The sequence below is a fragment of the Manihot esculenta genome, chromosome 12 (genome assembly GCF_001659605.2).
Source record: "Manihot esculenta cultivar AM560-2 chromosome 12, M.esculenta_v8, whole genome shotgun sequence".
NCBI classification, from domain to species: Eukaryota; Viridiplantae; Streptophyta; class Magnoliopsida; order Malpighiales; family Euphorbiaceae; genus Manihot; species Manihot esculenta.
This window is the reverse complement of record NC_035172.2, coordinates 32,461,030-32,532,593: the sequence shown is the minus strand read 5'-3', so window position 1 is coordinate 32,532,593 and position 71,564 is coordinate 32,461,030. Positions and strand designations below refer to the sequence as shown.

At 35.8% G+C, this 71,564-nt stretch overlaps 5 protein-coding genes and 1 long non-coding RNA gene across 13 annotated transcripts in view; 3 read left to right on the top strand and 3 right to left on the bottom strand.

Annotated features, from left to right (window-relative positions):
• The window catches only part of LOC110628210 (auxin-responsive protein IAA9), a 6,335-nt gene extending 541 nt beyond the window's left edge, over positions 1-5,794 (top strand). Inside the window, exons 2-6 of one of the 3 annotated variants that reach the window (XM_021774755.2) lie at positions 643-1,319; positions 1,403-1,629; positions 3,286-3,427; positions 4,449-4,510; positions 5,354-5,794. In XM_021774755.2, the coding sequence (XP_021630447.1) occupies positions 649-1,319; positions 1,403-1,629; positions 3,286-3,427; positions 4,449-4,510; positions 5,354-5,448 (1,197 nt within the window). In that variant the 5' untranslated portion in view covers positions 643-648 and the 3' untranslated portion in view covers positions 5,449-5,794. Of the gene's footprint in view, positions 1-609; positions 1,320-1,402; positions 1,630-3,285; positions 3,428-4,448; positions 4,511-4,979; positions 5,265-5,353 lie in introns of those variants that run through there. The other 2 variants (XM_021774753.2, XM_021774756.2) reach the window with 2 other exon arrangements.
• Positions 5,795-7,182: 1,388 nt separating this feature from the next.
• Positions 7,183-13,668, top strand: LOC110628071. Its single transcript, XR_002489955.2, has 3 exons — positions 7,183-7,317; positions 12,424-12,529; positions 12,624-13,668. It is a non-coding gene; the product is annotated as an uncharacterized LOC110628071 (long non-coding RNA).
• Positions 13,669-22,908: 9,240 nt separating this feature from the next.
• Positions 22,909-25,767, top strand: LOC110628501 (probable E3 ubiquitin-protein ligase EDA40). Its single transcript, XM_021775188.2, has 2 exons — positions 22,909-23,631; positions 23,731-25,767. The coding sequence occupies exons 1-2, from the start codon at positions 23,227-23,229 to the stop codon at positions 25,468-25,470; spliced, it is 2,145 nt and encodes a 714-aa protein (XP_021630880.1). The 5' UTR covers positions 22,909-23,226; the 3' UTR covers positions 25,471-25,767.
• A 2,510-nt stretch (positions 25,768-28,277) lies between these two features.
• On the bottom strand, positions 28,278-33,225 carry LOC110628348 (protein RMD5 homolog). 2 transcript variants are annotated; one of them, XM_021774982.2, is made up of 3 exons: positions 33,078-33,203; positions 31,815-31,861; positions 28,278-29,663 (listed from the first exon to the last, which is right to left on the bottom strand). In XM_021774982.2, exons 2-3 carry the CDS (start codon positions 31,843-31,845, stop codon positions 28,468-28,470), a joined length of 1,227 nt encoding a protein of 408 aa, XP_021630674.1. In that variant the 5' UTR covers positions 31,846-31,861; positions 33,078-33,203; the 3' UTR covers positions 28,278-28,467. The 2 variants fall into 2 exon arrangements, with proteins under 2 accessions (XP_021630674.1, XP_021630675.1); XM_021774983.2 differs by lacking the exon at positions 31,815-31,861 and having other exon boundaries at positions 33,078-33,225.
• A 3,613-nt stretch (positions 33,226-36,838) lies between these two features.
• LOC110628863 (tRNA-dihydrouridine(20) synthase [NAD(P)+]-like) lies at positions 36,839-47,092 on the bottom strand. 5 transcript variants are annotated; one of them, XM_043948993.1, is made up of 10 exons: positions 46,929-46,980; positions 46,742-46,847; positions 45,303-45,386; positions 44,124-44,262; positions 42,870-42,978; positions 42,637-42,773; positions 39,630-39,766; positions 38,869-38,975; positions 38,542-38,669; positions 36,841-37,146 (listed from the first exon to the last, which is right to left on the bottom strand). In XM_043948993.1, the coding sequence occupies exons 3-10, from the start codon at positions 45,319-45,321 to the stop codon at positions 37,077-37,079; spliced, it is 846 nt and encodes a 281-aa protein (XP_043804928.1). In that variant the 5' UTR covers positions 45,322-45,386; positions 46,742-46,847; positions 46,929-46,980; the 3' UTR covers positions 36,841-37,076. The 5 variants fall into 5 exon arrangements, with proteins under 5 accessions (XP_021631376.1, XP_043804928.1, XP_021631379.1 ...); XM_021775684.2 differs by lacking the exon at positions 45,303-45,386 and having other exon boundaries at positions 36,839-37,146; positions 46,742-46,862; positions 46,929-47,092; XM_021775687.2 differs by lacking the exon at positions 46,929-46,980 and having other exon boundaries at positions 46,742-46,862.
• Positions 47,093-55,193: 8,101 nt separating this feature from the next.
• On the bottom strand, positions 55,194-56,643 carry LOC110627742 (probable 2-oxoglutarate-dependent dioxygenase AOP1). The gene is made up of 3 exons (XM_021774100.2): positions 56,222-56,643; positions 55,755-56,073; positions 55,194-55,663 (listed from the first exon to the last, which is right to left on the bottom strand). The coding sequence occupies exons 1-3, from the start codon at positions 56,599-56,601 to the stop codon at positions 55,409-55,411; spliced, it is 954 nt and encodes a 317-aa protein (XP_021629792.1). The 5' UTR covers positions 56,602-56,643; the 3' UTR covers positions 55,194-55,408.
• Between the last annotated feature and the right edge of the window lie 14,921 nt (positions 56,644-71,564).

The following is a 71,564-nucleotide window of genomic DNA, read 5'->3' as shown; positions in this document are numbered from 1 at the left end:
AAATGAAGCTGAAATTTCATGCACTAAACTGGGAAAAAAAACAAAAATAGAAAATCTTCCCTCATTTTTGAAAGGAATATAGATAAAGCGCGGTTGACCTCCGTTTATATGACACTCATGTATTTATTAGCGAACCCACCTGACCGGCTGACGCTGACCCCAGGCCCGGTATTAATCCCTGGTACTTGAGGTGCTTTTTGTAATCGTAACCCGCCATAACTCGAGCACTGAGTGAAACCGGGGATGGCCGGGTCAGTAACGCGGGGGTGTAGTAGTTTGCGTTGAGGTCGTTTCGGCTCTAATGGCTAAAGAAACGACAAGCCAATTTTTTCTGTCCCTGTTTTTCCTTTAGGTCACTGCTCTATACATTTTTCCGTGCTCCAAAACGGCCGATAATTGATGATTAGGTAATCTTTTGGCCGGTATTGTGTTTTATTGTTATGGCAAGATCATGGTTATTAATTTTATATTTGAACTCAATTTTCTGGTGTCTATAAAATTCAGACGTTTCATTTAGATTTTTTTCCCATTCTAATTTCTTGGGCTAGTATTATTTATCGGGGGAATGAATCATAAATATTGACTTTGGATTTGACTCAATCTAAGCAGACAAATAAAACCTAAAGAGACTAATCTGTGAAGGTGGTGATGTCTCCACCTCTGCTGGGTCTTGAGGAAGAGGGGCAGAGCGATATTTCTTTAGTGGCCTCTTCGACATCCATTGATTGTATCCCTCAGAATGGCTGTGGTTTGAAAGAACGTAACTATCTGGGTTTGTCAGATTGCTCTTCAGTTGACAGCTCTGCTGTCCCAAGCTTATCTGAGGAGAATAAGAATAATCTAAATTTGAAGGCTACTGAGTTGAGGCTTGGTCTTCCTGGATCTCAATCTCCTCAAAGAGAAGATTTTTCCTTGCTGAGTACAGGGAAACTTGATGAGAAGCTGCTGTTTCCGATGCTTCCTTTGAAGGATGGAATTGGCTCATCATCACAGAAGCATATTGTTTCAGGCAACAAAAGAGGATTTTCTGACACTATGGATGGATTTTCGGAGGTTAAGGGTTCTTTGTATTCGGAAAAGAATTGGCTGTTTCACTCTGCTGGGACCGAGTCTGACTCTCCACAATCTATGGGTCATGGGAAGTTTCCTGCTAGTTCTGGGATAAATGTTAGGCTACCATCTAGACCTGCTGGGGCTCAATCAGCCATGATGAAAGAGGTGTCACAGAAAGGGTTAAATGACCAGTCTCAGGCTGCCAATGGAGCCAACCTGAATCAGACTAGTAGTCCTAACAACAGCAGCAGTGCCCCTGCTGCCAAGTGAGTGCAAATAAATGGTTCTTTGGAGAGAAAAAAGGACTCATTGTTGGTGATGACTGGTTTTGATTTCATGTTTCTTGCAGGGCACAGGTTGTTGGCTGGCCCCCAGTTAAGTCATTTATGAAGAACACATTAGTCACCTCTTCAAAGAACAATGATGAAGTTGATGGAAAACCTGGTCCTGGTACTCTTTTTGTCAAGGTCAGCATGGATGGTGCTCCTTATTTGAGGAAGGTAGATCTTAGAACCTACTCCACTTATCAAGAACTCTCGTGTGCTCTTGAGAAGATGTTCAGCTGTTTTACTATAGGTAAGCTATCATTACATGTTCAACTGTATGGTAATTTATGGTTAATAATTTGACAAATAGGAATAGACTTGGCAAGGTTCAGTTACAGCTCTGAACTGGACTGGCACAAGCTGTGTCACTCGTTTATGGGCTTGGATTGGCCTTGGACCTTTTATAGAGGCCTGATTTTGGTCCCTCAGCTAACCCTGAACCAGAACCTTCTATTCCAGATTGGTTCAAATTAAAAAAGGAATAGCAATTGGAAGAGCAAGAAGGTGCCTTATGGCCCAACTTGCGTGTGCCATGTGGCTTGTGCAGGGGGTGGCACACGGCAGTTTTTCTTTCCAGTTAGCAGTGCTCCCTCCTTTAAATTCCTTCTCCCCAATGGTCAAGATGTTGGCCCTCCAGTTTTCTTTTCTTTTTTGTTTTTTAATAGTGGAAAAGGACAATTTTTTACTAATGGGCTTTAGATTGGTGGTATTGGTGTCGTCTTCAGGGCGATGAGGTCTCGAGGTCTTGAGTTCGGGTCTTAGTTGGAGTGAACTATACCAAAAAAAAAAAAAGGGCAATTTGTGTTCCTTATAACAGTCAAAACCCAAAACAGCTAGTTTTTAGGGCATTTTGAGAATATAAAAATTTATTCCTTTCCTATAAATGCCACAGATTTCACATTTCCTTTCAATTTTCTGTCTCAACTTTAATATTTTCCACCCTCTAGTAACTTTTTTTTGAGTGCCTAATTTTGGGCTCCCTCCCTCTCTCTCTCTCTCTCTCTCTCTCTCTCTCTCTAAATAAAAAGAGAAATGGTGGATCCATTCTAAAACTTATGCAAAACCCAAACATGTCTAAAATTGGAACCACCATTGAATTGGACCAAACCTGGCCCAAAACCATCCAGAACTGCGTTGTGTCATTGTAGTTTTAGTTCACTTCCCTTAAGGTCTATTTAGTTTAACTATTGAATACAACTGATAACTAATAGCTAATTGCAGCTAATAAATCCTAAGCGTTTGGTAAATTATGTCTCGCTATTGCTATTAATATATAAAATGACAAATAAGGATATATATCATATTATTTATTCATTACTAAAATATACAAGTAATTAATAGTTTATTATATAATATGTACAAGATTTAAAATATAAATAATAAAATATAATTTATTTTTTATGTATATGCATATTTTTATCATGTAAGCATAATCAGTATGACTAATTTAAATTTGCTTTGTAATATATGTGTGTGTGTGTGTGTTTATTTTATAAGTCCAAATAATTTATTGATATATAAAATTAATTTGGAGACAATTTTTCTAATTAGTATGTATTAAAGAGATAATGTAGTATAAATAAAAAATAAAGTCCCATCAACTATCTTCTGATAAGAAAAGGCTTTAAAGTTAGAGCTAATAGGCTACCTATTAGCTATTAGCGGTCTTTTAAAAGAGTTTACCAAATCTATACATTAGTTGTTTGTGAGCTTATTAGCTATCAATTGTATTAAAAAGATAAATCAATCACCTTCTTAATTAATTCTGAGCTGTCAGATCCTTTCTGGCCTGGCCCAGTGGCTGGTTCTATATAGGAGACTAGGAGTAAAATGCCTGAGTCATGCAAAAAGAAGATGATCTATTTCAGTGTGGACATGGTTACTACAGTTTTCATTTTAATTTCAGGTCAATGTGGATCTCATGGAGTTCCTGGGAAGGAAAAGCTAAGTGAGAGTAAGTTGAGGGATCTTTTGAATGGATCAGAATATGTGCTTACATATGAGGATAAGGATGGTGACTGGATGCTTGTAGGGGATGTACCATGGGAGTAAGTTTTGTCTATATGTGATTCTTTTTTCATCATTTCCTTTTTAATGAAAGTGATTTAGATCTTCACTTCCAATATTAGTGCTAAAGTTCTATGCTATATGATATTGTACATGTGAAAGTGAAACCTTTCAAAAGCATATTGTATATATGGTGTATGTGGAGGGACTGGCTTTATCTTTCATCTACTTGTAATATTAGTTGAATTGATTATGCAAGCTTTTTTTTTTTTTTTTGTCGAAGGATTATGCAAGCTGATCCTGCCATTGTTTTTAGGTAAAATGAATAATTGAATGAAGGATTTTTAATTCTAATTATCTGATTTGTTTGTATGCTAGATAGTAATAGTCTAATTTGTTCTCATGGACAATTAATTGTATAAAAATTTTAAACTCTAGTCAAAGATGTGATTCCTTATACTATTTCTTTAATATTTAATGTTATGTACCCTCAAAAGTGGGTAGAAGTCCAAAGAACAAATAACGATTGTCTCTTCAAAATCAATATTATGGCATTATGGATTCTCTCAAAAATCCCGAGAGCAGTCTGTTCATTTAGATGTTCTTCAGCAAAAATCATGATAAGAAAAAGTGGTTTTGCTTTCTATAGATTTATTGAACTCATGAAATCATTTTTGGTATTCTTCTAGAGGTGGGGTCACATCTTCAGGCATTTATATCATGATTTTTTTGGGTGCTTTTGAATCTGCGTCAAGACATGTTGGTTGTGGCCTTGTTTGTTAGTATTCCCAGGTTAAATCAAGTTATTTTATGCTGGTGTTTTGTCGTCAAGTACATGAATTCATGATAATGACTAAATGTGTTTGCATATTTTATATAATAACATGTGAATAATGGCTGATTTGAATGAGTGCATTACATCATGTACTAAAGTTGCTTGGTATGAACATGATATTGGTTTGCTTAATAGATGCAACACATTGGAACCTTGCTTCCTGGAATGAGTTGCATTTTATAATCAAAAGATTGCCTGATAAACTTCTCATTTTTATTTTGCCACAGGATGTTTATTGACACATGCAAGAGATTAAAGATAATGAAGAGCTCTGAGGCGATTGGCTTAGGTACGCTATCTTTTTTAATCTAATGGATTAAGGAACAAATGTAAAGTGGAATGTCAATTCCAGCTGGGGTTAGTGGACTCATTACTCAGTCCCTTCCCAAAAAAATAGGGAAAATAGGATTGATATACTGTTAGGAAAGAAACTTATTTTATGGTTACAGGAAATTTGTGTGCATTGATTTGTGTTGACAACTTTACGTGCGCGAAGACTGGAGTGATTTGAATGGTAATGATGGATAAGAGTTCTAGCTTTGTAGGTATTGTCTTCAGAGTGTCATATACTTAGTAAAATAGCAGCATTAGACAGCTGAGACTATCATTATCAGTAATTTGCTATTGTGTTTGAAGAGTAACTTTCTTTTTCATTTGGTTATCACCTCAGTATCATTCTTGGTGCTTTTGTTATCATCGTTCTTTAAGAATTGGTGTTCCTACAGCTCTTAGCTTCCTTTTTTTTATCTGATGCATAGCTCCCAGAGTAATGGAGAAATCCAAGATGAAGGCCTAGGCAAGGGACTCACATGATTGTTGATATGGTTCAGATGCAACACCTGATTTATGTTTTGATTGCATAAAGAAGTGCCTGTTAGTTTATATGCTTATTTGAAGCCTGATAAAAGAGAAAGGTTTACGGCTTTAATATATCTATATAGGAGTTGAGTTTTTTTAAATGTTGTGTATTTGATGACTGATGAATCAAAAGATGATTCGATATTGTGATTCAACTTCTGGTTTTATTGATTGTATTGTGATGATATCGGTTTCGCTACATTTGGGATTTATCCTGACAAATTGTGGGCACTGAATCCTATCGGGCCTAAGAGTTAGAGCTTTATAAATGCAGGGCAACCAAGTAGCCAAGATTCTGGCTTTGTCTTACTTTCAAAGTTACAGGACCGAGTTACAGGGATGGGTGTAATTGACCCACTGAGACTTTGAGTCGTAACTTGAACTATCTCGATCAGGAAACTTCTTACATACATCAGGGTGTATACACTCTGACCGGTAAATTATTAAAGTGATGGTGGACTTTGCTACAATATATAGTTGGTTTCAATACGCAATATGTTTTATTGATTTCTTATTGGTTAGGTGTGTATATACCCTAACCAACTACAAGAAAGGCAAATGGGATTGGAATTAGGGATCTAAGCTTTGGGGTGGCCATGTGTTTGAGGTAAGCCAAGTCCAAGTTTCTGGGATGGAACCTGCTGGTTATTGATAAAGCCATTACTTTAGTTTTATGCAAATGAGATCTTGGGACTTTGCCAATTTTCCTTGTCAAGTGAATATGAGATGGTCCATAGTTGTAGAATTTTTTTTTTTTGAAATAGTCCATAGTTGCAAAATTTAAAACGATATTTATCCAAAACTAATTCAATTTTTTTTTTTCATATGTTTGTTGTACGTCTTTAATTATAAAAAAAAATGCATTTTGGTTAATAATAATAATAATAATAACTAACAGAAGTGAGATTTAAGGGGTTGTCCACTTTTTTAACCTATAAATCGATTATTATAATTTTATTTTATTTTATTTTATTTTATTTTTAAAAATTTTTTTAAAATGTATTTTAATTTTTAATAAATTTTAATATATATAAGATGAATATAATTATAATATTAATAAAAAATATATTTTTTAATATATATATATATATATATATAAATAAAGGGAATAAAAATAATGAGATGAAAGGGAATATTATTTATATCTCTGAATCACGTATAACATTCATATTAATTCAAGTTTTAATTTTATTGGGAAGAATTTTATATAATAATAATTACATTGTATTAATTCAAAAGGCTTGTTCTAAGAATTTTATGAGAGATTTAATTTCGAAAACAAATTTGAGAATATGTTTATATAAATATTTACAGAAGATGTGACCATAATACTATTTAAATTAAAAATTATATGGTTTTTAAATATAATTTATAAATATATGTATAATTTAGCCTTTTAGAATTTAGAAATAAAAAAATTGGATTTAATTGAAATGTTATTTTGAACTTTCACGTTGATACGTTATCTTTAAATTTTTTAATAAATTATTAACCTAGCATTAAGTTAGAGATAGTATTAGAATAAAGTAAATACTCTACCAACACATGAGGATTAGTTTATTTTATATTTTTATCTGTCTCAAATTATATAAATTTTTCTTTTTAAATATAAATTTATTGATTAAATTTGTTATATATCCCTATTTAATATACATGGAAAAAATAAAATTTATTAGTTTTAAAAATAAATTAATAATAAAATAATATGAGTGGAGATTATAATATAAAAGATAATTTTATATATTTTCCATTTTAAAATTATTGTTGTATTTTTTTATTTTATTATAATAATATAAAAATTAATTATTATAACTCTATTATTTTTATTTTTTAAAAAAATTCTAAAAATATGTTTTAATATTTAATAAAATTTAATATTTTTATAATTAAAAAATTAGTAAAAAAATTTATCTTTCTATATATATATATATATATATAAAAGCGAATAAAAATCAGAAATCAGAAACCATATTATTTAATATAAAAGAAAATAAAGCTGCGGTACTCTTTTAATAAATAATAGAAGAACAGTAAAATTATAGTAATTTTTAAAACAAAATTTTATAAAATTGATAAGTATTTTCAAAACAGTGGGAAAATTTTCGAATCGTCTGGGCCAATGACCAATCAAATTTCTTTTGATTCTCGAGGGAGACAAAGCTAGACAACGGGTAGTAGAGGGCTACATAATTCTTCTACTTCCCTTCGCTTCCGTTTCGTCTTCACTCAATCTAGCAGGTAAGACATTGCAGCAGACCTTGGTCTCACAGATCCAATGAATCGCTATCCAGTTACTTATATAGCTTATTACTTCGCAGCTCACACGATTTTCTCATCCATACACATAATTGATATGCCTCATTCTCTTCGTTTTGCTCAATCAATCTGTCTTGCATTACACATTGATCCTTATTGTAGATATTGGATTACGGTCTTTGCAGCAGTGACGAATTAGCAATTGAATTTTAGGTCTTATATTCATAATTTTTGAAGCTCAGGTGATGGTAATTTATTTCATCCATATGTAAATGAATTACTTATTTTTCAAGCAAATTAGCCATTGCTTAGGAGACATTCTTGTCAATCCATTGCTTGAAAAGAGGATGAACCTTCTGAAATCAATGAAGCTTTAAGCCTTTAAGCTGATGAGATGGATGAGTTATAAGGCGAAGTAGATTTAATTCGAAAGCAATCGTTATGTTTGAAAGTTAGCACCAATTGGGTGGTCTATATGATTGAAGGAACCATAAGAATGAGCGGAAACATTTATGTGGAATAAAGTATTGATTTGTGGTGTAAATGACGGGACTGGAGGCAACTAATGTATGGCGGTGGGTGTGTGGTTTGGGGCCATTGTATAATAAAAATAATGCAATAGTTTCTGCTTGTTATTGTGCTAGGATAGATATGAACACATATGAGTCTACATAACTAGAAAGTAGATGGATGGATAAAGTTTAAGTAAAATGACTATAATGGACAGTGAAGATCAACAGGAAAGAACAGAGAATGTACAGAAGGGTAGAAAATGTAAAATGCAATAACTTGGTGTCACTAGAACTGGGTAACAAACATATTTCAATCTCAATCTGAAGACTAGTATGATTTGGGAGCTAGTGCTTTTCTAAAATAGCAGTCAAACTGAAAGGTCAAGAAGTAGGTAAAATTTCCATTGTTGTTTCTTTATAGATAGATCAGTAGAGTAGAGTTACGTGTTGAAGATAATAGACAAATAGTCTACTTTGGTTGAAAGCATGTGATATTATTCATTTAGAAAATAACTTAGCTAATGCTAAGCGATGTTGTGAAAGAGAAGAAAACAAATGCCGTTGAGCCATTATTTAATTGCTGTTACTCAGGCATATGTACCAAGACTGGAAGTCTTAATTCCAAAAGATCTATGTACCTCTTTGACTGACAATTCCCAATAAGCACTGTCACACATGGGGTTTGCTACCTTGTCATGAGCCTTTAAGAACTATTATATGTAGATTTTTTTATCATAATAATTCTTTAGTTGTTTATAGTGATGTGAAAATAATCTTGAATGCTAAGAAGGTAAGAGTTTCATTTTAAGCTGAATAAACTTTAAAGAAGGGGAAAAGTATTGTTCTATCATACTAATTTTCTTGAATTTATCTGAGTTTATATTTAGATTGATGCTCCCTGTTGTTTGGTATAGCATGGGCAAGCCCATAAGAAAGCAAATAATTAGAATGGAGATTAGATTGGAAAAGCAAAGCAGTTTGAAAGAAACTAACTGGTAGTTGTTGTTTATTGCAAAACAATCTGTTTAGCTATTTAAATTGTTGTCATATTCAGGCATATGGTACTCTTAGGATCTCTAAAGATACTTGATTAGCTGCTGAAATTAGGATACTAATTAGCTTAATTAGTTGCTATAAGTATTGTTTCTTGTATATCTTCTTTTTTAGTGTATTCTGTAAATCATATATAAACCCCAATCAGGTTGAGGGAATAATCAAGCTTCTCTTTACACAAATCTCTTTTCTTCTTCTTATTCTTCAAGTATGATAATTAATCTTGAGTGTATTGAGAAACTGGGAGGTATGTCTATTGTTATCACACCTCAGTGATAGCTTTGGTAGTTAGGTTATATTGTCTTTGTTTTTACATTATGTTTGTTCTTCATCCATGTCTTTCTGAAGCAGTAGCTTGACACTTAAGCCTTTGATCATGAGTAGATGCATTTCTATTGCACTTTATATAGAGTCTAAATGTATCTTTAAGTCTCCTCAATGCTATTTTAAGGACATTCACTACTTTCTTTTCATTGTTTCTATGTTTTCTATACAGATGATTGCCCAAATTTTTTTGTTTTACAAGTGTTGGAAAGATTAGTTACTTTCTTATTGCAATTAACGTTTGAAGTAATTTACCAAACAGGCCATCTCATGGGGAGTAAGATTGCAACTAATTTACCAGTTTGTTCTATATAGTTCAAGAGCGGTTGGCTAATTAACTAAATCTAAGTTGTTATCTAAATTGGTATAGTTGACATGTATCTTGATGTGTAAAATTATTTTACTACAAGCTTATATGAGAATGCTGACAATGTGTTAAATGGTAAGTTAAGTTATGATCTTTTGATATATTTTTAGAGCTATCACTGCATATGTTGGATTTGAATTCTTACAGCATTAGAGGGGTTAAGTCAAATGTTTGTTACTCTAAGTATGAAACATCAATTTATTTAAAAATACAGCCAACCATTTTTTGAAGTCAATCAGTTGTTTGATCTGTCTTATTAGATGGTTTGAGATCCTTGATTCCAGCAACCACTGAGAGAATGGAAAAGTCTAATCATAAGCAACTATTTTCAGTTGATAATATCTCTATTAGGGTTGTACTTGCAGCTGGGAAAGGTGATGGAGATCATAGATTCATGTCATTCTTTTGATTGCGGGAAGTAAACTGATTTGATATTTTCCAGTAGAAATTATTGTTTTCAGTACAATCATATGGCATGATTATTTCCTTGTTCCAAAACCCATACATTTCCGGTTTATGCTAAGAGTTCTCTGGTTAACAGGATATCCTATTCTATTCTGCAAACTGACCTTAAGAATAAATATTCAGTATCTTTTCTGGTTATTTAATCAGATCCTGCAATTCATGAAAAGTATTGACTCTCCTCCTATGGATAGTGTACTCTCTTGTGCTGAATACTTTGGTTGAAATTTCATTTTCAATGTTGGATTTAAAAAGTGCAAGTCATAATCTCAGATTTGTCACTACAGTTACAATGTGTTGTGTATCAAACTAGTACTTGTTATGCTTACACATTGCTATGCTATCTGAAAATTCCCTCTGCAATTCATCATATTATTATGCCTGATGTGACCATTATCTGAATTTGATTATATTGCCTTTGACTTTAACACACGATTAACTTCTTGCATTGCCAATACTATTATCCCTGTGATATTGCCATGTATACTTTTGCAAACCATTAGTAGAGGTGTTAGACTCATTGGCTCTTTGCTGCTTAAAATAGTGCTAGCTTAATTATGAGAATTGCCATTATATATTCATAAAATCAATTGTCCAATGTCATTATTGTTCTGAGTAGATTGAGCATAATGTTTTGTTGATATAAATCATATAAAGTTGGATGTCATATGATGTTGCTGTCCTCCAAGGAGGCAGAACCTCCACCTATTAGTAGCCCCCCACCCCCACTCCCAAAAAAAAAAGCCTCCTTCCCCCATTTCTAGATTTTCAGCTTATTCTCCTTTTCATTACTAGAGTAGCATCCTACAGAAAACACTAAGATAATGGCAAAAAAGTTGTAATGGGGAGTGTGTGGGGCCTTGATGACTCTTGCAAGAAGCAAGCATCATCCTTTATTTCCCCACTATCAGATGACTATGCTTCAAATAACCGTCCTGATAGACCACTCTAGATTTACCCTGATAATAGGTAAACATAATCATTTTAGATCATTTCAGAATAGTTATGCAATAAAATTGTAACTTTAGGGGTTTTTTCCCCCTTTTTTTTTGTGGGGGGTCCTTTTTTTTCCAGAGAAGATAGACTTCACTCTTTTTAGGCCATTCAACAAAATTCTAGTAGTTGGGGGGGGGTCTCATTGCTTTCTAATTGACTTTGTGGTATGCTAGGTTTTTGTAGTTCTCTTTCCTCGTAGATTTCTGTTTCACAACTGGTGGGTGTGTATTTCTCTTACTGGCGTAGGTTGAGAAAAGGCAAGCTAGAACTAGCTTGCTTGAAATTTATTTCATTTCCTCATTTCGGGACTGTGTTTAGGTAAAACTGGCCTGGTATGTTCTATAAGCTTTTGTCTGTTCTGTTAATTGAAAACTGCTTATGGAAGAGAAACTCTTTTCTAGTTTTTGCCTTTCATTTTTTTCTGCTTTTAGTGGACTTTATTTCTATGATGTTGATAGCTTTCACTTTGAGGTTTGAATATTGTTTTCTTTGAGAAAGTTGGACCTGAAATCAAATATTAATTAGATTTGAGTTATTGGGAAAGTGGAGTAGTTAATGAAGTTGGCTGTAATTATTAATTAAATGGTGGAGAAAAGCTGTAACATTTAATGAATTCTTTTGTCATGATAGATTCCATATAAATTTCTTTCTTTCTAAGCAGTCCGTTTCTTACTGTGGTTTGTGACTCCAGTCATAGCCATAGGCATGTAATTTTTAGCATAGGTGACTTTAAAACCAAAGATTTGTTACCCATTAACCGATAAAACTCAAATATTCCAAGTTCACATTGAGAATACTTTTGGGGCAAACTTCAAATCAATAGAATTTACTATACCCAGTTCAATATTGATTTCCTATGATTTTAAGACACATGCACTTCCACACATAAAAACTATTGCTCTGTGTGTGTGATAAAGTAACAATTTTGAATGGCCAAGAAAAACATGTAGAAAATTCATGTTTCCATGGTTTCATGTATTGAATTACCATATCATTTGTTGGCCATGAAATCTCCATATATGTTTCGCATTAGTGGACACTTGAAAAGAGGTTTGGAGGAAAAGAAAAACATATCCAGTCATGATAGCTTGGCCATCACTTTCCTAATTCTATTACAACTATAGACTCTTAACATAGGCATTTTGAATTGCAACTTGCTAACAGCCATATAAGTCATTTTCGAGCATCTACTAGGCAACAATTCATTGTAAGTGCTTGATATGACATTTCAACATTGTATTATTGTGTCCTCCAACTTGTACTTATCTTTTACTAGATGTTGATTTCCTTTGTCTGATATTGAGACGTGACTATGATTTTACTTACCAATTCTGAGATTATCTCTTGATTGAGAATTTGAATTTTCTGATACAGGACAGGAAAATATATGGATAAGAATTATTAATATTTTGTTAAACATTTCGGTGACTAGACTGCGTCTTCTTGTCTGCTTCTGGCTTCTTCCCATGTGCTCACTATGGTAAGTAAGAAGGTAGCTGCTTCCTCTTCACTAACTACACAAGAGCAAAGATGAAAATATTATCTTAATTTGATTTTTCTTTTTAAAATTGCAGTCTACTGGGGTGAGTATAAAGAAACTGTGTCCACTATCTACTCAGTCTAGAGCTACATTTGTGCTCTAAATTTTGGACAAGTATAACTAAATTCCTCAATAGAATGTGGACAACTTGTGGGTGTCCCTCAACTCTGTCACTCATTAATTCAGGAAAAAAGATAGCAATGAATGCCATTGACCTTCACGTATGTGCCCTATGCTGCCACATCTCCTGTTTATGATTCAGTGAGAGTATGATAGATGCCTACTTTGAATCTTATTGGCAGCACATTTCTTTAACAAAAGGTCTCTTGTGTTCTTCTCCTATAGCTCCACGTTTCTCTGCTAGCCACCACCCCATCTTTCAGTTCAAAGAACTGAATGATCCTTAAGAGTTTGATGTAGAAATGTAGGCTCATTGAAGCACATTCATCAATATCCCATTTATTCTTCCAACTGGAAATGGTCCTCTATTGCGTCATTTTAGCATTTAGTACAAGTTTTAGGTTTATTTTGAAGTGACAACGTGGATGACTACCTAATGAAGATCTGATAGGAAAGATGTTGAATCCTAATCAAAATAGATTTGAAATAAGACGGTGTGGGTTGGTTTCTCCAATGCTTCTTCAATTTTTAGCAGTTCCTATGTGAATGAGATATGAAAAATGAGCTGATGAACTACTTAGTGAATTTAGTGAATGGTTAAGCATGTAGTTGGTTATTTTGGTCCAAGGCAAAAAGGACAATACCAAGAAATTCAACCCCCTTAATGTTACTGGTCCATCGAAGTACGACCTTCAGAAATTTGAAATGCAATTCAATTATTTCTTGTGGTGGAGGGACCAAAAATAATCACAAAAAGATAAAAAAAATAAAATTCTAGTCTCCTCTAGGTACTCTGCATTGTAGCCGCAATGTTATTGATAGAAAAGCAATGTACGTGTTAGAAAATTTCAATGTAATCTTGAGATGTAACAGATTTTGAAGTGAAAATGTACCCAAAAAGAATATTGAAGTGAAATTTGTCCTAGTTTACACAAATTTTCAAATCATGGCATAATTTAATGATATTGATAATTTTTAGCTAAAAAATTAAATTTACCTTAAATTATATAACGAGTAAAAAAATATTAAATTTCATTTTTCAATATAAATTTATTTTTGAATTATCAATAAATTTTTAAATTAAAAAATAATATTAAGCATTTTTAACCTCAATAAATAGTTTAAAGACAAATTTGATATTTTGCATAATTTTCCCCTGGCCTTTGATCATGGGCTTGGATATTTAAGCTGCTTATTAAATTAAATTACAATTAAAATTTTTTTATGGTTTTGTTTTATATACATCAAACATGAATTTCATTCAAAGGGTATTATATATTAATAATAAAATATATATTAATATATTATTAGTAAGGTATATGTATATAGTTAGTGGGGGATTGTAGCAGCTATGAGTTGATGGCATGTGCCCCAATAATGTCAACCACTCAACCACCAACCAAAGGCAAATTCCCCCTTATATAATTATTATTATACTCCATTATTTAGTTTGTGGAACTTATTACTCCTCTCCTCTTCTTCCTTATCCATGTGACTTTACCTAATTTTTATGGTAGTTTGATCGAATCTCCATGTAACTAATTGCTAATCATGCATCAAAAGAAATTCAAAACAATAAAATTTTTAAAAAATAAATAAATAGAAATACAAATCCTCTTATTTGTTTAAGAAACATTAGTAGTTATTGTTGTGTCAGTTTATGCCATATCCATTTGGGCATGTGAGGTTGAGGCCGAAGCAAATTTGGTCAGCACCATGATTGGTTTCTGTCCTTATGGTAAGATTCATAGTCTCATACTCTTTCTTTATTTTGCTTTTGGCTTGCACTCGGGTTTGTGTTTTTAAAAATATTCTTATGTTAACTACCTAAAATTCTTTTATATTTAGTTCGATTTGATAGAATGACTAAAAATATATATATAATTCATGATATTTATGTTTAAATTTTTATTTTTTCATTTTTTATTAAAAAAAAAAATCTCTCTTATGGTTCTTTAATTATTTTAAGATATGCCCAATTAACAAATTAGAACAAGAAGAATGAGTTTTGATGGAAATAAGAAAAATCTAAATCTTGTTGTAAAATAAAATTTTGAATCGCATATTTTTTTTTAAAAGATGCAAATCTTTATACTTAATAAAAATAGAATAATGCGTTATTTTCATTATAATAGTAGATTGACCTCAAAGTACCCTATATTCCTGGTACTTTTGATGATTTGCACAATCTCTCATACTCCAAAGCAGAGAATTTAGAAAACTATTGATTTGAAGAAAGCATTCTAAAGGCATGGCCATGGTGATTAGGCTTCACTTAGATCTAAGCATAGATTGTAGAAGGCCATCCACTTTGCTCAATTTGGTTGCTTAAAAATTCCAATTAATTAAATTCTTTGCGGATCTATCATATGGAGTGTATCCCTATTTCATGTGCTAAGTGGTTTTCTTTTACTATTTTTAAATAAAGGGCACTCATACATGTTAATGGGTTTGATTTGATATGCCCTCATTTGAAAAGACTTTAAAATTAACACTAATGTCATTGTTTTCAAAAAGGATCTAAGAGTAGTCATGTCCCTTCTCTTTCATCTATAGTTTGAGATAAAGAATATTTAGTGCAGCCGAATACTGTGATTGATTAAAGAAAAAAAAAAATATGAGATGGTCAGTGTGTACGACAATTAGTCACTCTAGCACTCAAATCAGTAAATTAAAAAATATGGCGAATATGACGAATATAAAACTTGAAAATAATTGTATAAAAAATTATATACGTTTGTTTTTGTGATAATCTCCCTTTATACTATAATAGAATAGAGTTGAATATAATATTTTTTGATAATTGGGCGACGATACAATGTGTCAATTGATAAAGGATCTCGTCGGACTAACTGATCGGAAATTCCGTTATTATATGCGTAACGGAAGTATGTTGATTTATGTTTGTTAACGATAACTTCATATCAAGACTCGACTTATCTATGAGAGGGTAAATCTTGATGATAAATCGAGTGTTACGATATCTGAATTTTCATTTTCTCGAGTGAAACTACATATTTGGTATTATACTTTTCTCACATGGTCTTATTTTGTAGCAACCGTTCAAAATTTATTTTAAATAATTCATATGTAGCATCACTATTTAATTTATATGAGTTGATGAAATTAAATAATTAATTATTTTATTTTAAAAAATATATTTTAACATACTTAGATTTTAAAAAATTTATTAATTATTTTTTCTATTAATTTTAACCATTAAACATTTTACTATTTAATCTCTGTAATATAGAAAAATTTATTAATTAATTTTTATTTTTTAAAAAAAATATTTTAAATTATTATATAATATTTAATAATTAAAATTAATAAAAATACTAATTAATAAATTTTTTAAAATTTTAAAAATATTTTAATATATTTTTTAAAATTAATGAATTAACTAATAAATTTTTGTGATTAAATAGTAGGTTTTTTTTTTCTTCAGATAATTAGCTAAATTTGTTGCCCACCAATGATCAAAGTTCACATCAAGTGGTTGGCATATGTCCTAAGGATTAAAATAAAACCTTTTGGGTATTACTTCCTTGGCCCTCCCAAAAACATAAATGACAATTTTCAATTATCTCTAAAGCTAAAAGGACGATGGGAAAGTGTTGATATTCCTAGAGGAAGTGTGCTGCTGCCAGGTATTTTAATGGCAAATCCTATTTCAGAATTGGAAAATCACAATTAGGTCCTTAAATTTTTAAAAAATATATTAATTGGAAAAAGTATATTTTAAATTAAAGAAAAAATAAAGTTATTTTTTGAATGTTAGAAAATTTTATTCATATCATTATACATAAATTTATTAATAACTTTTATTTTTTGAACGTTAGAATTAAATAATAGAAAAGTTTTTTTCAAAACTGTAGAAAATAATAGAAATATATTTAAAAAAAAAAAGGAAGTTGATTGTTGGAGTATACTTGATGAGTTTAGTTGGTGGTGAAATAGAGGAACGGCTGTTTAATGTTTAAGCATAGAGTAATGCAGAAAGGGTGATAGGGTGTGTTTGGCATAATCCATTATTGTAATAAAAAGAAAGAAACTCTCATGATGATAAATTGCGTTTAGCCCATTTTAATTGGACACTTATTGCTTATTATGTCTCCATAAAATGCAACATTGCCTTTCTTACTTCATTACTAATCATTTTTCTTTTACGTTTTAAAAAAACTAAATTTTGATTTAAATTTAATTTTTTAAAATTATTTTTAAATTTAAGCTCACATTCACGCATTTCAAATTTTTTAATTGTTCGTATTTCAGATAATGTACTGCAGATAATCAATTGACATTAATATTTTCTATTGCAACAGCAAATTTGGAAAAACATTTATTTTAATTTTGAAATAACATTTTCTGTTAAAGAAATCATGGAATAGGTTATTTGATTAATATAAAATAGGAAATCATTAGATGTCCATCCTATTCAGGGATACTGATTGATATAATAATAGTACAAAATCAATTATCATGGTATGTGCTTTGCGTTTTACAAACTGATATACGGTCTTTCAAAAGAAAGACTGTAATATTCCATTTTCTATCAAAATTTGCCATTTTTTGAATAAAATAATATTTCACAAAAAAATTATTATTAATAGATATAATTCAATAAATTACCATTAAACCTATAATTATAAGATTTTTTATTTATTAGTCTGTATCAATTGAATTTGCAAGTGATTTAATTACCAACGTTACTTTCTTATAATATAAAAGTCAATATACACATAAATTAAAATATACATTTTTACACCGCTGGCCATTTCTAATTCTAAATAATTCTCGTTCATTTTATCGGTTTCTGATTTAAACGTTGGAATAATATTCGCTTTATATCTTCCTTTTTGCAAATTCATCCCATTACAACTACACTCCATCATAACCATGAAGTAAAAAATATTACAATAAATAATTAAAAAATAAAATTACTCACAAAACTTAAATCATTAATAAAGGGTTGATTTAAAAATTTATTGTAACACTATTGATTTTATTTGTAAACTTAGCACAAAAAGATAAGATAGTGTTGTAGTAGCATTCAATAGTTTTTCTATTTATAGCATGAACAATAAAATTATGGTGCAAAATTCAAAAAAATAATTAGAATTTTTTTCAATTATTATTTTTATATAATAAAACTTCTATATACATTTAACTCTATTTATTATAATAAAAATTATCATAATTCGATAATTAAATGTATCATAAATTTAGATATTTTGAATTTATTTCTTTTTTAAAATATCTATTAGATATGTGCTTTCAATATTATAACATATAACAAGTGTCTGTGTAATACCCCGCTCGTTTAGGCATCAGAATTTCTACTGTTCGGTGGAATGTCGGATGTCGGACCCTTCTAGCAAGGGTAAAGCGAGGGTACGGCAAGAGTTAAACAAAAGTTTTCTAAATGTTTTAACTTGTTTTCATGGTTGCAGGTGAAAAGGAAAGGAGTGTTGGAAGAAAAACGGCCAAGGAGGATTTGCAAGGTTCGGCCGCCGAACATTGCATGGTTTTACTGCCTCCGAATCTCATGTTCGGCTGCCGAAGATTGGCAAGGTTTGGCTTCCGAAAGCCAGCTTTGGCCGCCGAAACTGAAGCGGTTGGCCGCCTATAAGAACCCTTGTGACCGATTAAGGGAGGTGCTTTCACTCTCTTTTCCTGCACAGGTCGGTTGTGTTCTCCTTTGGTGGATTTCCAGCTTGTTTTCCAAATCATAGCAGTTCTAATGGGATTTAACTTGTGTTTTTAAAGGTTTGAGCAAAGGTTTTGAAACAAGTGAAGCTTGGAGAGTTTGAGAGCTTGTTTCTCCATTTCTTCACGTTAGGATCGATCATCTTCTTGGTAAGTGAAGATCCTGAACTTCTTTCATGTTTTCTGAAGGTTTTAAGCTGTTTTATGGAGAGTTATGCATGTGTAGGGTTTCTAGGGATTGAAGGATATTTTTGTGTTAAAGCATGTTCATATGTTTATGTGAGTTGTTTGTTGAAGTGTTAGATGGTTTTAAGCTTCTTTCTGCTTGTTGTAGGAGTTGTGCATGGTTTTAAGAGATAGGAAGCAGGTGGGGAAAGGTTTGAGAGGTTTGGGAGGCTTGTTGTGCGCGAGGCTGAGTTCTGGAGGAACTCAGGTTCAGCAGCCGAAGGAATGTTCGACCGCCGAAGGAATGTTCGACCGCCGAACCCCTTGTGGAGGTGGTTTCGGCTGCCTAAGGTTGCCCCCGAACTTTTGGACTTTTGTCTCTAGAGGAGACATTCGGCCGCCGAAGGTGCCGCCGAACCTGCTTGAGTTTCGGCTCTGGAGAGGACATTCGGCCGCCGAACCTGCCGCCGAAAGTGCCTGTCCAGCCTTCCTTTGCATGACTTTTGTGATTGTTCTAGGATGTTTTAGGGGGTTCTTTGGGGAGTTGTTTATGAGTTATGTTAGTCTTGTTTGGCACCTCATGTGAGTCCACCTGTGTAGGATCGGATCTGAGGAGTCGAGGTGTTTAGCTTCAGAGTAAGCTGGTCCAGTGTTAGCTGAGTAGTGGCTTCAGGTGAGTAGAACTAAACTTAATCTTTTATACTGAGAAAATGGAATGCTTTAGCATAGTTCATGCATCATGGATGCCATGTTATGTGCTAGGGTGATTTCATTAGAATCATGAATATACTGCATTGCATTAGTTATTGTTGATGGGGATTGGACCCAGGCGACTTCAATAGCCCACGATCTGTTATGGCTAGATAAGACCTGTGGGAACTCCATAGGAGGGGCGGGGCGCTAGACCATGTAGTGACCTGGGAGTCCATAGGGCCGGGCACCAACAGAGGGAGTTTTGAGATCATGTCTAATCCGAGATGTGATATGTTTGTACTGTGACGCATTTCATGAGAATATGTAAGTAATGACTTGTTTTCAGTGTTTCTACTCACTGGGCTCTTGTAGCTCATTCCTTTTCCTTAACCCCAGTTTTGCAGGTACAGAGAAAGCTAGGAGAAGCTCAGAGTGAGCAAGGGTAAACAGTACAGTCATGGATTAGGATGTGATTATGTATTAGAATAGTGGACATGATAGAACTGACAGAAATGTATATAACGTGATGTAATAGCTTAAGTGGATCATAACTTGTACATTAGTGTGTTTATGGTTTAGTATGTGCTTTGCCTAATGTATGCATGTAACCTGTTTTATGTTTCTTGATGAGAAATGTGTTAAACCAGGTCTAACATATGATGTGTTTATAAAACTCCAGTGATTGGGAAGAAAGGGTTCCAACCCCTTGACCCTAGAGCAGACCGTGAGGGAAGAAAGGGTTTGAATCCCTTGACCCGTAGCGGAAACCAAGGCTTACCCGTGATATGCTGACCTTATGAGAGTGGGTTCTATGTATTCAGACATAGGGCATGGAGGTTAAGCTTGGTAGAGGATCACTGGTGTACTCCCTGGGGGCTGTTTCAGGTTGGTTTACCTGAGTTGTTTTTCGGTTAAGCCTGGTCGTTTTTGTAAAAAGGTTTCATGTATGGATTTTATCAGTGTTCAGGTTAGGCTTGCTACGGGTTCTGGCGGCCTTAAGCCGATCTGGATCCTAGCGCCGAGCAGTTTGGACCGTTACAGAGGGGTACCAGTTTCCGGGCTGTTACAGTCTGAATTTAAATTTTCTCTATGTAATTTGTCTAATATGAGATTTAAATGCTATAATGTATGAGTTTTTCCGAACGAGTTCATTTATTTTTTAAAAAATTATTTTTTAGTCAATGAAATTTAACATAATTAACATTTTTGTCATTCTATTTTGGCGACCAACACTTAAATCTCTCACTTTCTCTTTCATCCGAATTCGCAGTCCTTCCGTTCCAAATGACTCTTTGGTCAAAGAATCTAAGGTGAAAGGTAAAATTTTTTACCAAAAATACTCTTAATAAACTTAATAAAACTCCTCTCAACGTAAAATCTTTTTATTCTTTTTCTCCCTCATATCTTCTCTATGTGATTTGTCTAGATTTTTTCTATATAGTTTGTCTAATATGAGATTTAAATGCTACAATGTATGAGTTTTTTTGAAAGACTTCATTTATTTTAAAGTGAGCAAAATGAAATTTACGTAAATAAAGTATTGTTTGGGTACATCAATAATTTATGCTAAAAACCGTAGCCAGCATAAGTAGGGATAATCACGTGCCACATGGGACATCAATGGAAGGGGAAAAAAAAAACAAGTAAACTAACCTCAGCCGGTAGCCGGTAAAGTAAAGCTTGACATCCAAGAGTGAACGTAGAAACACAAAAATATAGTCAACCGTGAGAAGAAAAAGGCAGAAGCAGTAATAAAAATAATTAAAAAAAAACAGATTTTAGTCGCGGTAAACGAGGTTAAATTAAATAATTTACTGTGGCGTTTGTTAACGGCCGTACACGAGCTGTGTATCGATAAAAGCAGGAGGAGTTGACTAACGCCGTCCACTTGGAAGGTATTCTCAAATCTCAAGACGGCGAGCAGTCCGGCGGAGGTAACGGCGTTATGGGGTGAGCACGTGACATGTTTTTGGTTTTTGACAGAGATAGGAAGTGGTGTCAAATATGTCAACTCAACCGTCGTAGTGATGCTTTTTGGGAAGCTACTTTACTTCTTTCTCAGATTACCCTGCAACGTTCCACGTATGCTATCATAATTTTCGTTTTTCACATTATTTTTTTAATTTTTATATAAAAATAAACAAAATAATCTGAACTTAAATATTTTAACTATAAAAAATTATTACAGATATATATATATAATTTTATCTAATAATAGAAATTATAAATAAAATTATCCAATCATTCTCTCTTTGAATTTTTCATTTCATTTTCAAATCATAATAATTAGCCTGAATGATTAGAGAGAATGCACTTTAATTTATTATAATAGGCTAGTTAACAGAGCTAAGACTTAAATATTAATTTTTGAATATACAAATTAAAAATTAAAAAATATTTAATTTAATTATTAAATATTATTAATAACTAATAAATATTTAAACAATTAAATTAAATGTAATTATTAAATAAATATTTAAAAACTAGTCTATAAGCAGCTATTATTAGTTTTATTTTAAATTAAATATTCATCCATTTTATAATTTTTATTCACTTTATTTTTTATATATATTAAAAAATATTTTTTATTAATTTTTAAATATTCGATTTAAATATATTAATTCTACTGGTTATGGAAATATTTGTATGTGGTTTGAGATGTATATAAAAATTAGTAAAAAAATTATTTTTTCATTAAAAAATATTCTAAAAAAATAATTTATTATTTTCAAAATATGAAATAAATATTTTTTATAAAAAATTTTCATAAAAAATATTTTTTAGATATAAATTATTATCTATACACAAAAAAGTATATATATATATATATATGAGTAACGGTAACTTGCCAAGTGATTTAGACCATTTTAATTATGGCCCAATATTTTATTAATTGGGATTTTCTTAGAGGAATTTTGATTTTATTTGATTTTATTATTTTTTTAATATTCTGGTTCAGTGCCTCTTCATTCCCTAGGGATCGCTGTGCTCAAAATAATGGCTGCTGTCACTGTTAATTTTTATTTTTATTATTTTTTTGGGTAAAACTCGAAATGGATACGGATATACACATTAACCGTATGGAGCCAAATCTTGAAGATCTCTCTCATTTACTGCTTCGCAATCAAACAAAATATCACCTCTGCACGCACAGAGAGACCCTCAGATGGGTGATGGTGTGAAGAGTAATTTTGATTGTGAAGATGTGGTAAGATAGCATAGAGTAAGTCCAAATACTGAATCAAAATGCGCCCTTGATAACTTCAATCGAAAATTTATTTTAAAAATTATAATATTTGGATCTTATTTGATTGGAGTAGATGAATTAAGATTGCAGGTCGATTTCCGTTCTGCTAGGATGAACTCCAAATATCTTTGCTAATCCGATTAAGCGGAGCATGCGGTTTTTTTCTAATCTATTCTGTGCATTTGAAGGTTGAAAGAGAAGTCGGTGAAACGTAACGTGGGAGTAACTAGTAGGACAGTGCCCTGTTATTAAAAAAGACAAAAGAGAGAGAGCCAATTCCGTTGACTTGTACTGTTGGTAGCAACCTACACCTGCCAGTCACAATACAAATCCCGATGCCCAACTTTGCTTTAAATGTAACAATTGCCTTTTTCCTCTCCAGTTTTTTTTCCTTTTTATTGGATATTTCACGTCCCATTCGGCTACCGAAGCAATTCCCGGAGAGAAAAATAAAGGGAGAGAGAAAGGGTTTTAAAATTTTGGCAGCTACAGTGAGAGCTTTTCATATCAGTAATCATCTTTTGGGAGCCATTAGAAAGAAAGAGAAAAAAACAGAACAACCTCTGCTTCTACTTCTTTTAATTTGTCTCCTCTTCATTTCTCATTTCACCTCCTTCATGCTCAATCCATTTGACACTCATCAAATCCTTCAGAAAACAGCCCTTTGAGACTCTGAGAAGAAAACACAGTTTTCTATTTCACAATGGTGACTGGTTGGAGAAGAGCGTTTTGTACATCCATTCCTAAAGAGCGAGAAACCACTGTATTCACAGAGAAGCAGCAGCAACAACAACAACGTTCCAAAAACAATACTGCCACCACCGCCCCCAGTACCCATAGCCCAAGAATAAGCTCCAAGTTTGGATTTTTCTCCAATCCATCAACACCCCGTTTAAAATCTCAGTCTGTATCGAGCCCAAGTCTCCGGTGCCGGACAACCACGGCTACGACTCCTACATCGTCGGTACCCAACAGCCCAAAGTTCCAATGCAAAACTGCAACCACAAAAAAATGCATCAGCCCAAGATTATTCAACTCATCCAATCCCTCCTCTCCGAATTCCCCCTCCAGCTTCTCTCTTCTCAAAGCCAGCCTCCGTCTCTCCAGAGTAAGTATTGTATTTCCTTTTATTACAATCAAATCCTAAAGTATATGGAACGTTTCCTTTTCAATGATCGCTGAAATGCTTTATTTTTTGGGTTTGCAGAGTAGATGCGGAATCTGCTTGCAGAGCGTGAAAAGTGCTCAAGGAGCAGCTATCTTCACAGCGGAATGCAGCCATGTGTTCCACTTCCCTTGCGTAGCTGCACACGTGAAGAAGCAGAAGCTCCTTACGTGCCCTGTTTGTCGCGCCACCTGGAAAGAACTACCTTTGCTCTCTGTCCACCACAAACCAGAAATAAAGAAAGCAGACGAAAAGCTCAAAGAGCTTTCAAAAATCAGGAACTTGAGAATCTACAACGACGATGAGCCTCTCATGTCTCCTTCTCCCGGTTCGCTCTTCAATCCTATACCTGAATTGGAAGAAAACGACGTCGAAGATGATGATGAGAACGCAACTCAAGAGTTTCAAGGCTTTCTTGTCAATCCAACTCCAGTCAAAGTTAGTAATCCCTTCAAGGTGAATGCTAAAAGTGTGGAGGTCAGTTTGTTGCCGGAGTCTGCGTTGCTCACAGTTGGGAAGAGTTCCCAGACGCAAGTTGTTATACTTAAGGTGAAAGCCCCACCGTCTCCAGCGGCACGCCGACCACCCATTGATTTGGTGACGGTTCTCGACGTGAGTGAGATGATGCGCGGGGTAAATTCACAAATGATGAAACGGGTGATGCGCCGTCTAATATCTTCATTGAATTCCACTGATCGGTTGTCGATTGTGGCCTTCTCAGCGACGTCCAAGCGGTTATTGCCGTTGAGGAGGATGACGGTCGAAGGACGGAGATCGGCACGTCGGATTGTTGATGCGCTGGGGAGTACTGGTCAAGGGATGAGTGCAAACGACGCGCTTAAAAAGGCCACGAAAGTGATTGAAGATCGCCGAGTGAAGAATCCCATTGCCAGCATTATCATTATATCCAACGGTCAAGATGACCGGTCCTATGTGAACTCGGTTGCTCAGAAACGTTCATCAAGGATCGTGTCGTCGACCCGTTTTTCTCACATGGAAATTCCTGTGCACTCCATTAGTCTCGGAAGCATAAGCGCGTGCAAGAACTCGCCAACTGAGGATGCATTGGCCAAGTACGCGAGTGGATTGTTAAGCGTTGTGGTTCAAGATCTTAAACTTCAAATCGGGTTTATTTCCGGTTCACATCCTGCAGAAATATCAGCTGTTTACTCACTCACCGGTCGGCCCAGTGCATTTGGACCCGGTTCGGTCCGGCTTGGGGATCTCCACGCCGAGGAAGAGAGAGAATTACTCGTAGAATTGAAAGTGCCAGCTGCTTCAAATGGGTCCCAGCATATATTATCGGTACAGTCATCGTTTAAAGACCCATTATCGCAGGAGCCAATCTTATCTAAAGAAAAAGCACTGTTAATGCCCCGCCCCCAAACCGTTCGATCATCAGTGCCCAATATCCAATGGCTGAAGGACCTTCACATCACCACTAGAGCAATAGCTGAATCTCAGCGATTAATGGATCATAAAGATTTGTCTGGAGCTTATCATTTATTATCCTCGGCTCGAGCTTTGATGATGCAGTCGAGTGACGGCTCCACAATAGATCATTTGCGCAGCTTAGAGGCGGAGCTCGCTGAAGTGCATAGACGGAGACAGCAGCTGGTGGAGAGCCAAAGGCAGAGAATTCAACAATCGGAGGAGAAGCCTGAGCCTATTACGCCGACATCGGCGTGGAGAGCAGCGGAGAGATTGGCTAAATTGGCGATTATGAGAAAGCATATGAACAGGGTTAGCGATTTGCACGGTTTCGAAAATGCCAGATTTTGAATTATTTTTTTATTTTCTATATTATGGGATACACAGAAATATTTAAAAAAAAATAAAAAAAAATGTAAAAAGAGGGAAAATGATTGAGTAAAGCCAGGCCCATAATAGAGACAAGAAGTAGCAGACGGCTAGGCCCTTTCTGCAAAGAAAAGAAAAGATAATGAGATGAAAGGGATTAGGACAGTGATGCACATCCTGGTTTGCTTTTGTCTCCATTGTCCCAAATTTTTATTTTGCACCCAAATGTTTCATGTATATGAAAATGTAATTTTATTTAAAATTGGTTGCTTATGTGAATTATAATGATGTTGATGGGCTTAAATGAAATTTTGAAGAAAATGCCAAATTGAGCTCAGAATTAGATTGTATGGAAACGCTTTATTTTTGGGAAATTCAATGGGGGAGATGAGAGGATTTTGTTTTTTCCTCATTTGGTCCTAATCATATGATTAGTATAGAATTTAATTAAATGAAAACTCTAAATACATCCTTTCATTTATTATTTGATAAAAAAGTTTGAAAAACATGTTTTAAACTATTTTAGAAATTTCATAATTGATTATCTTTTTATTAAATAATCTTTTTATTAAATAGAATAATATTTAAATATATTAAATTTCATGTCAGCATCATTTCAATTGAATAATTATATTAGATATCATGATGGGGATTAAATCGAGATTAATCAATATATTTTTATACGATCACAATAATATAACTTTATTATTAGAATGAATCATCTAACCAAAGATTCTCACTGAATTACCTTTCTTTGTAAGAAATGAAATTATTCAAAATTGGGAGCACCAATTATAAATGAGAGAAAAGACAATTAGGAAGAAAAGTTTTATTCCCTTTAATAGATTTATTTAGCAAAATATTAAATATATTAGAAATGTGAAAGATGAATATAATGAAAGGTTTGAAATGTGGGAAGAAGCATTTGATTGGAATTGTGGAATGTACACTTGAGTATGATTTATTTTATTTTATTTTATTTTTGGCACCTCTCTCTCTCCCTTTCTCATGTGTTGCGCACTAATGAAAGATTTGGGCAAATTAATAGTTGAACAAAAAAAAAAGAAATTAAATGGAAACAAAAACACACCCATGAATGTGTCCCACTCATCCAAAATTTTGGATGCTTAGTGGAAGGGATTCACCCACTAATAAAGAAAAAGGCAGAGCAGATTTTCTTCATATAGAAAATACACAGAGAGAGAGAGAGAGGATTCATGCATATTGATTGAATAGAAGAAGTCTCATTTGCTTCCAAGCTGTTGGTTCCCATAGTGAGTGGACATAATCATGTCAGTTCATAATCTTAAACAAGGATATGCCAAAAAAAAAAAAGAAAAAAAAAATCAAGATTTTTTCTTTTCCTTTAAAAAAAAAGGAAAAAAAAATCATTCATCATAACATGCCAAACTGTCAGATAAGAGTTGCAAATTATTACTCTTAAGTATTCATCATTTAATTTATATTAATCAGGTGTTGAGCAATACATGAAATCAAACATTATACAAAATTCATGTTTTTACATATTTTCTGATAAGATTTTTTTTTCAATTGAATATTAATGTTTTATTAACGAAATAAACTTGAATTTATCATATGAATTATATAATTTTTACCATGAAATTAAATTAGACTATACATAAATAGGATGTATTAAAGTGCAAAATAAACCAAATAGTAGTAATAATAATAATAATGAAAAGAGGAGTAGCTTTACAGAGTAGGCTAAGTAGTGGGATTAAAAAGGGAAAAAGAAGAAATGGGGATCCAAGGAAGCAACATGAACAAATTATGCTCAACTCAGCATTAGCTTTATCCTACTACACACGGTTAACATTATGGACAACAGTTAATGACATATGAAATAAACCTCATTATCTCATCTCTTCCTACTTTAATTACTAATCACATGCCCAGGAGAAGGACCACCTTATCATCAAATGACTTTTAACCTCTTATTAATTTTGCATTTAGTTATTATTATTATTATTTGATTTTTATTTCAAATTTTAAATATGCTCGTGTTTGCGAAAGGAGAAAAGGGAGCCTTTTCAAGAAGCGTGAAACTGCATGAAGAAGATGAATCCAGAGGTGGAATTAATGGGGTAATGAGCTCTTCAGGGAGTGGTGGTGATGATTTTTCCTTAAATTGCGCATACAACTTCAAAGCTTTTTAGTGGCATTGATGAGTTGCCTGCTTTGTGTTGCTTCTTTTTCCTTTTTTTAATGGTGGCATATAGAACAAGCACACCATTGCAAATATGTCCAACTTACCCAAATCCCAATAAAGTTGCAGCTCTTCATCTACTATCTCATGCATGTTTCACCATCAAGTACGACCATGCATTTGTACACCCTCAGCCAAAAAACTCTAGATTCATCGATTTCTGGCCATATGAATTATGAAAGAAGCCAGATATTGATGAATGATAATGATGCCTTCTTTTGAGTCTCCCTGTGCGTTTATTGTTTTTTGCTTACTCAAAAGCTGCACTGTATAATGAATGATCATCTTCCATAAAAAGTTGAGAGATGATATAAACTTTTGCTTTCACCAATTTATCAGATCATGCAAACCCCTAGAGGGTAGAAAAAGTCTTGACAAATCACCTTAGTGTTGGCACCAGGAAACTTGGGGGGAAGCAAATCTTGATCTTTGTTTATGGGCATGGAGCTCTAGGCCCAATGCTCCCTAGCTGAAATTGGATCCCTGCAAAGTTTGGCATGGTACTACAAAGCTTTAGAGTGGTGCCTGTCCTGGAACCAGTTGTCCATTCATTCCCAAACACTGATGTGAAAAGAATTTCTATTTACAACAAATGCATCAACAAACAGTACACAATAGACCAGCTTTGCCACTGAGCATGCCCTTGGCTAGACAACACACACCACCAACAGTTTCTACACAATTTCATACATTTAAAAGAGGGAGAGAGGAGAGAGTTTGATACATGACAATGTACACGTAAAGAGTACACATCAGAAATACAGCTGCCTACACTGTGTTGCATCGATATCAGATGGACAGTAAGGGCACTTGAAGGTTTTGGAGCTATTCTTTGACATCTTATTGATAGACTGTTTGCACAGCACGTGACCACAGGTCATCAACATTGGGGGATTCTCATCAGTGGATTGCTCCTTAGACACTGGGCATACAAAGATGGAATGGAACTGAAACTCTTTATCCAGCTCTACAGGCACTGGCAACTGCTTCATTGAATGCCACTCCTGTTTCTTTCCTGCCATCACAGTCATGAACTTCAAAAGTGGTGGTAAACCTTGAAACCCAGCTGCTATTGTCACACTCAATGGGCTCTCAAAAGACTGCCCCAGAAGATTACAGAATTGCCTGGTTAGCTCGTCAGCCACTGTGTTCCAATTAGCCGGAGACTGTAATTCGGAGTATGGGGAGCGATCAAGCTTTCCAGCCCATAGGAGACAGCCCATGAGCTTCTGAATTTCACCCAAATGGTTGGATGCAAAAGGAGTAATATTTGTTCTAGCATATGCAAGAGCTTCACTTCTACTTCCATTTTGCAGTATTTCCACAAACTGCAAGCGATGAAGTTTCAGCTGAAGGTCTGAACCATTTTGTTTAAGTTTATCAGAGTTGGCAGCAGCCCATTTCAATGCTGGCTCTAGGTTTCGATCCTTCATAGCTTCTATTATCAGATACATTTCAGAGAACATGGATCTCATAGCAATAGTAGATTCTAGTTCCTTGGCCTCATGTATGAAGCAGTCACCAATACTAAACAAGCCATGTCGGTAAAAATGGCTTGCAATGATCTGGTTGACAGTGTGGGTATCAAAGTCGATGTTTCTGTAAGCCTTGGAAATATCTGGGTTGAAGGATTTCTCTAGCTGCTTTGGGTACTTGCTCAGGGCTATATTGAGTTCCTTCTGTGTGCCTTCCAGCTGACTGAGAGGAGAAGTTTCTTGCAGCTTTCTATTAAGCTCATCAAGAACAGATTTATAGTTAAATTCAGCACCAGAGTGTTCAGACCGTATTCTTTCCACTGCATTTTCAATTTCTTGCATGATCTGGTCGATCACTTCTTGAGCTTTAGAACTGGACAGCTTTTGCTTCTTTGCAACACGATCAAATGCATCCTTAATGGGATTCAAATCCATTTTCACCTTTCTATTCACTATATTAATATGCAAAGCACCTGTATGAAAATAATTAAGGAGAGAATAACTTCCATCAGTTTTTATTGGAAAGAACTACATGGCCATGGCAATACAAGGTAATTAGTATCTATGAAAAACTAAGTCAAGCAAAAGCATCAACAATGTGTGCATGCCTGTTGGGGTGGGGTTGCAGAGGCAGGGAGTTCGGTGGGTTAGGTTTTAACTTCAGCTACTAAAAAAGAGATAAAGAAATGAAGGCAATTGCAAACAACATAGCAAAACAAGGGGAACAAATCAACAAACATAAGCATGATATCAAGAAACCATCACACCACTGAAATGTTCGAAAGGGAAGAAAAGGGTCATCACTCTGTTGTCTCTACCCATGTGTCTAAAATTGCAACCCCCTCCCAGTAAAGAATATTCCTAATGCGTTAGAAGGAAACAAACTAATAGAAGCTTGTAGGTGATACATTACAATGAAAATTGCCTCAAAATGGCTGGACAAAATATTGTCTCCACCACATCAAAGCTTCCTTCAGCACTTTGTGAGTTTTTCAACTTCGAGTTTTATTGAGAAAAGAAAGCTACAAAATAATTGGTTTACTATGGTAGTACATTATTAACAAAAGAAAAGAAAAGAAAAAAAAGTAAAAAGCCCTCAAGAAATCCAGATATAGTAACCTGCTCACAAGCCACGGACAAGAATCAAACATGAAGACAAAATGATTTGACCTACAAGCAAGGGGTAGCCACTGAACCAGAACAGGCAGTTCCAATCCAAAGCTTCAAGAGACCAGAACTAGACAATTCCTTATTGGTTTTAGTTTGATTCTGGGTTTGACTAAATCCCACAGTTAATTTTTTTTTCTCTAGTTCTGTAAAAGAAAAAAAAAATTTCCGTGCTTGACTTCAGATGCACCTATCAGGTTTTGACCAATCCAGTTCGATCAACAACAAAAGCAAGGATCCAACTATATATTTTGAAAAACTTCATGATGTTTTTACAGTTACAAATTCAAAGAATGCTTCTGCAATTTTAGGGATGGTTGAAGAATTATACATGAAGACTGGTTGATAGAGACTGAAAACGTAACAAATATCTATTTCAATCAAGTTCTTTTTTAAAAAAATTCTTTTTTATTTTAAATTTGAAGAAATATCCAAAAAAGGCATTTCTTTCCCTATACTAAATTTAGCATGAATTTAAGATACCCATTTTGTTGTAATTCTAATAAATCTTTTTTTTCCCTCTTCTTACGAAGTTCAAGAACAGCACTTGATGCATGCATATTTTGGCTTACGTCGCTAGCAATCTACCTTTAAAGCATCAATAAAGAATAAGCAACAGAAAAATTGGTGTCCATATCTACAATATGGTTTGAATTAACGACCAGTTCATTATCTAAATAAATCTTTTGCTTGGCGTTAACGTTACTACCGTTATTTATGGATTATAAAAGTTGATGTTGTAAAGGCCATTATACAACGGCGATGGCGTAACCAACCTTTGGCTGTTATTTAATGGATTACGTAAGGGTCATTAAAGCCTTTTTCTGTCGAAAATTTTTGGATGTTTTTACTGTATTCACATGAAGCCAAGGGAAGCAAAAGGCTAGCTTATTTATTCAGCTCCTCTTCATTTTCTCTCCAGTCATGTTGCCATTTTCTCTTGACTATTTCTTAATTTTCCCAATAACCAAGTAAAATCCTTTATTTCCCTAAAAAGTTTGAGCTTAAGGCCATAATCATCACATAGACAGGGTGATTTTGAAGCGACAGAGAGCAAATAGTGAGTTACTTATTAGTTTTTCTAATTTATTGCTATTTTCTAAAATCATTTTAGGTAAATACATAAATACTTGGAGAATAATATCAAAGAAAACTTTAGCCATTAACATACAGAACAAATTTTTTTAAAAAAAAAATCACGAAATTAACCATTGAAATTTTCATAAATTAAATAGTATGTTTAAAACCTAATTTTTAAATTAATACTAATGATGTCCAAGAATAAGGGATTTATGTCTTTATTTTATCTGTGTCTATTATTTAGTTGTATATCCTAATTTAATTACATCTTTAAATATGTATTTATTTCATGAACTTTGAAAAATTTTCAGAAAAATTTGTATTGCGACAGGCTATTACCATTATGTTATAGACATTATAGGCAATGTATCCCCTACCTGTGACCAGCTGACTGCACTTCAAGACCATGACCTACATGTAATAACTATAAAAGCAAAAAAGCATGTATCAGAAGTGTATTTCCTCAGAAGCATAAAAATGCTCTGTATTTACTTCCAATCCCCTTGGAATAAGCATTTCTATTAACATAATGCTAACCAGACAGTATAACCAAGTGGAAGACAAACATGTGACAAAAGACTCCTCAACTTGACCCCGAAATATAAAGCAATCTTCAAGAACAAGTGGCCGGCAGTAACAGCAAATCTAATGCAAATGTCTGAACACAGGCTTAAAATTGCAGAGAACGCCTTCAAAGTTCAAACCATCGTGTGCCAAGCAATTGCAAACAGTGAAGAAAGTTCTGCTTTCTAGATTAAAACAAATTCCGCATTAATTTAAGCCCGTTAATTAACAAGTGATGCTATAAAAAGAGAAGGCAACTGCTAACATGTTCCCTACAAGGGCTGTCACCAAAACACAATTTATATAGTTCAGACACCTCAAAATGCAAGAAGACATTACTTGCCAGATTAAATGAAAGCATAATTTGCTAACTAAGCAGAAAGAGGTAGAACTGATTTTATCATCTGAAGTACACTAAATATCTCAAAAGCAAAAACCACATAGCAGATTCATTGAACTTGAAGAAGTTAAAACAATATCTACCAGGATTGTTTCTAAGGAAGTTCCCGGAGTAGGACTCTAAAACTTGAACTGGTATGTTTATCCTATCAACTAACTTGATCAAAGCAAAAATTACAAATTTAGATGGAAACTCTACAGCATCTCAAGACAATTAGATCAACATCAATAATTAATTCTAACTGCATAAACAGATAATAGCATGACCATATTCCAATAAAAAAGGAGGGAAAAAAACAGTAATGCACTTCTGTATCACACATAAAACCCATCATTCAAGTGCATCAATCATAAAAATATATAAAAAAAAAAATTATTTCCAAAATCAAATCTAAAACTCAGTTATCAAGAAAGGAAGATCATCAAGGTCATTTAATTCACAAAATATTCTAAATCAATCAAAGAAGCAAAAGAATTAACAAGGCAGAAGTTGAACAAAAAGAAATGCTATAAACAAACAGGAGATTCAAAATACCCTTTCTAACTATAAAGTTAAGAGATGAAGAGAAACCATTCGAAAATAGAAATAACAAAACAAATATAACAGAAAGGAAATGATCTAGATTTAGAGAATTCTGAACCGAAATAAAAAGGGAAGAGAGAGATACTAGGTTTACCAGAGAGAGATTGAGAGGGAAATTCTGAGAGAAATCAAGGAGAGAAATTTCGGTGGGAAGTAAACGCCGATCTCCGGAGGAGAAAGGAGAAGATTTGTATTTATATTTGCGAAAATAGCCTCGACATTATTGTTATTTCCGGTTCTATCATGTTGCTTTTAACACTAGGGCGGCGGGTACGGATATTTTTGTCACAGTTAAATCCTGGCCGTTGGCTTCACATTAGAAGAAACGTCGTGTATAAAGTTAGGGCTAAATTTCAAGCTTACCAAATTTCGAGCATTCTAGTCCGAACTCGATCATTTCTTGTGTTTTTTTTTTTTTTTTTTTTTTTTTTTCTCCACTGAAAATAAAACAGTGTTTGAATATTTTAAATATTTAATAAATTTTATTTATTTTATATATATCAAATTTAACGAACAATATTTTTTCAATAAAATTTAAAAAATTCCCATAGCCAAAAAACAGAAACTAGTAGGAGTAAATAAACTCATATGCAGCCCAAGCCTAAAAAAAACCCTAAACTACATTGGTCAATAAAGCAAAGTCCGATTACCTCCTCACAACTTCACGACCGTCTAAAAACTAGGTCGACGAGATAATGACTTTGCAAGATCATATAAACTCTTCTGATGAGGTCATAGATGGTGATATAACAACGGTGAAGTTATGAGATTGAAGATAATGTAAAATTTTTTTTAAAGCATTTATATATATTTATTTTTTTGAATCGAAAATGGAAAATTAAATAAGTAAAATTTAAAATCTTTTAAATTTATTAAAATACACTTATTATTAAATTAAAATATATTTAATACAACATAAAATATCAAGGAAAAAAAATAGTGTTCTTCAAAATTGTGCACACAATCCCCAAGTATGTAATATTTTGAGGGGGAAAACAGTAATGCACTATAGGAAGACCATGTTCTCTTGTTTTTATGTATACATGGAATCATCTACCATGGATTTTATCTAAAATCTGATCATGTCTCATTTCAATAAAAGAGCTTTCCTTGGGTATATTTCAGTAAAATAAGATGAATTCAAATTATAAAATATATTTTTTTATAATTTTTATTTTTTTGGATTATAGTAATATATTTATTGATTATTATTTTTTTGGATTATAGTAATAAATATTCAAAAAATTTCTTAATATTTAATAAAATTTAAGATATTTAAAATATATATAATTAAAAAATTAATAAAAAAAATAATACTTTTAATGTGTGAAAGGATAAAATAAAAAAATTATGAAATATGGAGAATATATCTATATATTTTTTTTATTACAATTGAACATCAAAAGCCAAACTTTTTTTTTCTCATAAAAAAAACAAATTCATTAAAGCCAGCAAGGATGGGAGTACAACTGAGACATCAAAACTTGGTGTTTTTTGTAAATTTAGGAGTAGGAGACTTTTTATTTATAGATTTAGGATCAGAATAAAAATATTTACGAATTTGGAATTAAGATGACAGGCGGCAGCAAAAAAAATTTATTTAGCGCCTGTTAAACAGGCGCCAAAACCTGGTGCTACTTTACGTGGCGCTAGGCTATTATTATTATTTTTTTTAAAATGGTCTAGCGCCACTTACAATGGCGCAGCCTATTACTTTTTTATTTTTTTTGTAAGAATGGCCTGGCGCCACTATGAGGCGCCAGGTCTTAATTTGTTTTTAATTATTAAAATATTATAATTATATTAATTAATATATTATTTTTATATTATATTTTTATTATAATATATTTTATTAATTTAATATATTTTTATAATAATATTATAATTAAATAATATTAATTATAAATTTATTTACTTCGTATTAAATATATATAAAAATATTAAATTAAATAATTAATAAAAAAATAAATTAATATAAATATTTAAAATTATAAAAATTAAATTTATTTTTATTAGATTACTATAGTGCAGTCGTACATATGATAATGTATATAATCACATAATAATATTAATTTTATAATACTAAAATTATATAGAGTCGGTAATATTTTTAGTTTAAATATTAATAATAAAATATATTAAATATTAATATATAAAATATATATTAATATTTAGATAAAATAAAATTATACTGATAATTAATTTATCATGCGATTAAATTAATTAATTAATTTATTTATTTTTAATAAATTATAAATAATTTAATATTTTTATATAATATCTAATAGCAAAATAATATAATAATTTTAAATATTTTATGCTTTTAAATATTTTTATATATAGTCCATTTGTTATTAATTTTTATAGTACTCGTATATATTAAAAATATTTTTATAAAATATGATAATTATTTATAACTGATTTTAGTAATTTATAGAATTATAAAATAACAGTATCATGAGATTAAAAAATTATTGATACTATTTAATCACAGTATTATTGTATTAATTTATTAAAATAATAAAATAATAAAATAATATTATTGTATTAATTTATTAAAATAATAAAAAATACTGAATAAATATATACAATATTATTAAATTATTTTTATATATCTAATTGCAACTGAATTATTTTTATATCTCTAATCACAATATAATATTAATTTTATAATTTATCAAATATTAATATATTAAAATTATAAAAAAATATTTATTATTATAAAAATATAATATAAATAATATTATTAAATTAATATAATATAATTATTTTATCATAATATATTAATAATTAAAAAAATAAATACATTGCGCCACAATAAGCTATTATTTATTTTTTTCATTATTTATTTTTTTATTTTATTTATAAGAAGTGAGGCCATGATTTAACTTTTTATTATTAAAATATCATAATTATATTAATTAATTAATATACTATTTTTATATAATGTTAATTTAATAATTTTATTTATATTATATTTTTATATAATAATTAAATTTTTTATATTATATTTCATAATTCTCTAAAATATTAAAACCATTAATATTATTTTGTGATTACATAGAGTCCAATAAAAATAAATTTAATTTTTATAATTTTAAATATTCATAATAATTAATTAATTAATTTTTTATTAATTATTTAATTCAATCTTTCTTATATATATATTTAATAATAGTTAAATAAATTTATAATTAATATTATTTAATTAGAATATTATTATAAAAATATATTAAAATTAATAAAATATATTATAAAAAATTTATTTTAATAAAAAAATAATTATTAAGTTAATATAATATAAAATTAATATATTAATTAATATAATTATAATATTTTATTAATTAAAAAAATTAAAAAAAAATCAAGGTGTGACGTAGGCCACTCTTATAAAAAAAAATAAAAAAGTAATGACCTGACGCCAGCGCCTGTTAAAGCAAGTTTTTTAGCTGCCATCTTAAATCTGTAAATATTTTTATTCTAACCCTAAATCTGCAAATAAAAAGTATGCCACTCCTAAATTGACAAAAAGCCCTCAAAACTTGTCCAGCTGCATCCATCAGATTAGATTTAACGCAGTGTTAGACCGTTTAGAGCAAAATATATACTTAGCATTCTTTTACTATTTCATAGTAACCCATTAAATATTTAAATTAAGATTATAATTTATTAAAATATCTAAATTTGCAAATAATTATAATAATTAAATATAAATTAATTATATTATTAATAATTTTTTTAAAATTAAACATTAGTTTATTAAATTTTTATAAAATAATAAAATTATACACATCCAAATTTATAAAATATATATATAAAAATAAAACATAATTAACAAATTTCATATCTATAAGAAAATTACAGATTTAATATCACTAAACCTTTTGAACAAGGGAATGATAAAATGAATGCCCACAAACATAAGTGGAAAAATTGCTACCTTTGGAATGATTTGTTTGAATAAGGGATATTCCAGATAGACAGAGCTAGCATACACCTCAAAAATTTCAGTGGCTACAATTAAGTGTACAAGTATAAAAAGCTAGTAAATCCTTTAATGTAAAACTAATTTTTGGGACTACAAAATTTCCTCTCAGCTTCCATTGGACGAGAACCGATTTTCATTCACAAATTGATAGTACCTTTCCTCCCCATAAAGTTTCCTGCAAGTTCAAGTAAATAATCTAAGCTTACTATAAATACCATGTAATGGTTAAACACAAAACACAAAAAAAGAAAAGAAAAAGAAAAAAGAAAGACAGAACTCATCTATATGAAAAATATTTTTTTTTTCAAGAAAATATTTTTTAAAAAAATAATAAAAGAAAACCCTTGTTTTACATTGTTTTGTTGCAACATTAAAAAATAAAGTATGTTAGGAATTTATGTATAGAAAATTTAGTGATACTAACATAATTTCACAAGTTTAGAAAATGACTTTATCTTTATAAAAAGAGAAAGTAATTTTTCTTAAAAATGGCTTAATTTTCTTTTTGACTAGAAAAATATTTCTAATTAACCAATTTTTCTTTAGTGCTCTTAAAAATAACAAAAAACAAACAAATTTTTCTAAAAAATATTTTTTGTGAAACAAATGGAGTCTTCATTGTTTTGAGTTATCAGTGATGACTCATATTTGTTTGAGGGAAATTTACCAATTAAAAGTTTCTGGCAGAGTGGACGAGCTATGACAAGAAGCAGAATGCTATTATGGGAGGTAGTTATGTAAAACCTATTTGCATTAGGAATCCAGAGTGCACAATTATTGAGTTATTATAAATAGTGCTACAATATTCTCTTTTCAGTAATGGAAAAGAGCAGGTGCTTGATGTAGGCAAGCGGGCTGATCATGTAAAATTCTTGCGTTTGTTTTTCTCTCTTTATAATCTAATCTTTACGTTGGTGGGTGTTTTCCACTAACAACATGAACAGTTTATTCAAAGTAATCAATTGCTTGATCAGTCTAAAAGTAAATAAAAATCTTTTTTCAATCAAACAGCATGAAGAAAAACATTACATAATTAGCATCTAATTGCTAATGCCTAATCCACAGTTAAGAAAGCCTGAAGGCCATTCCCAAGCAACATCTCCCTCGCCAACAAAGAGTTGGTAAGAGGCGTGGCATAGAGACAAGGAAGAGAAGTAGGCAACCTATTTCAACCGGGTCTTCCAATGGACCAGGAAGAAAGATTGAATCTTGTAGACTACAGTCTGTGAATCAGGGCAAAATCAATATACCCATAGAAAGCAGGACGACCATTGTGCAGTCAATTTGCAGAAGGCACCAAATCTACCCCAGTATAGCATTTTCAAGGCATGTACAGGCTTAAATACGAGATAAATATTCTACTGGTTTTCCACAAGCATAACTTGGACACATGGTAAACAGAAAGTGTTGCTTTATCAAAGCATAAAGTTTTCATGTAAAACGGGCCCCCAACAAATCCCAGCAATTTGGTGGCATATCCTACTACTAGAATGACCTTTCAACTTCAATAACTATACTTGACTTAGGTTGATTAAACTGAAAGAAGGTGCACAATTTAAATCAAACTTACGCTATATCTGCCAAATTTTCTGACTTGATCACACCCTTCCCCTCTGGAAGTTCAAGGCAAGAATAATGCATAATCATTTCCTTCAAAGTGTGCTTTGTGCTTTTAATATCATTGTCCCATAAGATACTCTGAAATCAAAGTTGCAAAAACTTATAAGCAAACCCAAATTCTTGGTTCATTGCAAACTTAATCTGCATGACAGGAAGTACACCAATATTGACCAAAATGTAAGGAAGGCCCAAAAGAAATTTCAGCTTCTTTTAGGAAAGGATATAAGAAAAGATAAGTAGCCCCATTTCACTTAAGAGAGTCACTGCGGTGGCTGACCTTTCTGACATATTCTCTTTTCACTTCCTCCCAGTGCACTTTGCCTTCAGGAGAGAAAACTGAAGCATTCCAAAGAGCTCCTCTTGCAACCATCACTGAAGAGGCACCTTAAAGAAAACCAGGATAAATGGTAGACATCAATATCAATTGAAACACCCAAGGAAGAGCAGTATAATGTTGTGTTTGGTCAGAGAGCATAAAATTATTGAGGAAAAAAAGGGCGAGAGAAGGGAAATACTTGAGAAGGAAGTTTCTACTTCTCTTTATTTTGGTTGGTTGAAAAGGAAGGAAAAGAAAAAGAATACCGCTCTATGCTTTGTTTGAAAGCATTAAAAAGAAAAAATCAACACATTTCCTCTTCTCCTTTCTATTCCATGCATTTTGGAGGATCATAAAAGGCCAGGCTAAGTGGAAGTATGTTAATTACTTTTTTTCTTCCAACCATCTCTTTCCATTTCCAATCAAATCAAGTAAAAATATTCCCATTCCGTTTTTCTCCTTCTCCCATCCCCACATTCCATCCATATCTCCAAGTCCCACATGATCCACAATTCACATCATTTTTAATGAATTGTCAACCAAGTATAATAAACAACGAAGAACTGTCCCCCACTAAACTCAAATGAAATTTATCAGAATGCCTGAGTTCTGATAAACAATCAGACCATCAAGATTCAGCTCATATTCAATCATAAACATGAAAATGTAATCATATGCTTAACCATCATATGTCAACAGATTGGAGTGTGTCATTTAGCTACCTGTAGCAGCTTTAATTCGTGCAAAATCACCATAATCAAAGACATCTCCATTTGCAATAACTGGAATAGATAATGCTGATACCACATCAGCAATCTCACTCCATTTGGCTGGATCCCTAGGTCTATCTGCAACTTTTCTACAAATTACACAACAGCAAAAAATGCAACCATTTATCAGACAATTTGAGAGCAACAATATACACAATCCATTTTATCACAATATTTATCATCCTCACCTACTACAACAGTACATCTCATCAATCACCTCCATAACCCACTTTCGAGCTTTTTTTCTTCAAGCTAATTTCTACTATAAGCATTTTGTCAAGTTGTTTAGTTTGTCAGACAGCCACACAACGGTTGTCAGAGTTATTAATCTCATGATCCAATGTTTTCATAATTCAAGTCATGCTTTATTTCTTTTCCCGCTCCATTAATTTCTCAAAAGAAACAGTGGTTTTAGCAAAATCAAACTTGAATACTTTCAGTTTACTAGCCTCATGCAGTATTGGAAGTTTAAGAATTATAGTAATTGTGAGTTGGGAAGTTTAGAGTTTTGTTATATAGGAATTATATTATTAGGTTTATTCTTTTCTAGTTTGTTTTACTTAGGATTCCTAATTAGCATTTGATCAGGGTTTGTTGTTTAAGGATTCCTAATCCTAGTTGTAATAGGACTACTATTTTACTACAAAATATAAATGCTATCTAGGGATTTTGGTCGATTTAATTATGATGATTATTATAAGAAGTTAATAGGAGTTCTTTAGATATTTGTTTCACTTGATCTTGGTTTCCTCATATTCAACATCACGGCCTATCCTCCACATAAGCATTTAAAATTTTAAGCAATTATGTGTTTGGTAAAAATGCTTACCAGTGATTAATAAGCAATTGATATGTTTGTTAATAAGTAGATTATAAGCACATTTATTATTAAAATTACTGAAAATGGTATGAAGTAATATATGTGGTGAAGTTTAAAATTAAATGAGACAATATAGTAATTTATTTGGTCAAACCAACTAATAAGCTTAGTGCTTGTAAGCACCAAAATGAAAACTTAGTTCTCCCCAACTTAAATTTCTGCAAGAATATTTGTATATATGTGTGCTTCTCTACTATATTTTATGCTAAAGACAATAGAATGTCTTATACATCTCTTACAGCTTAGATGATCCAGCTTGATTAAGCTTGCTAGAAGCTAATTATAGCTCACAATACCATGGTGAAGGTTTTATGGTTCTAGTCTTGCAAAATATAAGTAAAATGATTTTACTTATCTTTTTCTCTTATGTAGATTGTTTTCAGAACAATATCATGCACTTTGGTGGTGGCATGAAGCTTTCACACACACACACTTGACTTTTTGGTTAGAACCTACTTGGATCCACATCATAAAACATGGGACCAAAGTTTATGCTATTTGTACCTACTGAAACTATTGTCTTTTATTTGGCTTGGTACTGGCTATACCTCTCCGGCTGACATAACTTGATCGAGATTACGGTTTCATTTAAGTGAGTTTTGCCATTCAAACTTGACTGATAAATCACAGAATTATGATTTATAAGCATAACGTTTTTATCAGTTAAAATAAATCATCTTCAAATAGGCATCAACAGAAGTTAATATTTATGGACCTCAAGAGTCCAAGGGCTTCAGGTACGAACAACTAAAGGAATGTGTTTAAATTTTGGTAATGCAAGGGGAAACAAGTGGGTTTAGCTTAGATGATACAGATCCACAATGCACACATTTCAAATTAGATTCTATCATGTAAACATATAGAGAAAGCAGAAAAGGATGTCAAACTATATAGGATTAAGATAAGGGAGACTGAGAGGATCAGAAAAGGTGTATTATAGTCTGTAGACCAGCAAATGCAGCAGTATGAAAGATCTGTGCACATTGGTGGAAGATAAGACATGGAGAGGCAAACCTAAGGTGATGTGAAGAGCAGTAGTGTGAAAGGAGTTAGTGGCTCTTGATCCTTCTAGAAATGTAGCCTAAATTGAGTGGGGTAGAAGCAGCAGATTTATCCAACCACCTCATTTGATTTGAAATTAGTTATTTCATATTAAAATTTTAGTTGCATCACTTAAATTTCATCAAATTCCTGCAAATATAGGACTTAGTGCAATTATTCCGCAATACAACAGCCGCAACCACGGTAGCAGCAGCATCTATGATATAAAACTAACTCTCACTGCTTTTGGTTCAGTTTGTCTCACAACAAGACCTGGCAGTTTAAGCTATATTAAGCATAATCAACAACATTGGAAGACCAAACTTTTGGCTGAAATTCTTCATATGTAATGTTCTTTTACTAATTTGTGATACCTCAGAATCCTCCATCACAGAAATCTAGGCATAGCCTCCTGCTAAAGCAAGGAATAGGATTTCAGAAAAACCTAATAATTTTTGCTTTGAATTTGACATTCAAAATAAGCTGCATTGTCAGAGCACAAGGAACCATTTAGATCGCATAATTTTGACAAACAAAAAAAAATAACATTACAAGCTTCCCAATTTCCCACCAGCAAAATTACATTATTGGCCTGATCCTTGATAGAGTACAAGGGGTGTGCATGGTCCTTGAGGGTCCCAAATCGAACTTATTTTGCTGCTTTACTAACCAAAGTACTCCTACATTATATAGTATGTTTAATCCTAAATTATATATGTACCTCATAATTAAATATTATATAATTAAGTCTAGGTTATATGATATACTGTGTATTAACACCCAATTTTAAAATTTAAATGGTAATTCAAGCATAATATTCCATGGAAACTTCGAGAACCAAAACCGAAACACAAAATAATTGAACTGGAATCGTACCAAAGTTTCAGATTGGTTCAGTTCTGGTTGCTAGGCAGATCCTGAACCAGAACTGGAGCCACAAATTAAACCATCAAAGCTAGAATAACTACACGGCAGAAAAAAGAGCAAAATTTGTAGATTCTAAAGTAAAAGAAAATATATATATGAAATAGAGATCACCTTCCATGAACAGCAAGGGCAGAAACACCAGTCTTTTCAATCCGTCTTGCCAGTTCCACCGTATCCTGGGAAGATTTTAGAAGTCGAATCTTACATGTGACTGGACAGCTCAAGTTTCTCTTTAGCGTTGTCAAAATCTAGGGCAAATATTTAAGGTAAACAATAATTAATATACTGGCAATATTCACTAGGAAAAAAAGAACAGCAGTTTTCCAATGATATATTTCACATACATCGTGAATGAGCTCTGGTTTATTCAACAGAGCAGCACCCATGCCCCCACTTATAGAAAATGATTTAGGGCAACCCATATTGACATCTATTGCAGCAACATCCTTACACCTAAAAGAGAAAAGGAAATGGAGAAAAAATAAACTGTCACCAATATTTACTCAATATTCAAGATAAGAACTAGCACAAATTTTAGGATTTATTCAGGAAATTAACCCATACCCACATATCAGAAGCAAAGGAACTTATGCCACCCCCTTCTGATCAATCTCCAATGAAATGCAAAATCAAAACAAGGAAATTGTAGATAACTAATTTAGTTGCAAGTGTTTAAGCAAGTAGCAAACTAATTTAGTTGCAAGTGTTAAAGCAAGTAGCAAATTCATTTATCATCTATCATCTAATCATTTGCTAAAAAACTTAGGCTATGCCTGGTTACTTTCAGCTTCACACCTTTTATTTTCTAACAGCTTCAACTTTACTAAAGAGAGAGAGCGAGATTTGAAGGGAACAGATGAGATGATGGAATTTAAAAGGACAGCTTTTTAGATTTGATTGTCCACTTAATGCACCAATAACCGACAGTCACCATCACTCTGCCGATAACTCAGTTTGAACTTGTAGATACCAAATTCTAAGCCTTCTTTCTCAAACTTGTTTGATTTGAGTTCCTTCTCTTTACCAAGGTTGCAAACATGGAATCTAGCAAGTCCAAGGAGTTATGTATTGGCAAACAACCACCCTACCCAAACATAGAAGGGCGAACTGTCATTGAGAAGAAAGTTTATCAAAGAAATGAACTTTCTTGAGTTTAGTTTCTTAACTAATTTCATTACTGCCTTTAGTTACATAAGCCAAGACTATATGTTTTGGAACTTTGAATGCTGGAGCCTGGAGGTTTAGACCAAACAAAGGTATAACAGTAGTGATAAAACAATATGGGTTACAGTCATCTAAATTTGATTGGGAGGAATTCTTCATTTTGTGTTATTTACAAAGAATCAACACCCCTCCACATATTTAAGACCATAAATCCGGGATAATAGTTCCAAACAATATGCCTCCACACAACCCATGTGCTCTTTGCTTAATATTACTATTTTATAGATGGCATTTGAAACGCCCATCATGACATGAATGTAAAAGGATGAAAAAGAATTGAGTTAGGCATTCCACCAATTTTAGTGTTAAACACAATAGAAATTTCCCATCAAAGTAAATACAATACAAAGCAAAACATGCTAGTTAGTACTTACACTATTTGAGCAGCAGTTAGAGCCCTCACGGCATCAGAAGTGCCAATTTGGAATATAACTCGATTTCTTTCTTCATAGCAGGTTCTGAAGACAACATTTTCTGTCCCTTTCTCCACAAAGTCAGTGCACCCAATATATTCTGCATAAACATAAATATGAACTTCCTAAATTGATATGTAGAAAAAAAAGGACAATAAGTGATAAATACCACAAATAAAGTAAAAGGTTCCACTAGAAGGAGGAAAGACAAAATACAGAAGCAACATATTTCATCAATTCTTTTTATTTTCTCTTAATGCAAAAGACTAGAGTCCTGAAAACAAAGAGTAACTGTGCATTCCTTGCTTTTTTTAATAAAAAAAATCCAACTTAGAAACCTAGAGTCAAAATTATGAAGTATGAACCATAAACAAACAAAATAACCACTTCAGCAAGAAGCAAATTTTCCTTTGTGGCCATATGGATCCAGCTGATATAACTATATTCATGTTTTAAATTAATCAGATATACAATGGTAACATCTGTTTTGCAGGAACTGAAATTAGTTATGGACCGATCTCCAATAACCTTAGGTATGCTTCTTCACTGTATACCTCTTATAATCTCTTCAAAATAGCTGAGACAAACTAAGTCCTTAATAACCATCTCCCTTATCATCTCAGATGGATCTTTATCTTCATTGCCAATAACTTTCGTAATCCATGCTTAGATACAACTCAAGCTCATACTATTAGCTTCCAAGTCCTATTTTCACTTTTAAGAGGTTACTCATACCTTCAACTTGGTCAAGCTTTGTCAGACACTCTTTTGCACTAGTTTGCCGTCTTCTCTTTTTAAATAAGGCAGCTCTGATCTTTTGAATGACAATGTGTATCGCCCAAATGGGTTCTCTATATGGCTCACAAAAAGGATAAGCACAAAAATAAAAATTAATTAATTCTACAAAGTCAGTGCCAAATCCATTGTTAACTTCCAAGTTCCCTAAATTCTAAGGTCAACCAAATTGCATAATTTGCTAGCACAGCTAATTCAAAAAACAAATTGTAAAACTCCATACATGTTTATAGACCACAAAAGGGATTTCCTTTTAAGCTCAAACCAATTTCTATCTACAGAATGTGAGAAGGACAGAGCACTAGCAAATCATCATAATGATCTTAAGCATGAAATAGAAATTACCATTTAAGCTGTGGTGCATTCAATGGGTTCAAGATCAATGATCCCTCCTTGAATGTAATATTTGCAGCATATGGAGCTGGTAACCTAACATCATGTTCCCGAGAAAATGACAACTAAATTTAATCAATATGAAAGAGCGAATACCAAATTACTGCAAAGTGTCACTTTATGAAAATCTACAAGCAAAAGGCTGTTGATCATAAATTATTTACATACAAGGCCATAGGAATGCTCTTATTCGTGTAATCAGATTACTGATCAATGGTTACCAGCTCATTGTAAGAATAGCCCAAACAGGGTTCAATGCCAGAATATTGGGTCATCATATTAGAGGAAGTGAGGGGAAGGGGAGAAAGAGAGAGAGATGAGTGTACAGGTAGAGAGGATGTTAGGTATTTTCTGATAAGAATAAAAAAAGTGCCAACAATGACTCTACCTCTCTTAAAGGATCGAGAAATTTGGGAATTAAAAAATCCAATTCATTTTGTAGATAGTCAAAATAATTATTTCAAAATAGCAAATGAACATCAGCGATAGACGTTTTGATTGCAATAGAACATGCAAAAACTTCGAGATGGTGTCAGTTCTAGTCTATTCAGGAACAAACAATTACTTGAGTGCCAAACTCTATCTCGACAAGAAGATGGATTTACCCAGTAGGTTCGACAGTAAAACCAAGTTGTCAAAATTAATTGAGCACCAAAAGTAATCAGGACATTAGCAATTAGCCTGCCCTGCTTAGTTTCACTGTAACCTACATTGGCCAAGTTAATCGTATCTGACCTTTACCTACTCCAGAAGTGTTGCCTAACTCAAATAGCAACAAAAAATTAATTCATTGTTGTTGTTCAGTTGGTAGCTGTACTGAAGGTTACATTAGAACACTCCAATATGTTGCAGTGGGATTCCTTAGGTTGGCTGACATAGCACTGCAGACTTGGAATTAAGTAAGAAAGCCTGAGTTAAATCTGGGGACGCTTGAAATAATCAATTTCAACAAACAAAACAATTGATTTTTAGCATCCCTTGCCAACAAAACCAACTGAGATTCGACTCCTTGTTAGTTTCTTAAAAACAACAAATGCTATAGATCAAACAACAGAAAATATGTTTAAAACAGAACAACTCTTTCTGAACCCCACAACATTTCTCAATTCAAAAAATTAACAATCAACAGATTCAGCATCTAACTACAAAACATGCTTTGAATAACATGTCATGAACACAACTTTTAAATTCTAACCCCGAGAATCAACATGGCTTTGAAGATTACACGGGCAATTAACACAAACTGCGCAACTAACTAACTAAATAGTCAAAGGAAAAAAAAACTTGCAAAACAGATTGAATAGTTCAGGATAATTAATAAATTCTCAAGGAAATAAAACTCCTAGCAGCTCTCACAGGTTAAATTGTGGTCATATGAATTAAAAGAGTACCGTTTACTTTGCGTTCACATTTGACCATCTTGTGATCAATAATCTCCTCTCCGTAAGTAATATCAGCGCCGTATTCAGCAGCTAGCAACCTAAACGGCAATGTCCCCTGCATAAAACGACACTGATTATTCAAATTTAGCTGCCAACCAACAGAAAAATACTTGTTCAATTTCTTTTCAATACTTACGACTCGAACCATGGGAGCCAAGACCAGCTTGTTCTGGTAATCCATCTTCTTAATCGAAGGAGATTGGAGATCAGGTGAACGAAGCCAAAGCTGCAGCTGTTTTTGTCAAATGGGTAGTCTCTGGGTTGCAGCTGCTTTCGAGGAAGAGGTTCAATGAAGGAGGAATGGGTTTCAATTGGTCTGGGCTTAAGTAGTTACTGGGCTCCTAAAAAGATGTTTAAGAAAATAATTTAGATAGAGCGCCCTTTTTTTTCTTGAAAGCAAAAGGTTATTTTTAAAATTCATTTGATTATAAAATTCTAAAATATTTCAAATATATAAGAATATTTTATTATTTGATCCTAAATTTCATTATTAATAATAATTGATTTAGTATTTCTATTTTAAAAATTAAACTATTTAATTTTTTATAATTATATTATAACGTAATATATTTATAAAAAATTTTAATATTATATTAAATTTAGATCAAATTTAACTTGTGAAAAATATTTAAAATTTTATAAAAAAATATTATTTCTATTTTAAATAAACGTAAAATTATTTCTATTTAAATAGCCGCTTAATAAAAACTCATTCGTTCGTTGATTATGAAAATAATATTTAAAAAATAATAATAATATTCCATTCACTATAAATTATTCTATTTTAATTATAATAGAATTTTATTTTTTTTTAAATAAAACTTGAAAATTAGGAGAATAGAATCAGAAATCTGTCAAATTTATTTAGATACATTTACTATCAGATTAAATACGTGAGTGCATAATAAAAAATTATCTATGAATCCAATTATAAGTGGTTCATAAATATTGGAGATAATAACAAACAAAGATAATGTTAGTTAGATGTGTATATTTAAAGTATATTTGTATTTTGTAATTCCTAAGATATAGGGACTCAACTGTGTATTTATACCTCTGTATTCTTTATGAAGTAATATACAAAAACCACTTCTCTCATCTCATTCACATGGTATCAGAGCCACGATGAGTACCTCTCCTCAAATTTCTGAAACAAACATTCCAGTTCTTCCTGTATCTCCTTCTCTTTCATCTCTTACATCACCCATTCTTCCTATTCAAACATCAAATTTATTCACCACACCACCTCATGCTCAACTCTCTTTCTCATTAAAATTGAAAGAGACAAACTATTTAGCCTGGAAAACCCAGTTCCTACCTATCATCAAATGCTATAATCTCAATCAGCATATTGATGGAACACTACCTACCTCAATGTGCTTTGTTCGTGCTTTAAAACAAGGGTTTATTGCAAGATAAGAGGCTCCTATATTATCACACCAAACTACAGTTGGGTTGCGTAGTGGCTGTTTCAATTCTGTAAGCAGTGACCGAATCCAAATTAATTCAGCAACTGTATTGGCGACGGAACGATATTCAGCCTCTGTCGAAGACCTTGCAACGGTTGGTTGCTTCTTAGCTGATCATGAAATTAAGTTTGGTCCCAAATAAATTGCAAAACCACCTGTTGAACGACGATCAATAGCATTCCCTGCCCAGTCAGCATCACAGAATGCTTGTAAAGTAGCTGCAGGTGATGGTGTAACAAACAACCCATGTCGAATGGTACCTTTGACATACCGAAGGACTCTTTTACAGGCTGCCCAATGTATTGTGGTAGGGGCAGATAAAAATTGACATAGCTTATTCACTGCAAACGCAAGATCTGGCCGCGTTAAACAAGCGTATTGTAATGCACCCACAGTCTTTCGATACAAAGTTGGATTGTCCATAGGCTCACCATCACTGATATGTAACTGACAAGAAGGAGCCATAGGTGTCTTAACAGCAGTCGCTTGATCCATTGTCGTCTCTTTGAGCAAATCTTGAAGATATTTCTGTTGAGAAAGCAAGATTCCTTTCGGAAGATGAAGTACCTCAATACCCAAAAAATAATGCAGCCGTCCTAGATCACGGAGTTTAAATTCAGTAGAGAGTTGTTTGAGACAAGTAGTAATTGCAACTGAACTATTCCCAGTAATAACTATGTCATCCACATAGAGAAGAATATAGAGAACTACTGCATCACTCTTGTAAATAAAAAGAGAGGAATCCGTGTGAGAACCTTTAAACCCAATACTGACTAAATAAGCACTCAGCCGTTGGAACCAAGCTCGCGGAGCTTGTTTTAACCCATATATAGATTTGTTGAGCTTACAAACATAGGATGGACATCTAGGATCTGTAAATCCAGGTGGCTGCGACATGTACACAGTCTCTTCCAAATAACCATGGAGAAACGCATTAGATATGTCAAGCTGTCGCATTTCCCATTTATGTGAAACAGCAAGTGAAAGAATAATACGAATAGTTTGCGATTTAATTACCGGACTAAAAGTAGCTTCATAATCAATCCCCTCGACTTGATTATAACCCTTCGCTACTAATCGCGCTTTACATCGTTCAATAGTACCATCCGGATTGCGTTTCACTTTGAAGACCCACTTGTTTCCAACAATATTTGTATGTAAAGGCTTTGGAACCAACGTCCAAGTTTGATGTTGAAGTAAAGCTGAAATTTCCTTACTCATAGCCTCTCGCCAAATTGGTATTTTAATAGCTTTGGAGTAACAAGAAGGTTCTGTAATTGAGTCCTGTAAAATATCCACCTTTGTTTGTAAACCAAAAAATTTCTTCTTCTTTGGATTCGGTCGTAACAGCATTGGATGAGTACGAATTGGAGGAGCAGAAGTAGCAGATGGGAGAGCAACTTGTAGTGGTTCTGCGGATTCAATTTCTGCAGCTGCTGTCTGTTCAATAATAGAAGGTTCAGAGTGATGCGGGACTGAAAGTGATATATCAGTAGCAGAATCGGTAACAGCTGGGGCTGTATGTTCATCACTAGAAGGAGCAGAAACAAGTGTTGGAGATGATGATTGTGGAGAAAAAGAAGGAGCTGTAGCAGTACATGTAAGCCACGGCACTGAATGTTCAGATGGAGGTTTTCCCAAAAGAGAATCAGCAACATTAGCACATTCTTTATAAAGAAACCGAGATTCATCCACACGAACATGTCGGCTAAGATATATCTTTTGATCTGTAGGATTAAAACATATATACCCAAGATGATGATTAGAATAGCCAAGAAAAACACAGGCAGCACTTCTATATGAGAATTTATTCCGATTGAAAGGACGAAGTAAAGGATACATTGTGCATCCAAAAACCCGTAAGAAATTATAATCTGGTGATGTGCCGAATAATTTCTCATAAGGTGAAGACTGTTGGAGTACAGGAGAAGGAAGTCGATTCACCAAATAAGCAGCAGTAGTTACGCCAAAAGTCCAAAACCGCCTGGGAACAGAAGAATGAGCTAGCATAGTTAAACAAGTATCCACAACATGTCTAATTTTCCTTTCGACAGTTCCATTTTGCTGATGGGTGTGTGGACATGTAATTCGATGATGTATACCATGTTCTTTGAGATAGGTATGAACAGCTCGAAATTCCCCACCCCAGTCTGATTGAAAATTCAGTATTTTTGCATTAAACTGCCGTTCCACTGCTTTATGAAAATTAACAAAGACCGAACACACATCACTTTTCCTCTTAAGTGGAAATAACCAACAGAAGCGAGAAAAATCATCAACAAATATTGCAAAATAGCGATCACCAGTAAAAGATAATTCGGGAGCAGGACCCCAAACATCACCATGAATTAATTCCAAAGGTTTGTTTGAAACAGAACCAGTAAGAGACAAATGAATTTGACTATGCTTTCCTAAACAGCAGGCTTCACAAAGACTATGCTATTGTTTTATTGACGAACTAGACAAATTAAACGTGGAAATAACAAATGACACTGTTGTTTGTTGAGGATGACCAAGGCGTGAGTGCCAATCTGGAGTTGTACTGCGAGCAGAATAGAAAGCTTGCTTTCGTGATTCATGTGAAGGCAAAACAAGCTTGTACACACCATCCTCAGCCGGCCCTTGAAACAACACTTGTTTACTTGGCTTGTGCTTCACAACAAATCCATCAGAATCAAATTCAAATGAACAAGCATTATCTTTGGCAAATCGATAAACAGACAAAAGTTGATGTTGCAGAGATGGCACATGAAGAATATTATTGCAAGGGTTTATTGCAAGATAAGAGGCTTCTCCAAATCCAGCCCCTCTTCCTATTATTACCGATTCAACAACAAATCTACCTTCTCCAAATCCGGAGTATATCAAATGGGTTCAAGAAGATCAACTTCTACTCAGTTGGATTTGTTCGTCATTAACTGAGGAGGTTATGCCCTATGTCACTGGAATTGAGAATGCTCGTGACGCTTGGGTATCTCTTTCAGATGCGTTTGGAACTAGCAATAGTGCCGTACGGGTTCAGCTCCATATCGCCTTGCAGAATCTGTCCTTTGGTGATAAATCGGTTGCTAAATTTTTGCGCGAAGCTAAGGTGATTTCAGATGCGCTAGCTGCTGCAGGGACACCCATCTCCACAGATGAGTTTAATGCTACTATTTTTCGTTTATTGCCCTCTGAATATCATCCTGTTATTGCTACACTGTCTGCTAGTAAAACAAAAATAACTTTTTCCGAGTTGTCTAGTCAGTTGATGTCGCATGAGATTTTGATTCAAAATTCCAATCGGGCTTCTCCTATTCTTGCTAATTTTGCAAGACAAAACAATTCTGGGTCTCACTCTGGCAGTAAGAATTATCAACGTGGCAGTAATAATCGCAATTCTGGGGCGCATTCTGGAACTAATTCAAAGAGTTCCAAACGATGGTACCCTAATCCCTGTCAAATTTGTGGTCTCAACAACCATCAGGCCAAGTGGTGTCGAAAACGGTACGATCAGGATTCCAATCAGATTACTGCTAATATTGCTAATGTTTCAGATTCTTCTGATTCACAGAATTGGTTTGCCGACACTGGTGCCTCTCACCATATGACACCAGACTTGTCAGCTTTGGATATTACTGATGAATACAAAGGAACTGACAAAGTTACCATAGGTAATGGTTTTGGCTTATCTATTGCACATGTTGGAAAACGCCTTGTTCCCACTTCCACTGCACATATTAAACTCAATAATATTCTTCATGTGCCATCTCTGCAACATCAACTTTTGTCTGTTTATCGATTTGCCAAAGATAATGCTTGTTCATTTGAATTTGATTCTGATGGATTTGTTGTGAAGCACAAGCCAAGTAAACAAGTGTTGTTTCAAGGGCCGGCTGAGGATGGTGTGTACAAGCTTGTTTTGCCTTCACATGAATCACGAAAGCAAGCTTTCTATTCTGCTCGCAGTACAACTCCAGATTGGCACTCACGCCTTGGTCATCCTCAACAAACAACAGTGTCATTTGTTATTTCCACGTTTAATTTGTCTAGTTCGTCAATAAAACAACAGCATAGTCTTTGTGAAGCCTGCTGTTTAGGAAAGCATAGTCAAATTCATTTGTCTCTTACTGGTTCTGTTTCAAACAAACCTTTGGAATTAATTCATGGTGATGTTTGGGGTCCTGCTCCCGAATTATCTTTTACTGGTGATCGCTATTTTGCAATATTTGTTGATGATTTTTCTCGCTTCTGTTGGTTATTTCCACTTAAGAGGAAAAGTGATGTGTGTTCGGTCTTTGTTAATTTTCATAAAGCAGTGGAACGGCAGTTTAATGCAAAAATACTGAATTTTCAATCAGACTGGGGTGGGGAATTTCGAGCTGTTCATACCTATCTCAAAGAACATGGTATACATCATCGAATTACATGTCCACACACCCATCAGCAAAATGGAACTGTCGAAAGGAAAATTAGACATGTTGTGGATACTTGTTTAACTATGCTAGCTCATTCTTCTGTTCCCAGGCGGTTTTGGACTTTTGGCGTAACTACTGCTGCTTATTTGGTGAATCGACTTCCTTCTCCTGTACTCCAACAGTCTTCACCTTATGAGAAATTATTCGGCACATCACCAGATTATAATTTCTTACGGGTTTTTGGATGCACAATGTATCCTTTACTTCGTCCTTTCAATCGGAATAAATTCTCATATAGAAGTGCTGCCTGTGTTTTTCTTGGCTATTCTAATCATCATCTTGGGTATATATGTTTTAATCCTACAGATCAAAAGATATATCTTAGCCGACATGTTCGTGTGGATGAATCTCGGTTTCTTTATAAAGAATGTGCTAATGTTGCTGATTCTCTTTTGGGAAAACCTCCATCTGAACATTCAGTGCCGTGGCTTACATGTACTGCTACAGCTCCTTCTTTTTCTCCACAATCATCATCTCCAACACTTGTTTCTGCTCCTTCTAGTGATGAACATACAGCCCCAGCTGTTACCGATTCTGCTACTGATATATCACTTTCAGTCCCGCATCACTCTGAACCTTCTATTATTGAACAGACAGCAGCTGCAGAAATTGAATCCGCAGAACCACTACAAGTTGCTCTCCCATCTGCTACTTCTGCTCCTCCAATTCGTACTCATCCAATGCTGTTACGACCGAATCCAAAGAAGAAGAAATTTTTTGGTTTACAAACAAAGGTGGATATTTTACAGGACTCAATTACAGAACCTTCTTGTTACTCCAAAGCTATTAAAATACCAATTTGGCGAGAGGCTATGAGTAAAGAAATTTCAGCTTTACTTCAACATCAAACTTGGACGTTGGTTCCAAAGCCTTTACATACAAATATTGTTGGAAACAAGTGGGTCTTCAAAGTGAAACGCAATCCGGATGGTACTATTGAACGATGTAAAGCGCGATTAGTAGCGAAGGGTTATAATCAAGTCGAGGGGATTGATTATGAAGCTACTTTTAGTCCGGTAATTAAATCGCAAACTATTCGTATTATTCTTTCACTTGCTGTTTCACATAAATGGGAAATGCGACAGCTTGACATATCTAATGCGTTTCTCCATGGTTATTTGGAAGAGACTGTGTACATGTCGCAGCCACCTGGATTTACAGATCCTAGATGTCCATCCTATGTTTGTAAGCTCAACAAATCTATATATGGGTTAAAACAAGCTCCGCGAGCTTGGTTCCAACGGCTGAGTGCTTATTTAGTCAGTATTGGGTTTGAAGGTTCTCACACGGATTCCTCTCTTTTTATTTACAAGAGTGATGCAGTAGTTCTCTATATTCTTCTCTATGTGGATGACATAGTTATTACTGGGAATAGTTCAGTTGCAATTACTACTTGTCTCAAACAGCTCTCTACTGAATTTAAACTCCGTGATCTAGGACGGCTGCATTATTTTTTGGGTATTGAGGTACTTCATCTTCCGAAAGGAATCTTGCTTTCTCAACAGAAATATCTTCAAGATTTGCTCAAAGAGACGACAATGGATCAAGCGACTGCTGTTAAGACACCTATGGCTCCTTCTTGTCAGTTACATATCAGTGATGGTGAGCCTATGGACAATCCAACTTTGTATCGAAAGACTGTGGGTGCATTACAATACGCTTGTTTAACGCGGCCAGATCTTGCGTTTGCAGTGAATAAGCTATGTCAATTTTTATCTGCCCCTACCACAATACATTGGGCAGCCTGTAAAAGAGTCCTTCGGTATGTCAAAGGTACCATTCGACATGGGTTGTTTGTTACACCATCACCTGCAGCTACTTTACAAGCATTCTGTGATGCTGACTGGGCAGGGAATGCTATTGATCGTCGTTCAACAGGTGGTTTTGCAATTTATTTGGGACCAAACTTAATTTCATGGTCAGCTAAGAAGCAACCAACCGTTGCAAGGTCTTCGACAGAGGCTGAATATCGTTCCGTCGCCAATACAGTTGCTGAATTAATTTGGATCCGGTCACTGCTTACAGAATTGAAACAGCCACTACACAACCCAACTGTAGTTTGGTGTGATAATATAGGAGCCTCTTATCTTGCAATAAACCCTTGTTTTAAAGCACGAACAAAGCACATTGAGGTAGACTTCCATTTTGTTCGTGAGCAAGTTAAAGAGGGTCATATAAGTGTTCACTATATTTCTTCACTAGATCAGTTGGCTGATATTTTCACAAAACCATTGAGTTCAACCAGATTCTTGCAACACAAAAACAAGCTGCGAATTCTTGACAGAGATTCTTAGCTTGAGAGGGGGTATTGGAGATAATAACAAACAAAGATAATGTTAGTTAGATGTGTATATTTAAAGTATATTTGTATTTTGTAATTCCTAAGATATAGGGACTCAACTGTGTATTTATACCTCTGTATTCTTTATGAAGTAATATACAAAAACCACTTCTCTCATCTCATTCACAATAAACAATACATTCAAATTCAAACCATATTTATTACAATTTACAATAATATCTGCTGATTTTCGATCTTTGCTTGGCGGCTATAATTATTCTAATGTAACAAAATCAATCGGTTCAAATACCATCAAGAACACGAGGCTAAGACAGGCGATTTATTCAGAGGTTGTAATGTGACAAGAGGATGTCGGCTCTGGCTTGTGTAATATTGCTGCATACAATTACTAGTTCCCAGCATATGCAAAGATCTGTTTGGCTGACTCCATAGCAAGTCCCTCCTTTGAAAATGAGAACATCAGGAATTCCCAAAAATCAAACTCCTTAAAAATCTGTGGATTTCTTTCATCAACTAGTTCTTCTGGTGGCTTGATCGTTGTCCCCAATTTTGGAACAGCAAAGGCTCCAAACGAGTACCTGTCTTTGTCTCCTTTCATCATCACCCTATGATTCACTGCATGCAATCTTCCATTGCTCCATGCCTGAAAAGCAAAATCCATGGCAGTGCCACAAGGACAAGAGGATATATGTTGAAGTTGTGGAAGAAGAATAAGAGGGACCAGGACACGTTACCATGAGAGGATCTCCGACAATGAAGACCAAGGAACTGGGAGATAGAGACAACTTGATCCATTGTCCATCTCTGGTTTCTATTTCAAGACCTGAAACTTCCTCTTCAACCAGAAGAGTACACATAAGTTTATCTGTATGGGCACTGAGTCCATTCATGTATTCCTCAGTTGATGGAGCTTTATATCTCATCATCCTAAGCAAAATCTCACATTCCATGATGGAATTTGAGTTTCCACCCAAGCCATAGCTATCAAGAATCATCACCTGTATTATCTGGTGTAGCTCCTCCACTGGCTTCATCATGGAATCAATGGTTTGGCTTCACACATAAAAACAACATTAACGGTAGATTCTATAGGATAATCACTGCAACAAATTGAATTTTACACATTTAATGACAATTTTTATCCCACTAAAGATCTAATTTCTTGTAGTGGATGAAGAAAATAAGAAGCATGATTCAATACCAGAATTGCTGGTGTCCATGAGGCCATAGATGCTGTGTAAAGCCTTTGAGAGAGTCGTAGTTGGAGGCATCTTCAATACCCAAGCTCTCATACAAGGGAACTACAGGAAGCTGGCCAGCGTAGCCATGGTAAGGCTTAGGATTAAAATTCTTCTTCTTTATCTCCGAAGGAAGTTGGAAAACTTGACTTATCATTGAAAAGGTCTGGGTTCGTAAATGCATGGATATTTGATCATAAACCACCTCAAAACACCCAAAAGTTTCACAGGCCTCTCTAACTCTCAAGCACAAATGGTGCCACCCTTGGATTCCTCGTGCACAGTGAGGTGAAATTGTTGAAAGATCGATGACTGGAATTTGATTTTGAGAAGCTAAATCCATTTCTGCTAACTCCAGCTCTCGTGGGTTCTCAATTGAATACTGCTTTTTTGTGATATTTATTGCATGTGAGGACAAATAGATGACACCAAAACTACCATGTTAAGCATATATAGTAGAATAATTTTAAGCCAGACATTAAACCATTGACAAAAGAAAATTAACTCAAATTTTTAAATAAGAAGCATCATGGACATCCTAACCTGTTAACTCTTAGAATTATTTATCTTGTATGCACCGAGAGAGTATGCGGTGCGCTTTTAAAATTGCCTAATATTTTGGACTTTAGAGAAATAAAGATTAAATAAACCTAAAAATTTCTTCCTTTTACATAAATAAAATTTTCACTCCTTATCAACGCTGATCATGGCAAGCTCCAAACGCTCAGGGCTTGATGAAGCTCAAACTAAGAAGATTGAGTCTAAACTCCAAGAGGACTCAATATGCTGCTTTAAGTCTTTTATGGGATCAGAGCCTATCCAGGTAAATCGAGCTGGACATGAATTTACTCTTAGTATTCTAACCCCGAATATCCATTCCCCTCACAGTAAAACAAATCTCGTGATGCTCGGGATTGTGTCCAGGTGGCGCAGATAGAATTAAATGGCCACCTGACGAAAGAGAGAAAAGGACGTTGTACGTCCGTATATACTACCAGCGTGACTATGGTAGGAGGGATGCAAGTACAGAACAATGGTTACACGTCACTAAAATACAAAAGAGAAAGAGAATAAAGGAATACAAGAGAAAAACGAAAACCAAACTTACCAAGATATACCCTAAGTCTGGACTCATTCTTGGATCTCAGACATCAATTGGCACTGTCTATAGAAACGAAGGAGAATTTTTCATCATCGGAGTTCTCATTTCCATTCACCCACTGAGATCCACATGGCCAATTACGGGACCCAAACAACCTAAGCTCAACTCAGGAAGGTCTGCAGTTCTCATTCTCTAGCCCAACAGTCCTAGTAAATCAGCCACCCATGTTGCTTAACCCTTCACCAAGCTCAACCGAGACTATGCCCCGAACTTCCTTGTCGGACCAAGAACTACAAAGCATGGCCCTTCAGTTACAAAACACAGCCCACTAGTTAAGCTAGATATTATAGCAAAGAGGGCTCAGTACCCCGTTGAGCAGACTACCCGTAGTAAAAGGACTCAATATCAATGAGCCCCAACCCATATTGAACTACCAAATCCCCCAACAAAGTAACAGGAGGACAAAAGACGAGGATGGGGAGGCAAGTCGGAAAAACGAGCCAGTAGCCCGAGCAAGAGGCAGGATAGCGAGGGAGCTCATTGAAAATGATGAGGCTGATAATTGCTCCGTTGAGCCCACAGAGAGGTCAAAAAATGAAGAGCTAGAAAGAAATTACCGCCTGGAAAAGAGACCCGGAAGGGAAGACACTAACGTAGATCAAAAGTTAGAAAGACTGAAAGAACAACTGTTGATAGAGCTGGGAGCCTGAGACAACAATAGTCCCCTGTTGCCAACCTCATCACCATTTGTAAAATGGATCCAGTAGGGGATAATACCGAAGAAGTTCATGATGCCAACCTTGACAGCTTATGACAGGATGGGAAACCACCGAGAGCATGTTTTGAACTATAAGGCATTTATGGATTTGGAGACTCATTGGGATGCCTTGATGTATAAGGTCTTTTCGACCACCCTAATAGGACCAACTCAGGCGTGGTTCAACAGCTTGGAGTCAGGGAGCATTAGTAATTTCATAGACTTGGCCAGCGTATTTATCAGCAGATTCATTGCTAGAGTCTCTACGGAGAGAAAGACGAGCTACTTAGAGACCGTCCGACAAAGGAGGAATGAATCCCTGAGAGAATATGTTGTCAGGTTCAACTAAGAAGCTTTGCAAATACCCAAACTGGATGAGGGAAGGACAGTAGAAGCCATGCAGAAAGGCATAACCTCTCCAAAATTATTTGGGTCGTTGTGCCAGAATCCCCCGACCACCTTGTCAGAGTTAATGAAGAGAACTGAAAAGTACATAAGGCAGAATGATGCCTTAACAACCAGCTAGTTTGCCCTGGATGACAGAGACAGAGGAAGAGCTGGGGATGATAGGAGGTAAGACAGGCCGGAGAGAAGGCATGATTGGAGCTTGGAGGCACTAAACAAACACTGATGGGAAAGAAAGGAACAGAGACCTATCAGCCCCGAGTTCCCATCAAAGTCACTCCTTTAAAGGTATCCAAAGACTTTATGCAATGTTCCAAGCCCATGAGAGCCGATGCCAATAAAAGGGATCCGGATAAATACTGTCAATATCACCGGACACAGGGCCATGACACGAATGACTGCTATCAACTGATAAATGAGATAAAGAGGTTGATCAAGAGAGGCCATCTCATGAATTTCATGAAGAAGCCGGAAGGGCAAAGGCCACAGTAAGGAGCAACAAGAGAAAGACCCCAGAGGCAGATTGGGGCACTAATAAATGATGGCTCCAGTGGAACCATCAATATGATCGTGGGAGGAACTGGAGGCCATATGAACTGGAGGGGAAGAAAGAGAGGTAGGACTGAGAACAAAAGTAGCACGAAGATAATGCAGGTCACTAGGCACACTCCAATGACTATCTCTTTCCCCCCAGAAGATGCACAGGGGGTACAAATGCCCCACGACAATGCCCTAGTCATCGAGGCAGTCATCCATAACTTCAAGGTTCGCAAGGTGTTAGTTGATGATGGTAGCAAGGTGAACCTATTACCCTATCGAGTCTTCCAACAGATGAAAATACCTGAAGAGCAGCTCGTTAGAGACCAAGCCCCAGTCAAAAGGATAGGGAGTACCCTAGTAGCGATTGAAGGCAAGGTGAAAGTATCCCTCACTCTAGGAGAGCCACTTCTGTCACGGACTCACTACGCGATATTCCTGGTGGTGAAGTTACCTTTGAGTTATAACACTGTAATACCCGGCTAGACCCCGGCATCAGAATTCCTACTTTCCGGCAGACTTTCTGTTGGAATTTGGGATTCGAGGATGTCAGTGTTTCTAAACAGGTAAAAGAAAGGTTTTCTAAAGTGTTTTTGAATGGGTTATGTGGTTTGAGTAAGGAAACTTTAGGAGATTTGAAGAAGAAAAGAACAAGGAGGAAATGTAAGGTTCGGCCGCCGAACCTTACTTTCGGCTGCCGAAGATTGGCGACTTTCGGCCCCCGAAAGCCAAGTTCGGCCGCCGAAGGTTGGAGACTTTCGGCTCCCGAAAGCCAGTTTTGGCTGCCGAAAGAGAGACGGTTGGCCATCGATAAAAAGCTCCTTTGCCCGAAACGAAAGTGTGTTTTCACTCTCTTTTCGTGCAAAGGTAGGTTTTTGTCCTCCTATGGTGGATTGCAAGTGTTTTCTTCAACTCATGCAAGTTCTAATGAGTTTTTAACTTGGTTTTTGAAGGTTTGAGCAAAAGAAGTCAAGTTGTGAGGTTTGGAGAGTTTGGATTGGTTTTTCCTTCCATTCCTGAGTTGTGACCATCAACCCTCTTATTCTTCAGGAGGTAAGCATGGCTCCTCACTTGTGTTTATGTTGGTAAGTGAGTTTTGAAGGGGTTTTGCATGGTTTTTGCATGAGGTGCATGGTTAGGGTTTATAAGGAGCATATGCCATATGTGTGGTTTTAGGGGTTGTAAGTTCGTTTTAAGCCTCTATATGTATAAAGAAGAGTATATGTAAGTGTGTGAGAGCTATTTGGTGAGTTGTGCAGGTTTTGGTTAGGTTTTGGAGGCTGGAGACAGAAGGGTGAATCGGGTTCTGCCTTCATGAAGAACTCAGGTTCGGCTGCCGAAGCAAGGTTCAGCCGCCGAACCCCAGAGGAGGTTGTTTCGGCTGTCTAAACCCGCCCCCGAAAGTTTGGACTTTCGGCTCTGGAGTGGAGTTTCGGCCGCCGAACCTGCCGCCGAAAGTGCATGAGTTTCGACTCTGGAAGGGATGTTCGGCCGCCGAAGGTGCCTTGTCCAGCCTTCCTTTGCCCATTTTTCCATGCATGCTTAGGATAGTTTAGGGGGGTTTTGGGGAAATATTTATAGCGATGTGAGAATATGAGTAGTCCTCATTTGAGTCTACATGTGTAGGTGCGGACCCGAGGAACCAAGGAGGCCCACAGAGTTAGAGGTACAGAGACTGTACAGGTGAGTGGAACTAAACTGTATTTTAAATGAATGTTTTACCATGAATCATGCATCATAACTACCATGTGTATACTAGGTTGTATCTCATTAGAAATCACGAATATGACGCATTGCATTATTTCTTGTAAATGTGGACGGACACAGAGTATTATCCACTAGCCCTTGGGAGTATGTCATGTAACAGAAGTCCTGAGGAGCCCCATGAGGGCCGGGCACAGAGTTTATATTTATGTGTAACAGAAGTCCTGAGGAGCTCCTTTGCGGGCCGGGCACAGAGCCAAGGGAATTTTGGATCCGTCCGTCCGAATGTGATTACTTGTGATGTGATGCATTCCATAACAGCATATGTATTTAACTGTTTTATTTTATGTTTCTACTCATTGGGCTTTCGTAGCTCACCCCTCTCCCTAACCCCATGTTTTTCAGGGCCTCAGAGAAGATAAAAGGTTCAGCAAGGATAAAGTCTAAGTGTAATAGTATAGAGTAGTGGACATGTATTGTACAAAGAGATAATGTAAAGTTATGTGATGTATATTGAGATAGTCTTGTGCTTGACCCTAGTATATGTCTAATCCCTTTGTATATGATCAGTATTATGTTTTATCATGTTTTATGATGATAACCAAGCTTGTTATATGATGATTGACCCATCTAGAGTATGTGATGAGAACTCTAGTGTGTGGTCTTATGAGTTCAGAGATAGTGCATGCACAGGTCAAGCTTGGTAAATGAAAAAGTTTAAATTTTTATGAAAATGTATGACCATGTATGGGATTTATCAGGTACACAGAGTTCATAGTAGGCTTGCTACGGGTTCCGGCGACCTTAAGTCGACCTGACTCCTAGCGCCAGTAGCGGTCCGATTTTCGGGTCGTTACAGATTGGTATCAGAGCCCTAGGTTCATATGGTCGGACCTATATAGAGTGTTGGGCTCATAGAGGTTAGAGAAGTGCAAGCACAATAGGAAAGATCATGTCCACTGGATAGGATGTAGAGTCCTGTCTTGATGATGATGTGTAATGCCATGATTTTCTGCATGTGCATTTAATGTATACTATGTGCTGTGAGTTCATGTGTTTTCACATGGACCATGTGATGCTGATGTTGATGTGTATGTTATGTTTATAGAAAAACAGTATGAGCGGAACTCGTCGATCAGCTAGATTGACTGGAATACCACCAGAGAATGAGGGCATGGATTCCCGTCCCCCTGCTTTGCCAAGGGCGATGTCACAGAGGACAGGTAGAGAAAGAGTACCAAGAGACCCTAGAAGGTCTTTAGATGAAAGCAGTAGGGAAGCAGAACAGGGTAGAAGATCAAGTGTTATGAGGGAAGCTATGGATACTGACCAGAGAAGAGATGGAGGGCTGGGTGTTAGCATATCAGAGGAGGGTATGGGATCCTCACATGGAGGCGCTCAGGCCTCGGGGTTTGGTTATCCACCCCAGTATCAGCCTTTTCCACAAGGCTCAGAGCATGTGATGGGAGGTACATCGGATGATCCTAGTTTTAACCCATATCCCACCTTTATGCATTACCCACCATATCCACCACACTCCATGTATCCGCCCTCATTCTTCTACCCAAGTCCAACACATCCTTCTCCAGGAAGTTCTGCACCACCTCCACTAGCAGCTGAACCAATAGCCCCTGTTATCCAAACACATCAAGCTGGTCCATCTGAGAGAAGTAAAGTAAAGATGACTGATTATTTGAAGTTGGATGCTCCTAAGTATAATACATGAGATGATCCATTTGAGTATCTTAAAACGGTCAAGATGATAGCAGATGAGCTAGAAGCAAGTGATAGTAGAACTATTCAGATGGCGGGTTTCACACTAAAATGCAAGAAAGCAAAAGAGTGGTTTAAAAACTATGTGGAACCTAGAATGGATAACATGTCGTGGGGAGAGTTTGCAAATGAATTTGCTGGCTGGGCTTTTCCGGATAGTTCCAGAGAGCTCAAGATGATAGAGTTTGAACAGTTGAGACAGACGGAGGATATGAGTGTTGATGAATACACTGATCGGTTTTTGGAATTGCTGCAATATATGGGTCAAGCCTATGATACGGATCGGAAGAAGGCTAAGAGATATACCATGAGACTTCATGCTAGGTATTCCTCTTTGATCCTAGCAACAGAAAGGGAAAGTTTCCACACCATAGTGGATATAGCACGGAAAATGGAGGCTAGTGCCATCATACAGAGAATAGTTAAACAGCAAGTGACACAGTCTTCGGATTCTAAGACCCTAGGTAGGGGAAAATCAGATCCCTCTTCCCCGAGTGCAACAACTTCTGGCAGTAAGAAGTGGAGTGGTAAGCCAAAGAAGAATAGATTCTGGAATAAGCTCAAGTCAGGTCTGGGTTTCGGTAGTAGCTCGAGCTCTGGCACAGAGATGCCACAGTGTACAAAGTGTGGCAAGCTACACAGGGGAGTCTGTCGGTTCGGGACTTCGGTGTGTTTTAGGTGCGGTCAAGAGGGCCACATAGCTCGGGACTGTCCCAGAGCAGTTTTCATGGCACCGTCCCAGCAGTCAGCCCCAGGCAGTATTGTAATACCCGGCTAGAGTTCGGCGTCGGAAGTCCTGTAGTCCGGTGGAATTTCTGATGTCGGAATCCTCTGGAAGGGTACGGATTATGTTTTCCTATGTTTTGAAAGTGTTTTCATGTTTTAAAGTGTTTAACGAAGTAAGGTTTTGCAAGAAAAGCACCAAGGCAGAAAAGCCAAGGTTCGGCCGTCGAAGGTGACTTCGGCCGCCGAACGTGCATGGCATTCGGGTTCTCATTCGGCCGTCGTAGTTGGTCTGGCCAGCCAACTATAAAAGGCCCTAGATCGGTCAAATGGATAAGATTTTCTTTCCATTTGCACGAGCTGAAGTGAGACTTGATCTTCCTTGAGTGATTTATGTGTTTTCTCAAATCTTTCATGGTTTTGATGGATTTTCATGTGGTTTTGAAGTTTTTGAGACATAGAGTAAGGTTGGAAGCTTGGAGAGTTTGAGAGAGGATTTCTCCATATCTCCATGTAGGGATCGTTCAATCTCTTGTTCAGAAGAGGTAAGTGAAGATCCTGAACTTCCTTTCTTGATTTTGAAGGTTTTATGAGAGTTGTATGGATAGTTATGCATGTTTAGGTTAAGGGAGGTTTTTGAGGATTTTGGTGTATCAGCATGGTTAAGTGTTGTTTGATATGTTTGTTGGAGGTGTTAGGATAGGTTTAGACCTCTTTATGCATGTTATATGTGTAACAGCCCGGAAACCGGTACCTCTCTGTAACGGTCCAAACTGCTCGGCACTAGGATCCAGATCGGCTTAAGGCCGCCTAGACCCGTAGTAAGCCTGCTATGAACTCTGTGCACCTGTTAAAATCCCATACATGATCCAACTCGACTACTACTGTTTACTTTCTGTCTCTGTAAAAACTACCAGACTTAACCTTTAAAACATCAGACATCTACGTCTGAAATAGCCCTCAGGGCTAAACCAGTGATACGCTCCCAAGTAACCTCCATGCACTATGCTCTGAAACATAGAACCCACTCTGTAGGGTCAGCATATCATAAGTTACCCTTGGCTACCATAGAGTCACAGGAATCAAACCTGGTCTTCTCTAATGGACTCTCTATGGGTCACAGGAATCAAACCTGGTCTTCCCTCTGCACTGGTCTTGGGTCAAGGGAATTAAACCCTATCTTCCCTCACAGGTATCAGTCACTGGGTTTTTGAAACACAACATCGATTAAGCCTGGTTTGACTCATTTCTCATCAAGAAACTGAAAACAGGATACATGCATACACAAGGGATAAAACATACTATAGGCAAAGCACATACTAAGCCATAAGCACCTTAACTGATCATCTCTATCTCTTTCATTTACATCATGTCCACTACTCTATTACACATGCAATACTGGAGCCAACACTCTGATGCTTCTATCTCCCCAGCTAACTCTGTACCTGCACACCTGGGATTACGGGAAAGGGATGAGCTATAAAGCCCAGTGAGTAGAAACATGGAAAACAGTTCATTCATACACATTTAATATGAAAATGCATCACAACTCAACCATTCCACATCATGGATTAGACATGACCTCAAAACTCCCTCGACGGGCTATTGATGTCGCCTTGGTCCAATCCCCACTATCAAGAAACAATGCAATGCAACATCTTCGTGATTCTAATGCAATCACCCTAGATAAATCATAGCATCCATGATGCATGAACCATGCTCATACATTTCCTTTTCAGTATTCAGAAAATTACGTTTTGTTCTACTCACCTCTGCTCCTCTTGGCAGAAACTGTACTGACTCTGCAACTGCTAATCCTGAGGACCTCCCTGAACTGTCGGGTCCAATCCTATACAAATGGACTCGAATGAGGTGTTAAACATACTCGTATTACCTCACAAACAACTTCCCAAAAACCCTCTAAAAGCTCCTGAAACAAGCACACAAAGCATGCAAAAGAAAAGCTAAACAGAACACATTCGGCAGCAGGTTCGGCGGCCGAATGCCCTGTCCAGAGACGAAACTCGCATACTTTCGGCGGCCGAAGCCTTCGGGGGTAAGGTTCGGGGGCCAAACCATACTCCAGAGACGAAAGTCTCCAATCCTTCGGGGGCAGGTTGAGGCAGCCGAAACCACCTCCTTACCACGTTCGGCGGCCGAACCCTCTTTCGGCGGCCGAAGCTGGGTTCTCCAGTTAGGCAGAACCTCGCTCACCTCATACTCAACTTCCCCCAAACCTCACTCAACATGCATCTCAACACACATAACAAGCATATACTCAAAGATATGCACAAAGGGGTCCAAAACTACCTAAAAACCCCAACAAACAACACCCATAACAGAGAAACATACTCATGCATAAAAACCCTCAAAAACCTCCTTTTACACCTCACCATGCAACTCTTCCCTTTCCCTCCAAAAAACGTGCTGAAAACACTAGAAAACATAAGGATCAACACTTACCTCTTGGCTGGTGTGATCCTAGCTTCAAAACATGGAGAAACCAAGCTCCTCAAGCTTCAAGCTCCACAACTTCCTCTTTTTACTCAAAACCTTCAAACCCAAGTGAAAACTCATGAAAACCTTGCCATTTGGAGGAAAACATCATGAAAACATCCAAGGAGAACCTAAACCCCACCTTGACCACAAAGAGAGCTTCCAGCACCCTCTATGGCCAGTCAACGGGGCTTAAATAGGTGGCCAACCGCCCTTCCTTCGGCTGCCGAAACTGCATGCAAAACCATGCAACGTTCGGCGGCCTAACGTGAAGTTTCGGAAGCCGAACCTATCGCACTTTCGGCGGCCGAACATAACCTTCGGCGGCCGAACCTGCATTCTGCCTCCTTGGTCTTTTCTCTTCCACACTCATGCCCTTTCCGTTCAAAACCATAAAACCTTACAAAAACATGTTAGAAAACCGTGAGAAAACCCCGCAACACGAATCCGACATCCGAGATTCCACCGGACGGTAGGAATTTCGATGCCTGAACGAGCCGGGTATTACAATCTACCCCCCTTATAACAACATTCGTCCCCGAATGTTCCAAACAAACAAACAAATAACAGGCAAGTAAAGCCTAACACTTCTCTTCAAAAAGAGAATTTCCTAAACTCTACTTTCCTGATCTGCATCCATACTCCAGACTTAGTATCCTAAGCTTTTTCTGAACTCCACAGCTTTCGCTGCGCTACTCTGATCCTTATTCTTCACTTTTCATCTTAACTAAACTAATCTCTTTGTGAAACTCTCACTCTTTACTTCTCAACAGAGACCAATCTGTAGGGTCGACACCAATCTGTAGGTTCGACACCAACCTGTACTCCTAATCCTTACCCGCCTTTCTTCTTCTTCTTCTGTATTAACCTACCCAAGCTGTAACAATCAAAGCTTAAGGAATCATCCTTCGTTTCCCACAACAGCACTGGAAACATTCCAGGGTGAAGTACTAAGTCAGATAAAACCTTATCTACCCCAACTTTCCACTATTCTGATAACTCTTAGCTCTCTCTGCAGGTGCCATTCGGTAAGGAAAGGAAAGAAAGAATTGGTTCTGTGTCCAGATACCATTTTCACTCCCCTCTCACATTTCCCAACAGATGGTAAACCTGACAGTATACTAGTACCCACTAGCAATGGCACTGAGGCTGATTCCCTATCCTGACAAACTTACTCACACGAGTTAAAACAACCCTTTGATAACCTTTCCTGAATAACTGTGAGCCTGTAGGGCTGACATCAACTTCTAGGCACCTCTATACACTGTCCTTCTAAAGGACTACCACCGATCCATCCGATACCCTGAACTCTCCTACCTTGTCTCTATGGACACAGGTAGTACTGTGAGTAACTAGCCAATCCGCCCTAGAATGACATCACACAGTCAAGTCTAGAACCATAAGGTCAGCTGGATCGCATCTACTCACCACAAACTCTGAACTGAACTGACTGACTCTGCGTCAGATGGATCATACACTTAGGTCCACTGACCCAAGAAACACATGCTAAGCCCAGAAGTCATCAAACCCATCCTACCAACAGCTCACAACAACAAGGAAAGCGAAACACTGGGGCCTAACATAACCAACATACACATCCGAATACTTACACACGAACGTACCTAACGTCGCCGTATTCGATGTGTTCGTCTCCTATTACGTCAGGGTGCTACCACTAATGGACCTTCCCTCGGGAATCGTTCAAGAAAAGACTGACCCTTTTCTCTGCCTCAACTACCACCCAATCTCAGACTGGCTCTAACCTCTTTTTGAACTTATTCTCACTCTTATGTATTCTTTTATGCTCGATCTTACTTACTTTTATCACATAACTGATATCCTACGACAGTTCACACAAACACATATCAGATCACTCACTCATGAGCATACCTGGCACAGAGGTGTCAGATGTGTCAGCCTCTCCTCCTTGCCTATCAGCCTGAGCTGCTCTATCTGTATCTGCTCCCTGCGACTGCACCAACTGGGGCGCAAAAGGACACTCACGCATCACATGTCCCTCCTGTCCACACCTATAACATCCTGTCGTACCAACAAGACAAACTCCCTTATGCAACCTTCCACACCTCAAACATTTTGCTCTGCCTTTACCAGAACGTGCACCAACATCATAACCTAGACTCTTCTTTTTCTTTGACCGTCTCAAGCCTCTAACCTTTTTCTTACTGGTTCTCCCCCACATCACTCCTTTCGCGGTAGCTGTACTCCAAGTGGAGGGTTCATTCTCTCCTATCCTAGAGTCCTTGGTTTGAGCATCCTCTAAAATCTCTTCATTCAAATTCACCTGTATACCTACATCCTTTCGTTGCACATCTCCTCCTGTCTCTTTCCTGTTTCCTGACATTCTTCCTAGATCTATTCCTTCTCTAATCTCCTCAACAGACTCTTCAGACGGATCTGATTCCACAAGGTAACCAGCATCACTCATCTTAACTCTCCTGAAGAACAACACACAAGAAACAATCATTAGCACACATAGAGTTCATATGAAAACACATGAACCTCCAAAATGTATACATGCACAACATTCATGGCATATCACATCATCCTCAAAACAAACCTTAACTTTCTTATCCTAGTGGACATGAGTTTACTTATTGTGCTTGCCTTCCTAGAACATCTACACCAACCTCTTTCCGATGTGGGATATCTCTAATCCTTGAGCAAACAACACACCGTACTTAAGAGGCCCTATGCTCTGATACCATCTGTAACAGCCCGGAAACCGGTACCTCTCTGTAACGGTCCAAACTGCTCGGCACTAGGATCCAGATCAGCTTAAGGCCGCCTAGACCCGTAGTAAGCCTGCTATGAACTCTGTGCACCTGTTAAAATCCCATACATGATCCAACTCGACTACTACTGTTTACTTTCTGTCTCTGTAAAAACTACCAGACTTAACCTTTAAAACATCAGACATCTACGTCTGAAATAGCCCTCAGGGCTAAACCAGTAATACGCTCCCAAGTAACCTCCATGCACTATGCTCTGAAACATAGAACCCACTCTGTAGGGTCAGCATATCATAAGTTACCCTTGGCTACCATAGAGTCACAGGAATCAAACCTGGTCTTCTCTAATGGACTCTCTATGGGTCACAGGAATCAAACCTGGTCTTCCCTCTGCACTGGTCTTGGGTCAAGGGAATTAAACCCTATCTTCCCTCACAGGTATCAGTCACTGGGTTTTTGAAACACAACATCGATTAAGCCTGGTTTGACTCATTTCTCATCAAGAAACTGAAAACAGGATACATGCATACACAAGGGATAAAACATACTATAGGCAAAGCACATACTAAGCCATAAGCACCTTAACTGATCATCTCTATCTCTTTCATTTACATCATGTCCACTACTCTATTACACATGCAATACTGGAGCCAACACTCTGATGCTTCTATCTCCCCAGCTAACTCTGTACCTGCACACCTGGGATTACGGGAAAGGGATGAGCTATAAAGCCCAGTGAGTAGAAACATGGAAAACAGTTCATTCATACACATTTAATATGAAAATGCATCACAACTCAACCATTCCACATCATGGATTAGACATGACCTCAAAACTCCCTCGACGGGCTATTGATGTCGCCTTGGTCCAATCCCCACTATCAAGAAACAATGCAATGCAACATCTTTGTGATTCTAATGCAATCACCCTAGATAAATCATAGCATCCATGATGCATGAACCATGCTCATACATTTCCTTTTCAGTATTCAGAAAATTACGTTTTGTTCTACTCACCTCTGCTCCTCTTGGCAGAAACTGTACTGACTCTGCAACTGCTAATCCTGAGGACCTCCCTGAACTGTCGGGTCCAATCCTATACAAATGGACTCGAATGAGGTGTCAAACATACTCGTATTACCTCACAAACAACTTCCCAAAAACCCTCTAAAAGCTCCTGAAACAAGCACACAAAGCATGCAAAAGAAAAGCTAAACAGAACACATTCGGCAGCAGGTTCGGCGGCCGAATGCCCTGTCCAGAGACGAAACTCGCATACTTTCGGCGGCCGAATCTCTACTTTCGGCGGCCGAAGCCTTCGGGGGTAAGGTTCGGGGGCCAAACCATACTCCAGAGACGAAAGTCTCCAATCCTTCGGGGGCAGGTTGAGGCAGCCGAAACCACCTCCTTACCACGTTCGGCGGCCGAACCCTCTTTCGGCGGCCGAAGCTGGGTTCTCCAGTTAGGCAGAACCTCGCTCACCTCATACTCAACTTCCCCCAAACCTCACTCAACATGCATCTCAACACACATAACAAGCATATACTCAAAGATATGCACAAAGGGGTCCAAAACTACCTAAAAACCCCAACAAACAACACCCATAACAGAGAAACATACTCATGCATAAAAACCCTCAAAAACCTCCTTTTACACCTCACCATGCAACTCTTTCCTTTCCCTCCAAAAAACGTGCTGAAAACACTAGAAAACATAAGGATCAACACTTACCTCTTGGCTGGTGTGATCCTAGCTTCAAAACATGGAGAAACCAAGCTCCTCAAGCTTCAAGCTCCACAACTTCCTCTTTTTACTCAAAACCTTCAAACCCAAGTGAAAACTCATGAAAACCTTGCCATTTGGAGGAAAACATCATGAAAACATCCAAGGAGAACCTAAACCCCACCTTGACCACAAAGAGAGCTTCCAGCACCCTCCATGGTCAGTCAACGGGGCTTAAATAGGTGGCCAACCGCCCTTCCTTCGGCTGCCGAAACTGCATGCAAAACCATGCAACGTTCGGCGGCCTAATGTGAAGTTTCGGAAGCCGAACCTATCGCACTTTCGGCGGCCGAACATAACCTTCGGCGGCCGAACCTGCATTCTGCCTCCTTGGTCTTTTCTCTTCCACACTCATGCCCTTTCCGTTCAAAACCATAAAACCTTACAAAAACATGTTAGAAAACCGTGAGAAAACCCCGCAACATGAATCCGACATCCGAGATTCCACCGGACGGTAGGAATTCCGATGCCTGAACGAGCCGGGTATTACAATATGGTATATGCTAGTTGGGAGTAGTTGCTATGCATGTTGGATAGGTTTTGGGTGAAGTTTGCATGAAACAGAGCAGGTTTTTGCCCAACGGGCAAAACCAGGTTCGGCCGCCGAACCCCTTGTGGAGGCAGTTTCGGCTGCGAAAGCTTGCCCCCGAACATTTGGACTTTCATCTCTGGAGGCAAGGTTCGGCCGCCGAAAGTGCCGCCGAAGGTTGAGTTTTGTCTCTGGACGAGACTTTCGGCTGCCGAAGGTGCCGCCGAACATGCATGAGTTTCGTCTCTGGAGGGGAGTTTCGACCGCCGAACCTGCCGCCGAAAGTACCCTGTCCAGCTTTCTTTTGCATGTTTTCTGTGATTGTTCTAGGATGCTTTAGAGGGTTTTTGGGAAGTTTCTTAGAGATGTTCTTGAGTTAGTTTGGTCCCTCATTTCAGTCCACCTGTGTAGGAACGGACCAGAGGAACCAAGGAGTTCAGCAGTGAGCACTGCTTCAGAACCTGCAGAGTCAGTACAGAGTCAGCCAGAGGTGAGTAGAACTGAACTAAATCTTTTAATATGAGAACTCAAACATTTTTAGCATGTTTCATGCATCATTTATGCCATGTTTATAGTATTGCATTAGTGAGCATGAAGATGTTGCATTAATCAGTGCATGTACAGATCGAGCGTAGCTTGGATTCATTAGCCCCCTAAATGAAGACCTGAGGAGCCCTGAAAGGGCCGAGCACACGGTACCATAGGGTGCTGAATGAAGACCTGAGGAGCTCCTTCGCGGGCCGGGCAAT

What these genes read in the sequence shown, in the direction of transcription:
- LOC110628501 (XM_021775188.2), top strand. Translation starts at nt 23,227, where the DNA reads ATGGTGACTGGTTGGAGAAGAGCGTTTTGTACATCCATTCCTAAAGAG. An exon ending in CCAGCCTCCGTCTCTCCAGA is followed by an intron (nt 23,632 to 23,730) that starts GTAAGTATTGTA and finishes TTGGGTTTGCAG; the next exon opens with AGTAGATGCGGAATCTGCTT.
- LOC110628348 (XM_021774982.2), bottom strand. Translation starts at nt 31,845, where the DNA reads ATGGTCTTGAAGTGCAGTCAGCTGGTCACAG. An exon ending in GTGCAGTCAGCTGGTCACAG is followed by an intron (nt 29,664 to 31,814) that starts GTAGGGGATACA and finishes ATTTTCATACAG; the next exon opens with GTGCTTTGCATATTAATATA.
- LOC110628863 (XM_021775684.2), bottom strand. Translation starts at nt 46,973, where the DNA reads ATGGATTACCAGAACAAGCTGGTCTTGGCTCCCATGGTTCGAGTC. An exon ending in AACCAGAGCTCATTCACGAT is followed by an intron (nt 42,774 to 42,869) that starts GTATGTGAAATA and finishes TATTTGCCCTAG; the next exon opens with ATTTTGACAACGCTAAAGAG. An exon ending in GCCCTTGCTGTTCATGGAAG is followed by an intron (nt 39,767 to 42,636) that starts GTGATCTCTATT and finishes TGTAATTTGTAG; the next exon opens with AAAAGTTGCAGATAGACCTA.
- LOC110627742 (XM_021774100.2), bottom strand. Translation starts at nt 56,601, where the DNA reads ATGGATTTAGCTTCTCAAAATCAAATTCCAGTCATCGATCTTTCAACA. An exon ending in CATGGACACCAGCAATTCTG is followed by an intron (nt 56,074 to 56,221) that starts GTATTGAATCAT and finishes TTATGTGTGAAG; the next exon opens with CCAAACCATTGATTCCATGA. An exon ending in TTGTCGGAGATCCTCTCATG is followed by an intron (nt 55,664 to 55,754) that starts GTAACGTGTCCT and finishes TTTGCTTTTCAG; the next exon opens with GCATGGAGCAATGGAAGATT.